Below are 72,089 nucleotides of genomic sequence, written 5' to 3'. Positions count from 1 at the left end.
ATAAATGATGAAAAAAATCATCACACACATGAGCACTATGGTGTTTTAGTGACTAGTCATGTCCAGCTCTCTGGGACCCCCATGGACAGTAGCTCACCAGGCTCCTCTGTCCATGGGATTCTCCAGGCAAGAGTACTGGAGTAGCTTGCCATTTCCTCCTCCAGGGGACATTCCCCAACCAGGGATCAAACCCAGATCTCCTGCATCTGCTAACTGACAGGCAGATTCTTTTCTGCTTGAGCCATTGGGAAAGCCACTACATTGCTGTATACAAAAAAAAAATAGCATCTATCAAGCCCTTACTGTGTGCCAAGCACAACCGCTTTGCTAACGTCTTTTATTATTTTTCTCATAAACCCTTGGAGAGTACACCTTATCTTGCTTTTGAAATGCAGAAACTGATGCTTGGAGAGGTGAAATAACCTGATCCTTGGACCTGGAAGATCCCCTGGAGGAGGGCATGGCAGCCCACTCCAGTATCCTGGCCTGCAGAATCCCATGGACAGAGGAGCCTGGGGGGCTACAGTCCATGGGGTCGCAAAGAGTTGGACACGACTGAAGCAGCTTAGCACGCAGGCACACACTCAATCTAAGTCATTATTCCCTTTCATCACTGAGCTTCTTAAAGGTATCGGCTGCATTTTGAAATGTCTGTGGTTGGACCAAGGGGAATGAGTAGATCTGCAAAGTGTACACGGCTGGATCTCCAATCGTACTGTAACCAAGTCATGCAATACTCCTGAAGACCTGCAACGTGAAATGATGTTTTAACACAGCTTACTGCCAAGTTCACTTTTCTCAGACCAATGAATCAGTGTCAAACACTTCAACCGCTATAAATTCTTTTTTCCAAACTTCCACTTACACCCTTTTAAAAAATAATAATAATAAAAAAAACCCCTTTTTATTGCTTAAGGGCATATGAGACAAGCAGAAAGAATCAACAACATAGAGCAATGAATTTTTGTTAACACCTTCACAATGCTAGAGTGTGTTTTATAGAAATTTGGCAGAGGTCAGTGACCATGGGGCTATATTTTCGAGAACTCATAATACCATATTTAATTTCAAGGATATCAATAGTGGCACAGTAAATATGTTTCCATTGAAAGCAACATGGAAAACTGTGTTATTTCATCTTTCTCAAAGAGGGCAATTTTCTGCACACGCCCTTTGGGGGGACAATTGGCAATATATGAACATGTTTTTTTTTTCTTTCCACTACCTGGGGAGGACGGTGCTACTCACAACTCGTGGGCATAGGGAAGGAAGTCTTCTAAACATCTACAAAGCACAAAGTAACCAACCCTCTACTGCAAAGAACTAACTATTCAGCCCCAAAGGTCAACTGTGCCCAGACTGAGCAGACAGGGCTTACAGCGAAAGTGAAAGTGTTAGTCACGCATATGTGTCTAACTCTTTGCAACTCCATAGATTGTAGCCCACCAGGCTCCTCTGTCCATGCGATTTTCCAGGCCAGAATACTGGAGTGGGTTGCCATTCCGTTTCTCCAGGGAATCTTCCCAACTCAGGGATTGAACCCAGGTCTCCTGCGTTGCAGACAGATTCTTTCCTTTCTCAGCCACCAGGGACTGAGATCACACAATGAACTTCTGAAAGTGAAAGTCGCTCAGTCGTGTCTGACTGGCTGCGACCCCACGCGTGATACAGTCCATGGAATTCTCTAGGCCAGAATACTGGAGTGGGTAGCTGTTCCCTTCTCCAGGGGATCTTCCCAACCCAGGCATCCAATCCAGGTCTCCCACATTGCAGGCAGATTCTTTACCAGCTGAGCCACAAAGGAAGCCCAAGAATAGTGGAGTGGGTAGCCTTTCCCTTCTCCAGGGGATCTTCCTGACCCAGGAATAGGACTTTTCCACAACCAGTAATCATCTGGATTCAATATTTTCTTAGTACCACTTGATGCTAAGAATTACTAGAAATCTACAGACTCCCCAATCAGCAAACAGAAGCAGCATTTCAACTTCTGTTTAAGGAAAAGACTAGTTTTCCTGTAATAAGTGAGCACCTCAAGTGCAACACTGTGGCAGGATCGGGAGACTGACATATGAGTTTGACTTGATACTGTGATTTTTTTTATTATTAATTAATGTATTTATCTGGCTGACACTGGGTCTTAGTTTTGGGATGTGGGACCTATTTCCCTGACCAGGGATTGAACCCAGGTCCCCTGTGTTGGGAGCACGGAGTCTTAGCTACTGGATCACCAGGGAAGTCCGTGCGATTTCTTTTAAAACATGACAAAAATGAGCCTGTCTATGAATCATGGACATAAAGAACAGAGTGGTGGTTGCCAAGGGTGGAGGGGGAGGGAGAGATGGATGGACTGGGAGTTTGGGATTAGCAGACGCGACCTAGTATACATAGAATGGGAAAAAAAAAATGTCGTGTAGAGCATTCAGAACTATCTTCAATACCCTGTGATAAATCATTACAGAAAAGAACATTGAAAAGACTCTGTAAACAGAATCCCTTTGCTGTACAGAAGAAAGGAATGCCACACTGTAAACCAACCATACTTCACTTAAAAAAAAAAAAAAATTTATCCATCACCGTTTCTGGTCCAGAATGATACACCACTGCACGTGGAGCCGCTCAAACCAACATCCAGAAAAACATCCGCATGAGGGGAAATAAGCCTTAGGGTTTTAAGACTGCTGCTGCAAAGATGGAGCTGATCAAGACACTTCATTTGCAACTTTCCTTTCCCGCTATGAAACAGTAATTAAAGTCTTTTTAGGGACTCTGGTTTAGAAACTGCTCGGCTGTGGATGTCTGGGCGTTGGGGCTAAATTTTCCTGGCTCTGGTCATTGACTGAATGAAGCGGATGGATTGTGATTTCCCACAGAAGGACTTTGGAAATAAAGCTGTTCCAGCCATTAATTTCCCCTCGTCACGGAGGCATCAATTAGGTATTGATTTATTGGAGAAATTTCAGCTTCCTGGATCTTCATTCCAGGCTCAAACACTCATGAGAGCCGTTTATGGTTTACCACACAAAAAAGTACTTTTCCAGTTAATAAACTTCTTATTTATCTGTTTAAACCTTACAGAAACAGACGGTCATAAAACCATCATTCACTATCCTGAAGGCGCAATTCAGAGTTCTCAATGAAAGGTAGCCACTGTCTCCTGTAGGAGATAGCTGTAGCCCAGATTTTTCCTGATTCCACGAAATCCTCACTCCTGCCATCGGCCAAGGAGGCAATTCATTCTATATTAGTCGTCAAAGGTGCGCTTCCCTGGTGGCTCAGCAGTAAAATAATCCACGTGCCAAGGCAGGGGACAAGGGTCTGATCCCTGTATTGGGAAGATCCCCTGGAGGAGGAAATGAGAACCCGCTCCAATATTCCTGCATGGAGAATCCCTTGCACAGAGGAGCCTGGTGGGCTACAGTCCACAGAGGGGCAAAGAGTTGGACGTGACTGAGTGACTGAATACACACACACACACACACACATACACAAATTAGAGATTTAAACAAATTTTATGTGAAGGTTATCGGGACACAGAGATTCTTCTAAAAGCATGGGCTTCCTGGTGGCTCAGGGGTAAAGAATCCGCCTGCAATTGATCCGGAAATTGATCCCTGTGTTGATCAGTACAGTGGGTCTGATCCCTGGGTTGGGAAGATCCCCTGGAGAAGGGAATGACAACCCACTCCAATATTCTTGCCTGGATAATCCCAAGGACAGAGGAGCGTGGCGGGCGGCAGTCCAGGGGTCGCAGAATTGGACACGACTGAGTGACTCACACAGACACACACACACACACACACACACACACACACACACACACACACACACACACTCTGATGGATCCATGTCTCTCTCCTCCCTGTTCCTCCTTCTCCATCCAGTCTTTCCGGCCCCCTCTCCACCCCTTTTTTTCTCCTCCAGCCTCTTTCTGGATTTCCTTCCTCTGTCTTATCTTGCTGCTAACTAATCTCCTTGCCCCTCCTTCTCCCCACACGACGTTTGGGAACCAGGCAACACGGTTTCCTGACCGGTTCCTTTCTTTCCTGAGCAAAAGCGGCAGGCAGACGGGGGTGTGGTTTGCAACCAGCAAGGAGGCTGCCGATCCTGCCTGCTTTTCCCACTTCCTGTGGGTGTTTGTATAATATTTAAGCACTAATTATGTAACGTTTGTCAAGCGTTTGATGCTCCCAGGGAAAAGGCAGTATATCAACAGCACTATTATTAGTGTTTTTCTCAGCAAAATTTCCATCACCGAACGCGTCGGGAAATGAGTGGTGGCCATCTGTCACCCAGTTTTGAAAAGCTTCCTACACGCAGGATTCTCTTTCACTGCCGAACAGAGGTGCTTTGGAAGCCATGTACAAGAATCCTTTTTAAAGACGCGTCGAACAGCTGTTGCACCCTACACTCATTTTAACACCATGCTAGCAGCTATTATCTTCAGCAATCACGGTTTCCATTACTCAGTAATGCTCACGTAAGTATGGATTGTGCTAGACCAGAAGCCGTTTTGTTGATAATGAGCAAAAAACAAAACAAAACAAAACAAAAACAAAACAAAACAAACAAACAAAAAAAAACAGTGACTCCTACTTGACTTCTTAATGGATTATGAGGTTCTTGAGCTTCGCAGGTGGCTCAGTGGTAAAGAACCCACCTGTCAACACAGGACACCTGGGTTGGATCCCTGAATGGGGTAGATTCTCCTGGAAGAGGAAATGGCTACCCACTCCAGGATTCTTGCCTGGAGAATCCCATGGACAGAGGAGCCTGGTGAGCTACAGTCCATGGGGTCGCAAAGAGTCAGACATGACCGAGTGACTGAACACACACACACAGGGTTTCTAGGGAAGCCAGATCTTTCTAAGCCCCTGAATGTCTGGAGACCGAGCAGAGGATGGTCTCCAAAACACACTCAAAAAGCTGAGACATCCTGACCAAACCCATGCTCTACCAGCCCCTTCACTAACACTCAGTGTTTCCAACTGTCTGTTTCATATTTTCATGTTCTTTAAATAGTTGTTTAAATTATACAAACCGTATCTTTGTGCAAACGGTAAGGAAAGAATCTGCTGTTTCACCACCTGGCTTTTCAAGTTGCCCCATTACCATTAACAATACAATTTATCCATCTTTTTGAAATATCATATTATCATAGACTACATTCTGATGTCTGACGGCATTTTTCTGACATTCTACTAACTGCATTGATCTCTGTTATTAGGCCAACACCAAGCCATTTAAATACATTCACTTGTATCTACTAGGCAAGTTACATACATGAAAGTGAAAGTCACTCAGTCGTGTCCGACTCTCTGCAACCCCACGGACTATACACTCCATGGAATTCTCCAGGCCAGAATACCAGAGTGGGTAGCCTTTCCCTTCTCCAGGGGCTCTTCGCAACCCAGGGATCAAACCCAGGTCTCCTCCATTGCAGGCAGGTTCTTTACCAGCTGAGCCACCAGGGAAGCCCAAGAATACTGGAGTGGGTAGCCTATCCCTTCTCCAGCGGATCTTCCTGACCCAGGGATCAAATCGGAGCTTCCTGCATTGCAGGTGGATCGTTTAGCAACTGAGCTGTCAGGGAAGCCTTATTAGGCCAACACCATGCTATTTAAATATGGTCTTCATAGAGTATTTTTGTACTGAGTCATGCCTTCTCGAGAAGTTGCATTTTCCTTCTAAATGAAATGGACTTTCTTTCTAAATTCTTTCTAAATGGCACGAAATGGACACCATGCCATTAACTGAAAAGAAGTCTTTACAGAAAGGAGAAAGTAAGTGCCGATGCAGCCCCCTAAAAACCGACTGATACTTTTATAAAGGGAAGCAATTTATGTCTCTGAAAAAGTTTTCAGCATTGTCAACTATATAGCTCTAAAAGCTAGGTCTCGGGTTCACCGGGTATATTACTAAGTATCATCTTTATGGATAGGTTTTGGAAAAGTGCGACTGATCCTTTTTCAAATACCGAGATCTTTGAACTGTGTCTGTAAATGGGAAGAGCTGAATTCCACCATAGCTATGCTCCAAAATATAACGAGCGATCAAAACTAGCCTTTTATCCTGACTCCCAAACAGAGATGGATATTGAATTGTGTGCCTGTCAGGATTCCCTCTGGCTGCAAAAATCCTGCTAGGGTAACTTACACAGTTCAGGGTGGATTTATCTCTGGGCATACTGCAGGGCAATGGTTTTTCCTGTGGTCATGTATGGATGTGAGAGTTGGACTGTGAAGAATGCTGAGCGCTGAAGAATTGAGGCTTTTGAACCGTGGTGTTGGAGAAGACTCTTGAGAGTCCCTTGGAATGCAAGGAGATCCAACCAGTCCATTCTAGAGGAGATCGGTCCTGGGTGTTCTTTGGAAGGAATGATGCTAAAGCTGAAGCTCCAGTACTCTGGCCACCTCATGCGAAGAGTTGACTCAATGGAAAAGACTCTGATGCTAGGAGGGATTGGGGGCAGGAGGAGAAGCGGACGACAGAGGATGAGATGGCTGGATGGCATCACGGACTGGATGGACGTGAGTCTGAGTGAACTCCGGGAGTTGGTGATGGACAGGGAGGCCTGGCGTGCTGTGATTCATGGGGTTGCAAAGAGTCGGACACGACTGAGCAACTGATCTGACTGACACTTCAGGAGCTGCAGGAGCAGCTCAGGAAGTGTACCCATGACCCAGGATCCTTCCATCTTTGATTCAATGTATCCTTTCTGGGCGTGGTCAGCAAACGGTATTTCAAACTACTGACATGATGCCAAATATCCAGGTAGAGAGAAAAGAGAAAGAAGAAAGTGCCAGCAATAGATGATATCGAGGTCCCCTGACCAACCTCATGTCAGAAGAACATTGTTGGATGATATCGAGGTTCCCTGACCACCCCCATGGCAAAAGAACATTGTTGGCTGATATCGAGGTTCCCTGACTACCCTCATGTCAGAAGAACATTGTTGGATGATATCGAGGTTCCCTGACCACCCTCATGGCAGAAGAACATTGTTGGCTGATATCGAGGTTCCCTGACCACCCTCATGTCAGAAGAACATTGTTGGCTGATATCGAGGTTCCCTGACCACCCTCATGGCAAAAGAACATTGTTGGCTGATATCGAGGTTCCCTGACCACCCTCATGGCAGAAGAACATTGTTGGATGATATCGAGGTTCCCTGACCACCCTCATGTCAGAAGAACATTGTTGGATGATATCGAGGTTCACTGACCACCCTCATGGCAAAAGAACATTGTTGGATGATATCGAGGTTCCCTGACCACCCTCATGTCAGAAGAATATTGTTGGATGATATCGAGGTTCCCTGACCACCCTCATGGCAGAAGAACATTGTTGGCTGATATCGAGGTTCCCTGACCACCCTCATGGCAGAAGAACATTGTTGGATGATATCGAGGTTCCCTGACCACCCTCATGGCAGAAGAACATTGTTGGCTGATATCGAGGTTCACTGACCACCCTCATGGCAAAAGAACATTGTTGGATGATATCGAGGTTCCCTGACCACCCTCATGTCAGAAGAATATTGTTGGATGATATCGAGGTTCACTGACCACCCTCATGTCAGAAGAACATTGTTGGATGATATCGAGGTTCACTGACCACCCTCATGGCAAAAGAACATTGTTGGATGATATCGAGGTTCCCTGACCACCCTCATGTCAGAAGAATATTGTTGGATGATATCGAGGTTCCCTGACCACCCTCATGGCAGAAGAACATTGTTGGATGATATCGAGGTTCCCTGACCACCCTCTTGGCAAAAGAACATTGTTGGCTGATATCGAGGTTCCCTGACCACCCTCATGGCAGAAGAACATTGTTGGCTGATATCGAGGTTCCCTGACCACCCTCATGGCAGAAGAACATTGTTGGATGATATCAAGGTTCCCTGACCACCCTCATGGCAGAAGAACATTGTTGGATGATATCGAGGTTCCCTGACCACCCTCATGTCAGAAGAACATTGTTGGATGATATCGAGGTTCCCTGACCACCCTCATGGCAAAAGAACATTGTTGGCTGATATCGAGGTTCCCTGACCACCCTCATGGCAAAAGAACATTGTTGGCTGCAGAGAACTTTGGTAAATCAAATCCCGTTCCCAGCTTTTGGTATAGAGACAGATAAAGACGAAGGAGGCTGGGTATAGTGTTTAAGTCACCAGCACTACAGTATCATATTAAAAAGTTCACCTTCACGTCAGAGGGTACTCAGAAATACGAAAAAGAAACCCATGCCTAAATATAGCTTTGGGATATGCGGACATTCGAAATCAGAAAAAGTTGTCAAGACTTCAGTTCCCCACCTCGTCTAAGAAGTCAGACTATCCCGAAGAAACTATCAGTTTAACTCCAGAATTCTCTTCCAAAGTACACACGGCAGGAAGAAAATGGAGATTTGGGCATCTAAGACTGTACATACGAGTTCTATAACCAGCCACGGAGAAAATGTTCAGTCATGAAAGGACTTCAAAAGTCTATCAAATGCATGTGCTTCTTAAAAAAAAAAAAAAAATTCTTCAAGAATGCTGATTCATGTCAATGTATGGCAAAACCAATACAGTATAAAAAGAAATGCTGATAAACTGATAAATGAATCAACTTAATATACCCATGAAGAGAAGTGCTTTGTACAAATGTCAATAAGCCAAGAAACAGTGAAACCGTTGGCTGGTTTATAAAGCTGTCATCGTGATGAGGCTTAATTCAACACTCAGAACTAAATCTTGTAAAAATAATGCAACATATATAGTTCATGTTATCATATGTGAATCATTATGTCTACATAACGAACTACAAGATAACTAATACAGATGCAATAATCTTGATCTGAAAAAAAAAAAGCAATTCATTTTAACCAAAATCTATGCAGAGGAAAGATAAATAATGCTTAAAATACTGCTGAATCAGTACTAAGGAGTAGAGGGCAGGTGATGGGATTTTAGAACTAAGTATCCAAATATTTTTTCTTGGGTAGAATTTTCAAATACCCAGAGCAGGGAAAACAGAGGAAAACTTGAGCAATGAAGTAAAAGTCAGAAAATGACAAGAACACAAACTCAAAATTTTAAAAATAGCAGACAAGCGAATATCATGAAGAAATGACATTTTACTTCTGTTCACTTTACTTAAGTGAAAGTTGCTCAGTCATGTCCAACTCTTTGAGAACCCATGGACTACACAGTCCATGGAATTCTCCAGGCAAGAATACTGGAGTGGGGTAAACTTTCCCTTCTCCAGGGATCTTTCCAACCCAGGGATCGAACCCAGGTCTCCCGCATTGCAGGCAGATTCTTTACCAGCTGAACCACCAGGGAAGCCCAAGAATACTGGAGTGGGTAGCCTACCCCTTCTCCAAGGGATCTTCCTGACCTAGGAATCAAACCAGACTTTCCCACAATGCAGGCGGATTCTTTACCAATACTTAACACAGAACTAATTATACACACAATCTTGACCTGCGGTTCGCGATCATTCTCGCCAGACGAACCTGCCTGAAAGACCCACAGACCCTCAGTGGTAACAGAGATCAATACTGGTGCCAGTTGCAAGTCAGGGATTACACGATCCATCCAATGAACATCACTCACTCTTTTCAAAACAGGAAACCTTCCCCTTCGCAACACCATGGATGAACCCGGAGGACGCGTTGCTCACTGAAATAAGCTGGACTCTGAAGGAAAAATACTGCACGGTGTCACTCACACGTGATTCCTACAATAGTGAAACCCACAGATTCAAAGAGCGTGATGGCTGGCAGGAACAGAGGGGAACGGGGAAGTGGGGAGGTGTAGGGCAATGAGGATATATCTCACTGAAGCAAGATGTACAAGCTCTGGAGATACGCTGTACAACAGAGTACCCGAGGTTCACAACACAGGCTGTGCCCTTAAGTGTGGCTGAGAGGGTAGGTATCATGTTAATTGTTCTAACCACCACCACCACCAATAACCCCAGGAAATCAGAGAGTCAGACTCAAACTAATTTACCAGTTCTAGCTATCAGAAGAGTCGTGGCCCAATGGGAAGAACTCAGAAATAGCTGCTACCTGGGAGGGCTACCAACATACTCAAGCTTTCCTTGCTTCTGTTGAATGTATCTTATTTAAGGCCGGCAGCCTCTGCACACAAGGGCCACTATTTGCAATCTATTTTAAATCCACTATTTGCAAGCACATGGCCTACACTCATACAGGCCCTCAGATTCTTCCCTGCCTTCCAAACAAATTCATATTAGGACACGGACTGTGTTTGAAGGAGTCATCCCTCCCACCTTTTGAGCATTTACACATGTTGCTATTATTCAGTTGCTCGGTCATGTCTAGCCCGCCATGGGGGCTCCTCTGTCCATGGGATTTTTACACATATTTGAACACAATGAAACACTGGTGAAACACTAACAATCCTGGGAAAGATCCCCATGAGGTTGATGGGAAACATCCATTGATGTTTAGGCCGTAATGACTGACAATGTTTTTGCCAATTATTTACAAGTAGAAGTGATGCTTGCCACTCTGAGCCTGGCTCATAAAGCCCTTCCATGAATTTCCTTTATGTTTTCCTCCCTTTCTGCTATCTGAGATGGAGTTGCTCCCAACCGTCTCTCAGGAAATCCTTGGACACCATATATTTCTTTTTAGTGTTAAAAAAAAAAAAAAAGCACTGTAGTAAGACTATTGTACCTGCTTAAGTCTGTCTAGTCAAAGCTATGATTTTTCCAGTAGTCATGTATGGATGTGAGAGTTGGACTATAAAGAAAGCTCAGTGCCAAAGAATTGATGCTTTTGAACTGTGGTGTTGGAGAAGACTCTTGAGAGTCACTTGGACTGCAAGGAGATCCAACCAGTCCATCCTAAAGGAGACCAGTCCTGCATGTTCATTGGAAGGACTGATGCTGAGGCTGAAACTCCAATACTTTGGCCACCTCATGTGAAGAACTGACTCATCTGAAAAAACCCTGATGCTGGGAAAGATTGAAGGGATATTACTGAAGGCTACAGACTCATAAAAGGTAGAATGGGGATGAATACAGACGTGCCCAGGAAATCCCAGTTTACCACGTCCACCCTCCCATCTGAAAAGGAGGAAATTTAGGACAAACATAGAAAGGATAAGGTAACACAACAGCAGGTAGTAAGGGTCTGATGTACAAAAATTGGAAGCTAGAAGTCCAGAAAGTGAAAAGTGCGATCGTCGGTCAGCTGTCTCCGACACTTTGCTACTCATAGACTGCAGCCCGCCAGGCTCCTCTGTCCATGGGAGTCTCCAGGCAAGAATACTGGAGTGGGTTGCCACACCCTTTTCCAGGCAATCTTCTGGACCTAGGGTTTGAAGATTCTTTACCGTTGGAATCACCAGGGAAGCCTGAAGACCAGAGGTTGACTGCAAATATAAAAAACTTCACATAGGTACTAGAAAAATTTACAAATGACAGTTCCATTAAGGGAGCTAAAATGATGCCTAAAAAATTAAAGAGGCTTCCAAGTGACCATCCAAAGATGAAATGCATACAATTAGAAATCTCTCTAGATCATGAATCTCCCTAACAATGGCGTTGCTCTCACACCCTCTGCAGCAGATTGCTTTGCAGACTGCCCCTGTCTTCCTTCTTCTGCAAACTATTTTTTGCTGTTAGATTTATTTCATACCAGCCAGAATGCTGCTTTATGGAATTGCTCACGGACAGGAACCTGTTACAGATTCTGAGTGACCTGAAGAAGCCGTGATAAACTACTAAATTTAGGTAAGATTGAGCTCTACGCAGAAATTCTTCACTGACTTCACTGCAGGCGTGAAACAGACCCACCCGTGTAAAACTGTCGTGTGGGCAGTTTTGACCGATAAAGCCACATAGTGCTACAAGAGCAGTAAGATCAGAAGTGCCATCTATTCAATACTTGCAGATTAAATACAGTCACTTAAACAAAAAGAACAAGTTCCACAAAAGCGCTGCTTTCTACATGACTGCCAACTAAAGCATGTACCATGGCTTCTGGTCATTATTAACACCAACAAACTCAACTTTTTTTTTTTTTAATTAAAATACAGTTGATTTACAATGTTGTGACAGTTTGTGTTGTACAGCAAAGAGATACAGGTATACAAGCATACATGTATATCTATTCTTTTTCAGATTCTTTTCTACTACAGGTTATTGCAAAATATGGAAGATAGTTCCCTGTGCTATGTAGTACTAGGTACTTCTGCTTACTCGCTCAGTCATGTCCGACTCTTTGCGACCCCACGGACTGTAGCCCGCCAGCCTCCTCTGTCCGCGGGATTCTCTAGGCAAGAACGCTGGAGTGGGTTGCCATGCCCTCCTCCAGGGGATCTTCCCGGCCCAGGGATCGAACCTAGTTCTCCCCCATTTAGTTATCTCTCTGAAACACACGAGTGTGTATACGTGAATCCCACACTCCCAATTTCTCCCACCCTCACATTTCTCCTTTGCCACCTGCAAGTTGCTTTCTACGTCTGTGAGTCTGCTTAGGCTTTGTAGGTAAGCTCACTTATCTTTTAGGTTCCACATAGCATATAATACTTCTCTTCAATATTTACTTCAACGAGTATGATCATCTCTGAAGGCCACTCATGTTGATGCAAAGGGCATTACCTCATTTTTTTTTAAATTTTTTGGCTGAATAACGTTCCACTGTGACGTATGCATCACATCTTCTGTATCCGTCCCTCTGGTGGTGGGCTCTTAGCTTGCTTCCCGGTCTTGGTTATTATGAACACTGCTGCTATGAACGCTGAGGTGGTTGGATCTTTGCCAATGACAGCTTTCTCTGGATATATACCTAAGAATGGGATTGCTGGCCGAGGCGGTAACTCTGTCTTTAGTTTTTAAAGGAACCCCCACGCTATCCTTAGTAGCGGCTGCTCCAGGTGACATTCGCTTCTACAGGATAAGAGGCTTCCCTTTCTGCACACCTTCTTACGCATTGATTGTTTGCAGACTTTTCGAAGAGGGCCATTCTCACTGCTGTGAAGTGATATCTCACTATGGTTTTGATTTCTATTTCTCTGATAATTAATGACGTTGAACACCTTTTCCTCGCCTGTTGACCATCTGTATGTCTTCTTTGGAACAAGCTTTTGATTAGGTCTTCTGCCCATTTTTTAAAATTGGGTTCTTTATGCTTTTGATGTTGAACTGCAGGACATACTATTTGTATGTCCTGGAAACTAAGCCCTAGTTGGTCCCAGCACTTGCAAATATGTTCTCCCAGGCCACAGGATGTTGTTTCATTTTGTTTTTGATTTCCTTTGTTATGCAAAAGCCTATAAATTGGATTACGTCTCATATGTTTATGTTTCACTGCAAAATTTTTAAAACAAGAAGGCAAATGGTGCCCAGCTGGGAATTTAATGCCTGCAAAGTTACTTTCTCATGAATTTCTCGGTGGTATTCCAAATTGATGGCATACATACCAGGAATGAGCCTGGTTCTATAGCTGCTATTTGGTACCTTATTACACCAACGGGCACTTTTTATACAAGGATGTAATTAATTAAGTGCTTCCAATGATTTATTATTAAAATTTTTCCAAATCCCCTCCTGCTTCCCTTGTACCCTATAATTATGATCAAGGGACATTAACTCTCATGGCCAAACATATTTTTTTTTAACTCTGGAGGTATAAGTACATTTCCAGTAACGTGCTTTGTAATCACTATAACAGTAACATTTCAGTTCAGTAGCCACCGTCATTTCCTTATCCCTAAACCAAACTTCCCTCAGTCACAAAGTTGTGTCTGACTCTTTGAGACCCCATCAACTGCAGCATGCCAGGTTTCCCTATCCTTCATTATTACCCAGAGTTTGCTCAAACTCATGGCCATCGAATCAGCGATGCCATCCAACTATACCATCCTCTGTTGCCCCCTTCTCCTCCTGCCCTCAATCTTTCCCAGGATCAGGGTCTTTTCCAATGAGTCAGCTCTCTGCGTCAGGCGGCCAAAGTATTGGAGTTTCAGCTTTAGCATTAGTCCTTCCAATGAATATTCGGGGCTGATCTCGTTTAGGATGTACTGGCTTGATCTCTTTGCTATTCAGGGGACTCTCAAGAATCTTGCCCAGCACCACGGTTCAAAAGCAACAGTTCTTCGGCACTCAGCCTTCTTTATGGTCCAGCTCACGTCTCTACTTTCAAGCAGGTTAAAATTCCATTAGAGAAATGAGACATAGCTATATCTCCGAGTAGGGCTCACTGAATCTCCCCATCAGAGATAGGTCATGAAACTTGGATTTGCATTCTTTTAAAATGTATCACTATCAATAGACATAGCGGGATGCGTTGATGATTTCAGATGAGAAATGCGTATGCGGTGACCCAGGAGCCAACTTCTGTCACCACCTTCGTTAGTAAACAAAGCATTACTGAAGCCCAATCACACAGACTGATTTACCTACTGGACTGAGAGTCCAACCAGGCCCACAAAGGGACAGAACAGTTGTAGATCCCAAAGACAGAAGAAATGGGAAGTATCCTGAGCAACCAAGACATGAAGAGGCTACTACACAAAGTTCAGGGTCCTGCTCTGTGCAAGAATGGGGCAACTGATTTCCAAGTCCATAAGGAAAATTAGAAAGGGCTAATTCAGAAGAGTCACAAATATTGCATCTAGTGCCTAAAAATTAGATTTCTATATGGATTCTAGACAGAGAAAACAATTCAAAATACAGTACCTCCATTCACAGGACTTCCCTGGAGGTCCAGTGGTTAAGACTCTGTGCTTCCAATGCAGGGAGCAGGGGTTCAAACCCTGGTCAGGGAATTAAGATCCCATATGCCTGGAAAATCCCATGGACAGAGGAGCCTGGTGGGCTGTGGTCCATAGGGTCACGAAGTCGGACACAAGTGAGCAACTTCCCTCTCACTTTTCACTTTCATGCATCAGAGAAGGCAATGGCAACCCACTCCAGTGTTCTTGCCTGGAGAATCCCAGGGACGGGGGAGCCTGGTGGGCTGCCGCCTATGGGGTTGCACAGAGTTGGACACGACTGAAGCGACTTAGCAGCAGCCGCAGTACAGGAGCAGCACTGGGGAGGCTAAAAAAAAAAAAAAAAGAAAACAAATTTTAAAAAATAGTGCAACATGGGAGTGAGAGGCTGAGGCAGGCCCACCAAGTTCACAGGCTCCTGCCTTGACAAGGTGTGACTCAGAGGCCTCCCACAGAGGCAGAAGGGATGGGGCAACTGTGGAAATTAAAGTGGCGTCTAGTTCCTTATCATCCTGACAGCTCATTATCCCTGGGACCCAGAGAGGAGACTGTAACACATCAGCCAGTATCCTTTTATAAGCAAGCCCAGAGGACCCCACTGGAGCTTATGTACAAACACACTTTTCCAGAGGTGATAATGCAGCTGTTAAGGGACAAAAGCTAGGCTTCAAGGCTGAGCAGCACAGACGGCCATTTGTATTCCAACCGCTCGTCCAAAGCCACTTGCCTAAATGACACTCGAGGGTTTGCGTTCAGATCTTTTGAATGACAATTTCTGGCTCAGTTGCCTATTTCCACTGGGCCACTTCCAAATGCAGCTTCTGGCATGATTGTCTACTGTGACAGAGGGACAGCCACTTTTAAAGGCATTACCTTAATCATCTCTGCTCCTTTGATTTAGTATGAGGGATGGCTGATTTCATTTCCTTGCTTATTGTCAAGAACGTGGCTTAGGGTCAGATGAGTTTTATTTTTAAACTGAACGTGTGGATCACAGACGCAAAAGCTTAGAGCACAGAGGCTTGCGGCTTCATTTCGTATACACAGGTGTTAAATCAAATTTAACAACGTGACTTTGCCAGGGCTGAACCAACCGCAACGCAGCGTTTGCTTGACGGGAGAGATCATGAGAAATGAATCTGCAGGACAGTTTCTCCATCAGAGCTTGAGGACACTGGACCATCAGCAGTCACCACGCCCACCCATTAGGACGGAGACTAACATGTCATGCGCTCGATTCAGTCATGTTGCTTCTTATTATTCTTCAACCTGGATTAATGGTTACATTTAGAAATGTTTTCAGATTTCCTAAAAATAGTTTCTCACAGGCATAGCAATTAAATAATAGACACATTGGATTACATCAAAATTAAACATTTCTGAGCATCTTAGGGCATAATTAACAGAGTGAAAGACAACCTATGAAATGGGAGAAAAGAAGGACAGATCATACCCCCGATAAGGGGTTAAAATCCAGTATACATAAAGGACTCCTACAACTCAACAATGAAAACACCCCAAATCACTCTATTAAAATACGCACAAGGGATTGAATACACATTTCTCCAATGATCAACAGATTGGCAAGAAGCATATGAAATGATTTTCAGCATCCCTAGTCATCAGGTAAATGCTAATTAAAATCACAATGACATACCACCTCACACCCATTAGAAGAGCTACTATCAAGAAATAGAAAGCGTTGGCAAGGAGGTGGAGAAATCAGAAGCCTTATGTACTCTTGGCAGGATAGTGTAAAACTGTGGGCGCTATGAAGAACATGATGACAATTCCACAAAAAAAAGAAAAGTAGCACCACCATATGATCTAAAAAGCCTCTTGATGAGAGTGAAAGAGGAGAGTGAAAAAGTTGGCTTAAAGCTCAACATTCAGAAAACGAAGATCATGGCACCTGGTCCCATCACTTCATGGCAAATAGATGGGGAAACAGAGGAAACAGTGTCAGACTTTATTTTTGGGGCTCCAAAATCACTGCAGATGGTGACTGCAGCCATGAAATGAAAAGACGCTTACTCCTTGGAAGGAAAGTTATGACTAACCTAGACAGCAGATTAAAAAGCAGAGACATTACTTTGCCAACAAAGGCCCATCTAGTCAAGGCTATGGTTTTTCCAGTGGTCATGTATGGATGCGAGAGTTGGACTGTGAAGAAAGCTGAGCGCTGAAGAATTGATGCGTTTGAACTGTGGTATTGGAGAAGACTCTTGAGAGTCCCTTGGACTGCAAGGAGATCCAACCAGTCAATTCTAAAGGAGATCAGTCCTGGATGTTCTTTGGAAGGGCTGATGCTGAAGCTGAAACTCTAATACCTTGGCCACCTCATGCGAAGAGGTGACTCATTGAAAAAGACCCTGATGCTGGGAGGGATTGGGGGCAGGAGGAGAAGGGGACGACAGAGGATGAGATGGCTGGATGGCATCACTGACTCAATGGACGTGAGTCTGAGTGAACTCCAGGAGTTGGTGATGGACGGGGAGGCCTGGCGTGCTGCGATTCATGAGGTTGCAAAGAGTCAGACACGACTGAGCGACTAAACTGAGCTGAACTGAACCATATGATCAAGCCATTCCACTGGAGGGTAGGCACCAAAAGCAAGGAGAGCAGGGTCTGAGCAGCTATTTGCATACACATGTTCACAGCCACAGTTTCCACGACAGCAAGAAGTGGAAGTGATACAAGTGTCTGTCAACAGATGCAAGCATCAACACAATGTGGTCCACGTACATTGCGGAATATCATCAGCATTGAAAAGGAAGAAAATTCTGACATGTGCTAAACACGCCTGAACCTGGAGGACAGTTTAAACGTGCTGTGTAATTCCACTTATATGAGCTATTTAGAGCAGTCAAACTCAGAGGAACACAAAGTATAGTGGTGGCTGCCAGGAGCTGGGGCTTCCCAAGAATCTGCCTGCCGATGCAGGAGACCCAGATTTGATCCCTGGGTCGAGAAGATGCCCTGGAGAAGGGGATGGCAACCCACTCCAGTATTCTTGCCTGGAAAATCCCATGGTCAGAGGAGCCTGGAGGGCTACAATGCGTGGGGTCGCAAACAGCCAGTGGGGGTAGGGTGTGTGGAGAGTTTTCACTTAGAATTTCATTTCTGCAAAATGAAAAACCTTCTGGGGATTGGTTGCATAGCCATGTGGATATACTTGAAACTACTGAACTACCGATTTAAAATAGCCAAGATGGCAAATTTAATATATTTCATTGCAATTTTTAGAAAGTTAAGTTTAAAAATATTTTCTTAACATCAAGAGGTTTTAACTTGTTTTTGTTTGCATCCGATCAAAACCTTTTAAATCACAAGTTTTGTATGTCTACCTAAAAATGTAAATAGGATTAATTACACTGTCAAACAGAATAAATGGATTTTTCAAGTAGCCACTTTTTTTTTAGGAAATGTTTCCAAACCAGAGGGAAATGTCTGACGTGGTTGAAGCCCCCTTTACAACTCTTGCTTTTGAACACCAGTGTAGTCACTGGTAGCTCAATGGTAAGAAATCCCCTGCCAATGCAGGAGACACAAGTTTGATCCCTGGGTCAGGAAGATCTCCTGGAGAAGGGCATGGCAACCCACTCCAGTGTTCTTGCCTGGAGCATCCCATGGACACAGGAGCCTGGCGGGCTACAGTCCAGGGGGGTTACAAGGAATCAGACACAATGGAGCATACACCCACCTTCTGATTGTAAACTGTGGTGATCAGCCAACAGGCCTTTCACTGAAACCAGCATGAAACTTGTGTTTTGCAAGCTGTTTCAACCGATGACAGAAATGGGTGGAGAGAGACTGCCGGGGTCCAGCCCCGGTGGATCCAGGGTGATTCAAAGTGTGGACAGCGTAGGCGAGAAGAAACTTATCTATTTATTAATATAAGAATATAAGATTAGATTAGGGAGAAATAGTGTAGTAGGAAAATTAAGTGGAGAAAGAAGGCTGAATAACTTGGTTTACGTGGGAAGCCAATAAAGTTCCAGACATGGAGCTTGCACCATCTACGTTAGGCCACCAGCGTCCTCTTGAATATCGGGGGGTGCCCCGCCTTGAGCTCCTCCTCACGTGGATCTTAAAAGCCGGGACAAGTAAGTAGACATGGTGAGCCTCCATGCCCCAGATGGGAATTCAGCCAGAAATTAGGAGACACGGGGGAAACCAGTCCAGCGACTGGCCCCGTCCTCTGTTGTTCAGAAGGCCTTTTCTACTTTTTGATTATACATGGAGATCAATGGGTAAGACAAAGTTATGCAGCGTTAGCAGCCCAGACTCTTAACAAAACCAGGCTTTCCTCTCTGCATACCTAGTTGTATACGCAGGTCTTAGGTGATTTACATCATCTTCCGGCCAAAGGGGCCAATTAACATTTTACAGCCTTTTTTCTGATAAGGGTTTGTCAACCAGAAGACTTATTTGTGTTGATCTTCCCAACGCCTGGTGCCACTCTCAGAAAGCACTAAATAAAGTTACATTCTTACATAGCAAAGATACAGCAATTTATAACAAGTAAAAGGAGTACAATGATTTATAACAAAAGAAAAGTAATTAACTCAAAAGTCTAGTGTTGCTAAGATCAAAACTACTATATATCTTTTTCCATATCCCATTTACATTGATTAACATCGTCCCAGGTGCCTAAAAGATAAAGAATATGGAGGCCCGGCAGTAATCATTGAGTCAACAGTGAAATTCTGTCACCAATATGATTTTTATCTCTTTAGAAAAGGCTCTGTATCTTTAAGATGCTTTCAAGCTTTGTGCCTCTTGTGGTTGGGTTGGGGGGCTGTAAGCAATTCACAAGCTGTGAAAGAGGTCCGGGGAACCTGTTAGGCAAGCTAGAGCGCTATCAGAGGGGTTTAACTGAAACATCCCTTTCATTTTTTTTTTTTTTAGTTTTTTATTTTTTAAATTTTAAAATCTTTAATTCTTACATGCATTCCCAAACATGAACCCCCCTCCCACCTCCCTCCCTATAACATGCAGAAGACTAAAGCCCTGATTTGACTTTTTCCAGAGAATATCAGAAGAGTGGAAAATGCAGGCAGATTCTTATTTTTTTTGGGAGGTGGATGCTCAGGAAATTCCAGGGGGAACCCCTGAAGCCTGATCACATCCTTGCATTTTGTCAGGCTTCCTTCCACATGACCTTGTCACAGGTGGGATTCCTCATGCTGGCCCCCGGCAAGAGACTTCCTTGGTGGTCCAGTGGCTAAGACTCCATCCTCCTAAAGCAGGGTACTCAGGTTCCATCCCTGGTTGGCGAACTAGATCCCACATCCCGCAACTTAATAAAAAGATTCTACATGAAACAGCAAAGATTGAAGATCCCACATGCCAAAACTTAAGACCCAGCACAGCCAAAGAAATACTTATTAGAAAAAAAGGGAAAGGGAAAGAAATGGATGGGGAGAGATGCTGAAGGACGGGGTATCTATCTGAGGTGAAGGTGCAAAGCCCACTCTCTGAAAGCTAACATTTATAAAGAGATTTCATAAGACAGCAGACTATTTCATGTTCTCAGCAAATCAGGCATGCTATTCAGCTAAAAACAAAGATGGCCAGTTCATGGCCCCCAAGCAGATACAAGGTGTCTCCAGGAAATGATGAAAAAAATTCTAGGTGGTTATGTCATGGGGTAGAAATGTCACAGTACAATATACAAACCCAATCCTACCTAAGCCAGCTCACCTTTTCTAGGAGGCGGGCTCAGGAAGAGCCGCTGAACGGGAGTTCATGATGCACACTCTTCAAGGAGAAAAGATTCGGCTACTGTTCAAGAACTGCCGTTTTACAAACGCTTGGAGATTTTTTGTGGGGGAGGGGGAGAGGGATGGTGGCAGAGGAGGAGGCAGGAAACCTTCTTTTAAAGATGGCATGGATTCTTATGCTGGTTAAATTTTGAGTCCACACAGCTAGATTGTGGTGCCTAGCAGTTTGGTCCAATATTAATCTGGATGCTACTAAGAAGGTACTTTGTATTGACAGATGTGTGAACCTCTACGATCTACCAACTTTAAGGAAATGGGAATTTCCTCTTTAATAAGATGGTAAAGAATCCAGCTACCAGTACAGCAGACGAAAGAGCCATGGGTTTAATCCCTGGGTGGGGAAGATTCCTCGGAGCAGAAAATGGCAACGCACTCCAGTATTCTTGCCTGGAGGATCCCCTGGACAGAGGAGCCTGGCGGGCTACAGTCCATGGGGTCACAGAGAGCCGGACACGACTGACTACACACAAGTGTGACCCTTACCCAGTTGGTTGAGGGCCACAGCAGTTTCACACACTGCAGGTTACCTGGAGAGGAAGGCATTCTGCCTCAAGATTGTAACAGAGAAATCCAGCCTGCCCCGGATTTCAGACTCAAGACCACAAGATCAGTCCCTGGAGTCTTCCAACCTGAGTGCCTCCCCTGAAGACACAATTCAGACTCCAGGAGTCTCAAGATGGCAACACCCATTCATGCCTGAGTTTCCAAGCCACCCTCCTTTACTCTATGGAATCTGGACCTGCCAGACCCTGCAACTGCATGAACCAATTCCTTCAAATAAATTTCTCATACATATTTATAGGAAAAAAAGAGGAAGTGTTAGCCGTTAGGTGTGTCTGACTCTTTGCGACCCCATGGACTGTAGCTCGCCAGGCTCCTCTGTCCATGGGATTCTCCAGGCAAGAATACTGGAGTGGGTTGGCATTCCCTTCTCCAGGGGATCTTCCCAACAAAGAGATGAAACTCGGGGCTCCTGCATTGCAGATGGGATCTTTACTGTGTGAGCCACCAGACAAGCCATTTATATATTTATATCTGTGTATACATGTGTATACATAGAGTATCTATATAGTGTATCGGAGAAGGCAATGGCACCCCACTCCAGTACTCTTGCCTGGAAAATCCCATGGACGGAGGAGCCTGGTGGGCTGCAGTCCATGGGGTTGCTGAGTCAGACACGACTGAGCGACTTCACTTTCACTTTCCACTTTCATGCATGGGAGAAGGAAATGGAAACCCACTCCAGTACTCTTGCCTGGAAACTCCCATGGACGGAGGAGCCTGGTGGGCTGCAGTCCATGGGGTCGCTGAGTCAGACATGACTGAGCGACTTCACTTTCACTTTCCACTTTCATGCATTGGAGAAGGAAACGGCAGCCCACTCCAGTGTTCTTGCCTAGAGAATCCCAAGGATGGCAGAGCCCAATGGGCTGCCATCTGTGGGGTCACACAGAGTCGGACAAGACTGAAGCGACTTAGCAGCAGCAGCAGCATACAGTGTATATATATATATATATATATAGTATAAATATATAAAGTAATGCATATGTGTATGTCTATTTATTAATCTACCCACCTATCTATTATCTCCTATTGTTTCAAAGAACCCTCATCGGTACAACTTGAAGAGGGCATGGCAACCCGCTCCAGTATTCTTGCCTGGAGAATCCCATGGACAGAGCAGCCTGGCGGGCTGCAGTCCATGGGGTCGCAAAGACTCAGACACAACTGAACCAACATGCGTTGACATAGCTCTTCGCCAAATCAAGAAAGCAAGGCTCAGGAAGATGGGGAGGGAGGTGGGAGAGGGGGTTCAGGATAGGGAACACATGTACACCCATGACTGATTCATGTCAATGAATGGCAAAAAAGCATGACAATATTTTAAAGTCATTAGCCTCCAATTAAAATAAATTAATTCATTTAAAAAATAAAAACAGTATATATTAAAAAAAAAGAACAAACTTCAGCTGCAGGGAGAACACTTCCATTTCCTTGCGTCATATTCCCTCTCCAGGAGAGAGGTGAAGGTGTTTTTGTCCCCCATAGCCACTCCAACTTTGCGAGGACTGTGCCAAGGCTTGCTTTTCCACCCACGTTGCTTGAAAGCCGTAGATTCGGCAGAACTGGAACGTTCCCAGTACCGCTCTTCCCATCATCGGCATGAATATTAAATATTGAGGCACCTTCTGCCTGATTATCAATGCCACATGCTGCCATTAATCCATTCTGGAGGCTTACTACAACTCTGGCCGCTCCTGGTTTTACCCCACCCAGAAGGGTGAGCATCCACTGGCAGACTCCCTTCCAGACCTCACACATCTTTTCCGAAGCAAGACTCATAAATAAACATGAGCAGTCGCCAAGATGCAATCAGACATCAGGGCAGTGCCACAGCATAATAGCTTTATCGTGGAGGGTACCAGACCATACTCGCAGGACGCCTTCAGTAAACCTAATAAAACACGAAGTAATTGGAAGGGGGGACTAATTAATTTCCCTCATCTACCCTTCCGCCCAAGACAGATGAAACAACCTTCCTTAAAACAATGCTATGGCTGTTCTTACTTAGGAAAATTGCTTTCCATCCCCTGAGTGCATAATACTTAAAAGCATTGCCTATAAAAGAGTTGCCACACTCTACTTGGAGATTTAAAAACAGAATCTATAACTCTGAGCATAAACTTCCGGTTTCAACTCCTCAACAATGTTTCTATTAACAGAGATGGTGAGTTTCAAGGTTGTTCACGGAGACCATTATTTGTTACTTTGTAACTGCCTGAATTCTCTCTCATTTTCATGGGAATCGTCATGCCTAGACCCTGGAAATTCCTCACTGGGCTTCAAGAGTCCTACTGTGTGCTTTGTGGTACTTTTTTAAGTTTTTGATTTGTTTTTAATTGAAGGATGATTCTTGTGTTGGTTTCTGCCATACATGCGCATGAATCAGCCATAGGGATACACGTGTCCCTCTGTCTTGAACTTCCCTCCCACCTCCCGTCCCTCCAGGTTTTCACAGATTGCTGGGATAAGTACTTTTGAGTCATAGAGCAAATTCCCACTGGCTCTCAATTTCACATGGGGTAATCTATACGGTTCCACACTGTGCATCTCTCTGTTCATCCAACCCTCTGTTCCCCCCACGTCGGGGGTCCACAGGTCTCTTCTCTACATCTATGTCTTCAATCAGTTCAGTCTAGTTGCTCAGTCGTGTCCGAGTCTTCGCAACCCCATGGACTGCAGCACGCCAGGCCTCCCTGTCCACCACCAACTCCCAGAGTTTACTCAAACTCATGTCCACTGAGTTGGTATCTTCAGCGCTGCTCTGCAAATAGGCTCATCAACACCACTTTTCTAGATTCCATTTATATGCGTTAATATACGATATTTGCTTTTCCCACTCTGCCTGACTTCGCTCTGTATAAACAGCCTCTAGGTTCATCGCCATCATTAGCACTGACTCACGGGTGCTCTTTTCTACGGCTGAGTAATATTCCACTCCATACATGTACTGCCTTTGTTGTGCATTTTGGTTCATCAATTATGAACATGGACACTAGGAAGGATCAAGATGAGGCCGGCACCCGTCTCTTGACATGAGTGTTACTCACTCAGTCGAGTCAGACTCTTTGCAACCCCAAAGATTGTAGCCTGCCAGGCTCCTCTGTCCATGGGATGCTCCAGATAAGGCTACTGCGATAACTTGCCATTTCTTTCTCTAGGGAATCTTCTCTGCTCAGGGATCAAACCCACATCTCTTGGATTGCAGGCAGATTTTTTTTTTTTTTAACCATCTAAGCCACCAGGGAAGTTCATCTCTCTACACACTTTGTGGGCAAACATGCTTCAGATCATTTAGAATCTGTCCTGGCCCAAGGAAGATGAAACAGTTTGTACAAACAGCTCACTTCTGAGAAGAAGAGAGGCAAGCTTTGTGAAAGAATGGGTCCTGGCTCACTAGAAATATTTTTGCATGGTGAGATTTGCACTGCTGTGTTACAGAGCTGGGGGAGTAAAGGGAAGCCACTGGCGTACCAAAATTTCTTTCTGTCAATACACAGTAATGTCAGCTTTTATGGAAATATTCCACTTTTCTTGAAGACAGTCATTTCATGGCTGTCTCTATGTTTAGAGAAAATTATCCTTTAGAGGTAGGTTCAAATCACAGGGTATCCGTTAAATATACCTATTGGCATGTTCTATAGCAAATAACCTTAATAAACATACGATTTGATTCTGCAAAGTCTTTTTTTTTTAATGTAAGAAGGGAAAGGAAAGTGTTGGGTTGGCCAAAAAGTTCTTTTGTTTTTTTCCCAGTTGATGTTACAGAAAAAGCTGAAGGAATTTTTGCCAACCCAATACAAACTAGTATAATGTAAGAGCATCTTTTATTATTTAATTGGAGGAAAATTTCTTTACAATGTTATGCTGCTTTATGCCAAACATCAATGTAAATTGGTGATAATTATATACATATATACACACACACACACACACACACACACACACACACACACATATCGTATTGCTGCTGCTGCTAAGTCACTTCAGTCATGTCTGCCTCTGTGTGACTCCATAGACAGCAGCCCACCAGGCTCCCCTGTCCCTGGGATTCTCCAGGCAAGAACACTGGAGTGCGTTGCCATTTCCTTCTCCAGTGCATGAAAGTGAAAAGTGAAAGTGAAGTCGCTCAGTCGTGTCCGACCCTCAGCGACCCCATGGACTGCAGCCTTCCACGCTTTATATATATATCAAATTGACATCTCTTATGCCTCCGGCATTGGCAGGCATATACTCTGGGCATCCCAAGTGGCACTAGTCATAAAGAACCTGCCTATCAATGCAGGAAATACAAGCAATGTGGGTTCGATCCCTGGGTTGGGAAGATCCCCTGGAGGAGGGCATGGCAACCCACACCAGTATTCCTGCCTCAAGACTCCCATGGACAGAGGAGCCTAGTGGGCTACGGTCCACGGAGTTGCAAGAGTCCACAGACACAGGACTTAGTGACTAAACCAGCACTTCCACAGTCCAATATTTTCTTGATCATTTTCATTTCCTTACTGTCCTCGAGTTGAGAGAGAAGGTCTAAATGAGTATGAGGATCTAAATGACCCACTCACCCGTTTTTCCTGCAAAGACCACACACATGCGCTCCTAGCTCTGGAGACCCCTTCTCAGGAACACCCTGCTTCCGTTGCACAGGCGAGTGGCGGGCAGCTGTGGAAGGTCTCAGCTCACTATGAGAGCTACTCTTAGACACTTCGATTGGCTCAAGAGCAAAAATGTGCCTAAAATACTAAATGGCAATTAAACCACCACTTGTCCCTTTTAAGGGCTTCCCTGTGGCTGAGAGGTTAAAGCGTCTGCCTTCAATGCGGGAGACCCAGGTTCGATCCCTGGGTCGGGAAGATTCCCTGGAGAAGGAAATGGCAGCCCACTCCAGTATTCTTGCCTGGAGAATCCCATGGACGGAGAAGCCTGGTGGGCTACAGTCCACGGGGTCGCCAAGAGTCGGACACGACTGAGCGACTTCACTTTCACTTTGTCCATTTTAAGTGTGTTGCTACACATACTTGGAGATAAGACAAGTAAACAAGTCACGCTGTGTTTTTTTATTTCTGTGAGCAGATTAACAGTCGCTGTAGTATTGATAATCACATATATTTGTGACTGTTCAACACTGCATTTAATATACAGCATCATCACCATAATCCTCCTATTGTTGGGCCAGTTCAGAAGTAGCCTGTTTTCATTTCCAAGACTCTAGAAGTGGGTATTTTCACTACCTATATCATAAAGACCTGAGGGCATTTTTTTTTCAAACTTTAAACTTTCTTTTTTTTTCTATTGGCCTAGAGCTGATTAATAATAGTGTGATTTCAGGTGAACAGTCACACATACACATGTATCCATTCTTCCCCAAACTCCCCTCCCATCCAGGCTGCCACATGACATGGAGCAGAGTTCCCTGTGCTGTCCAGCAGGTCCTTGCTGGTTCTCCATGATAAATGCAGTAGTGTGTCCATGTCCATCCCAGACTCCCTAACTATCCCTTCCCCCATCCTTCCCCCCTGGGAACCATAAGGTTATTACAGAGTATTGAGCAGAGTTCCCTGTGCTGTCCAGCAGGTCCTTGCTGGTTCTCCATGTGAAATATAGCAGTACGTCCATGTCCATCCCAGACTCCCTAACTATCCCTTCCCCCATCCTTCCCCCTGGGAACCATAAGGTTATTACAGAGTATTGAGCAGAGATCCCTGTGCTGACCAGCAGGTCCTTGTTGGTTCTCCATGTTAAATACAGCAGTGTGTCCATGTCCATCCCAAACTCCCTGACTATCCCTTCCCCCATTCTTTGCCTTGGGAACCATTAGGTTATTACAGAGCATTGAGCAGAGTTCCCTGTGCTGTCCAGCAGGTCCTTGCTGGTTCTCCATGTGAAACACAGCATTGTGTCCATGAACCCCCCATGGAAATGAACTCAGCCAACACTGAATCTAGTACGCTTGGTTACTTGGTAGCAAATGCTCAGGCACCTCCTGAGATGGCAGGGAGTCACTGCTGAATAACATTGTTTCTAATTATCTAGAGATGTCATTTGCCCTTACTTCTGTTCATGATCCCCATAAATAACAGAGTTGTGTCTGCACTGAAAACAATCTGTAGCTCTTGTGTGTATCACACTCATTTTGCCATGAAACAGTGGTATTTCCCTGGGAAATGTGAAACAGTGAGGATTTATCTCAAAGGATTAGAAGCTTTCTAATTATTTGCATTTACCTTGGGATAATTTATTTTTTCTTTAGCTGGAGTGCTTTAGCTTGCTTGTTGGCCAGGAAAGATAGAAAATGAATCATAACCCAAAGAATTAGAAGAACAACAAAGTTCTCTTCAAGCTCACAGCATTCTGAGTGGAGACGGTAGACACCATGGCAAGATGAAACAGCGAGAATCCTTGATGGACCAGTTTTCTCCCCGATCTGTAACCGATTCATCTGGCTTTCATGAAAAAAAAAAGCCAATTTTCTAGCTTTCCCTGACTTATGAGCGACAAACCACTTATGGCACGGATCAGACGTTTCTTTCTATCTCTCTAACAATAGAAAATGTATCTTGAATTATTATTTGCTATCGTTGGTCATTTATTAAATAATAAACGTCTTGATCTGCCCAGGTAATGCTTCAGCAAACATCCTGAATTTCATTTTGGCCTTATGAGATTAAATTAGCGGCATGCACGGTACCTGTCGCAAGTCAAACAGTGTTAGTAGATCAGGATGGAGAATTTAATCATTACATTTAATAACAGGAAGATCACAGGCGATCCTGACAAGACAAGTTTCGCTGAGAGTGGCAGAAATTTTAGTAGAATGGGTTAAGAGACTAAACAGGCATTTAAAACTAAATCATAAGTATCATGTATATGAGGAACCCCAAACGATACAAATGAACTTATCTATCAAACACAGAGAACAAAGCAAAGAGAACAGATTTGTAGCTGCAAAGGGGAGGGGGTGGGGGGAGTATGAATGGAAGTTTGGGATTGCCAGTGGCAAATTATTATATAGAGAATGGATAAGGAATAAGGCTTTTACGGTAGAGCACAGGGAACCATATTCAATACCCTGTAACAGAGCATAATGGAAAAGAATACAAGTGCGCGCCTGTGTGTGTGTGTGTGTGTATACAAATGTGTGTGTGTGTGTGTGTGTACAACTGAATCACTTACTGAACAGCAGAAATTAACACACACTGTAAATCAACTACACTTCAACAACATAAATTTTAAAAAATGAACACATTCAGTCAGACACGACTGAAGCGACTTAGCAGCAGCAAGGAGACCCAAGTTCGTTCTCACTGTGACCCACAGGACCAAAGAACTGATAGATTATCTATTAGGATATCTCAGCGGGAGCGGCTTTGGCAGCCTAACAGAAGACTTTAGTTACAAAAAGTTTGATGTCGCCAGAAATGCCAATGAGGGCGAAAGAAGGGGGGAAAATTCAGCCAGATACCAAGGCAAAGGGCAGAGAGCTACAGCAGGAAATCAGTCAGGAGGACCGCTCGGGAAGCCCGACAGATGAAGTGAAGGGTCACCAGAAAGTAAGCAGGGACAGAACAAGAGGCTGATCGTTCAAGAGCCAGTAGGGTATCAGTCTTGAAAACACTAGCGTTCTCTCCATGTTCCTTCACTCAAGATTGTCACTGACTGCCTTACTTAAGGTTACTTTTTTCTTCCCTCCCCCTGCCCAAGGGTCCATTGCACACGAGCAAAACAAAGTGAGCAAAGGAAATGATGAAAGGAAGGCACCCAGCGACCGTGAGACACACAGCCCTTTTTTTCTGCATTGGCTGGGACCGTGAGCACCTACCATTCTGTTTCAGAGTCATTCAGAAAATAAATCACTAATTGCGAAAAAGGTGCCTGGGAGTTTCTCTGGTCTTTCGTGTCCTGGACACGGAAATCGGAAATCTGTTCCTGTCAGCTCTAATTTATAAGCTACAAGGCCGGGCTGGATTGTCCTTGTCAGTCACCAGCCTGTGGAGGCAAAGACATCAAATCAAACACAGCTCTGCGAAAGGAAGACCTGGATCCTTGCAAAGGCTGTCCTCAGTGTAGACTTAAAGATACCTTTGCATGTCAATGAATCCATGCTTTGGAGAACAAACTCGCATGGGTTGCTAAGGGCTCTTTGTTGAAAACACGGGAATCATTTTAAGGACCGGCCATTTTCCATCAGTTTGTAAAAGATTAAAATATCTAATTGGTTTAAAAAAAAAAAAAGGAAATCAATAATTGTAAACTATGGTGTCAAGAATCAGAAAAAGATTAATTGCCGGTGGTCCTTGCTGAGGGTGAATTGACAACCCCACCGAGCAAGGTCCTAGCAATTAATAAAGCAAACGGCCATGAGATTTACATTAGTGTTCAAAGGTCAGTCCATTACAATGAAAGAGTGCATTCATTAGGACAACGAATGCTCCAAGGAAATCCTATAACTGCCTCTTAGCCTGCACAGCTATGTTAGCCTTTCAACTGGCAAAAGCCCTACATGAGGAAAGACACCATAGTCCAATAGTAAAGGATATGGAACGCCCTTCACAAACCCTGAGAAGTTAATGTATTATTCCTCAACTCTTGAACTATGAGTTGAGCTCGGGAAAAGAAAACACCGGGCCCCACTTGCAATCGTATAGAAACACCGACTTCTTGTCAAGGCAAATCGAAGGGGCTGGGGGGCTACCTGGCAGATTATTAATTTATTGTTTCCATTCATATTGAGGTGGCCAAAAAACTCATTCCACTGTAAGGAAAAAGTCCAGATGAACTTTTTGGCCAACGCAATGTTTTTCTTCTGTACAATGTCACGAACCGCAGTACATAGTTCATCAGGGACTCTTGACGCTTACTCCTTGGAAGAAAAGTTATGACCAACCTAGATAGCAGATTAAAAAGCAGAGACATTACTTTGCCAACAAAGGTCCATCTAGTCAAGGCTATGGTTTTTCCAGTGGTCATGTATGGATGTGAGAGGTGGACTGTGAAGAAAGCTGAGCGCAGAATTGATGCTTTTGAACTGTGGTGTTGGAGAAGACTCTTGAGAGTCCCTTGGACTGCAAGGAGATCCAACCAGTCCATCTTAAAGGAGATCAGTCCTGGGTGTTCATTGGAAGGAGTGATGCTAAAGCTGAAACTCCAAAGCTTTGGCCACCTCATGCGAAGAGTTGACTCATTGGAAAAGACTCTGATGCTGGGAGGGACTAGGGGCAGGAGGAAAAGGGGATGACAGAGGATGAGATGGCTAGATGGCATCACCAACCCGATGGATGTGAGTTTGAGTGAACTCTGGGAGTTGGTGATGGACAGGGAGGCCTGGTGTGCTGGGATTCATGGGGTCGTGAAGAGTTGGACACGACTGAACAACTGAACTGAACTGAACTGAATGTTTTTCTCTATTTTCCCTTCATTTATTTTTTTTAAAGGCTTTCAGTTCAGTCGCTCAGTCGTGTCCAACTCTGTTTGACCCCATGAACTGCAGCATGCCAGACCTCCCTGTCCATCACCAACTCCCGGAATTCACTCAAACTCATGTCCATAGAGTGGGTGATGCCATCCAACCACCTCATCTTCTGCTGTCCCCTTCTCCTCTCGCCTTCAATCTTTTCCAGCATCAGGGGCTTTTCCAGTGAGTCACTTCTTCGCATCAGGTGGCCGAAGGATTGGAGTTTCAGCTTCAGCATCAGTCCTTCCAATGAACACCCAGGACTGATCTCCTTTAGGATGGACTGGTTGGATCTCCTTGCAGTCCAAGGGCCTCTCAAGAGTCTTCTCCAACACCACAGTTCCAAAGCATCAATTTGTCGGCACTCAGCTTTCTTTATACTCCAACTCTCACATCCATACATGACTGCTGGAAAAACCATCTCTTATATAAACATTAACAAATGACAAAAAAATAGAATATTGAAGGTTTACGTTGCTTTCATTGGATTTAGTATGACCTGGCTGCAATTTCTATCCAATGCTCCATACCATTATCACTCAAGACTCACTAACTCTGCCTTGCTTTTTATTTCACTTTATTCCTTGACCTTTGGGAACGTGACAAATATTTATTTATTCTCAAGTTTAAAAATTTAAAGTATACACCCACGTTCTGCACTTTTTTTTTGTTGTTCTAACTGCTCTCCTTTAATAACCTCACCAATTCTGTTTTTTTAAAAAAACAGTCCCCATGAAAGAAGAGAAGCGTTTCAAATGCCTTTGGCATGTTTGCAGACCTTGAACCAAGTAGGAAACACAGAGCACAAAAAAACTGGACTTCTATATGCAAATGTTAGTATATCTGAAAGGATCTTAGACATTTTTTCAAGTGACTCCTCTGGGTAGTACTTTCGGAAGACAAGAATATGAATCCAACGAGTTTCCATTTCAATCCCTAAAGCATATGACCCAACAATCCCATTACTAGGCATATACTCTGAGAAAACCATAACTAAAGAAAAGAGACAGGTACCCTGATGTTCACTGCAGCACTGCTCACAACAGCCAGGACATCGATGAGCTAGATGTACATCAAGAGATGAATTTTTAAAGAAGTTGTGGTCCACATACACAATGGAATATTCAGTTCAGTTCAGTCGCTCAGTCGTGTCTGACTCTTTGTGACCCCATGAACCATAGCACACCAGGCCTCCCTGTCCATCACCAAACCCGGAGTCCACCCAAACCCATGTCCGTTGAGTCGGTGATGCCATCCAACCATCTCATCCTCTGTCGTCCCCTTCTCCTCCTGCCCTCAATCTTTCCCAGCATCAGGGTCTTTTCAAATGAGTCAGCTCTTCACATCAGGTTGCCAAAGTATTGGAGTTTCAGCTTTAGCATCATTCCTTCCAATGAACACCCAGGACTGATCTCCTTCGGAAAGGACTGATTAGATCTCCTTGCAGTCCAAGGGACTCTCAAGAGTCTTCTCCAACACCACACTTCAAAAGTATCAATTCTTCAGCAGTCAGCTTTTCTTCACAGTCCAACTCTCACATCCATACATGACCACTGAAAAAACCATAGCCTTGACAAGACAGACCTTTGTTGGCAAACTAATATCTCTGCTTTTGAATATACTATCTAGGTTGGTCATAACTTTCCTTCTAAGGTGTAAGCATCTTTTAATTTCATGGCTGCAATCACCATCTGCAGTGATTTTGGAGCCCCCCAAAATAAAGTCTGACACGGTTTCACTGTTTCCCCATCTATTTGCCATGAAGTGATGGGACCAGATGCCATGATCTTCGTTTTCTGAATGTTGAGCATTAAGCCAACTTTTTCACTTTCCTCTTCTACTTTCATCAAGAGGCTTTTTAGTTCCTCTTCACTTTCTGCCATAAGGGTGGTGTCATCTGCATATCTGGGGTGACTGATATTTCTCCTGGCAATCTTGATTCCAGTTTGTGCTTCTTCTAGCCCAGCATTTCTCATGATGTACTCTGCATGTAAGTTAAATAAGCAGGGTGACAATATACAGCCTTGACATACTCCTTTTCCTATTTGGAACCAGTCTATTGTTCCCTGTCCAGTTCTAACTGTTACTTCCTGACCTGCATGTAGGTTTCTCAAGAGGCAGGTCAGGTGGTCTGGTATTCCCATCTCTTTCAGAATTTTCCACAGTTTATTGTGATCCACACGGTCAAAGGCTTTGGCATAGTCAATAAAGCAGAAATAGATGTTTTTCTGGAAGTCTCTTGCTTTTTCGAGGATCCATTAAAGGAACCACAAAAAGGAACGCATTTGAGTCAGCTCTAACGAGGTGGATGAACCAAGAGCCTGCTATACAGAGTGAAGTAATTCGGAAAGAGAAAAGCAAATGTTTCATATGTGAAGGCAGATGTGTGGAATCTAGACAGGTGGTACTGATGGACCTGTTTGCAGGGCAGCCAGGCACACACAGACACAGAGAACAGAGTTGTGGACACAGGGGGGCAGAGGAGGAGAGGATGGGAAAAATGGAAACAGTAGCTTGGGAACATACACACTGCTAAGTTGCTTCAGTCGTGTCCGACTCCATGCGACTCCATAGATGGCAGCCCACCAGGCTTCCCCGTCCCTGGGAGTCTCCAGGCAAGAACACGGGAGTGGGCTGCCATTTCCTTCTCCAATGCATGAAAGGGAAAAGCGAAAGTGAAGTTGCTCAGTTGTGTCCGACTCTTCGTCACCCCATGGACTGCAGCCTGCCAGGCTCCTCCGCCCATAGTGTTCTCCAGGCAAGAGTAGTGGAGTGGGGGGGTGCCGTTGCCTTCTCTGAACGTACAGATTACCGTATGTAGAGTAGATAGCCAGGAGGAATTGGCTGTTTGACTCAAGTAGCTCCAACCAGTGCTGTGCTGACAACCTAAAAGGGGGGGTGGGGTGGAAGGTGGGAGGAGGGTTCAAGAGAGAGGAGACAGACGTCTACCTATGGCTGACTGATGTGGATGTATGGCAGAAATTATTGCTAACACAACATTGTAAAGCAAATATCCTCCAGTTAAAAGAATAAATCCCTAAAAAAAATTTTACTGGTTATTTTACGCCAATAAGGAACAGCTTAATGTAACATTCCAATACAACATTCATTCATTGTTCTAAAACTCACTGCAGAAGTATTTATTTAGTCCCTACCACATAGCAATACTCTATGCTGAGATAACAAATTAATGTTGATCCAGTGGTGGAACCTGAAATCAAGTAACCGAATAAATATTTAACAGCATCAGTTAATTACACCTTCAGGCTTTGCTGATATGCCAAAAGTCTGAGGTCATTAAAGCGTAACTCAAGCCACTCATTGATTTTAAGATTTTTACATTAAGCATTTCAATGGATCGTTAGGAAAAAATTCATCCCAAGGTGGGTGTTTCAAATATCAGCATTCACGCTCCTATCAACCACGATGGGACATAACTAAATGAAAATCTGACAGTCACTGCCAACCTGAAACTACAGAGTGACTTGCTGCCATTCTTGTAACCTTCACTTTGTTAAGAGGGAATTCGAGGAAAGAGTTCCACACACCACCTGCCTGAAACATCTGAAGACAATCTCACTGAGCCCTTGTATGGGACATACACGTCTGTAGGGAACAAGGTATAAAGAAGGTTGAGACGTGCTTGCAAACGAGACTCTCAACCAGGGCTGAACATTCTTGCAAACGAGACGTTCTGCCCAGTGTAGGGAACTAGGTTTAAGGAAGGTTGAGAAGTGCTTGCAAACGAGACTCTCAACCAGGGCTGAGCATTCTTGCAAACGAGATGTTCAGCTAAGAATCCTGTTTGTTCCCATGGGAAAAGAACATTGCTTGCACACAAGGATGTTTCTCTGATTCCTCAAAACGAACAGACCCTGGGACAAAACGGATTCTAAGTTGATAAGGAAGTTCCCCAAAACAAAGTCTTAGCTGCAGTAAATAAGCCAAGGTAAAGGTTATCTCGCCCTGCGCCTGTGCACTGTATAGTCTTTGAATCATAGTGCTTGGCAGCTTGCCCTGTAGGTTGTTGTGCAAGGGATATAAAATAAAGCAGCTGTAAGAAGCAAGTGTTAAATATAAAGATTTAAACCACTCTGCAGTGTTGGTGTGTCATTCCGTCGCCAGCACACGTCCATGAAACTTTCCTCATCAAGCTGTACCAAGCTAATGGGGATTGCATCATCAGCCACTGGGTCTCATTATGGAAAAGGTTTTCTTCTTCGGTTCAGTTCAGTTCAGTTCAGTTCATTCACGCAGTCGTGTCTGACTCTCTGCCACCCCATGGACTGCAGCACGCCAGGCCTCCCTGTCCATCACCAACTCCCGGAGTTTCCTCAAACTCATGTCCACTGAGTCAGTGATGCCATCCAACCATCTCATCCTCTGTCGTCCCCTTCTCCTGCCCTCAATCTTTCCCAGCATCAGCGTCTTTTCCAATGAGTCAGCTCTTTGCATCCAGTGGCTAAAGTATTGGAGTTTTGATTTTTACAAATTCAGCAGCTTCCGCAAGTGATTTTGCTGCTTCTGTGTTTTCCTTATAACCGCATCACCCTTCACAGTGCATCACCCCGGGAAGACACGACCCATGGACGTCACTCAGACAGCATTCCACCGAATAAAACGTTTACACAAAACCACATATTCTGTTCACAGAGGCTCCAAGCCTTCCTACACAGACTGACTTGTGTGGGAGTGTGTGTGCTCATTCACACAGTCATGTCCAACTCTTTGCGACCCCATGGAGTGTAGCCCAGCAGGCTCCTCCGTCCATGGAATTCTCGAGAAAAGAATACTGCAGTGGCTTGCCCTTTCCTCCTTCAGGGGATCTTCTCCACCCAGAGATCAAGCCCGCATCTCCTGCACTGGCAGGTGGCTCCTTTACCACCTGAGCCACCTGGAAAGCCCCCTTGTATGGGAGAGAGTCCTGAGAAAGTGAAAATGAAAGTCGCTCAGTCGTGTCCGACTCTGCGACTCCATGCGCTGGGGCATGCCAGGCTTCCCTGTCCATCACCAACTCCCAGAGTCGACTCAAACTCATGTCCGGCCTCATGTATATAGTATTATTATTATTATACATGATTCCAGAGAGAGGCAAATCAAAGATCTGCAGACTTCATTTCCAGTTCAAATGCAAAGGCCAGAAGCAACTGGCAAACCAGGGGGAGAGGTGCCAGTGACACCACCATCGAATACAAAATTATCTCTTCTTTCAGGGAAGGTCAGGCTTTTGTGCGAGCCAGGCCTTCAGCGGATTGCATGAGGCCCACCAGGATAAGGAGCGCAAGCTGCTTTACTCAGTCTATTGATTTAACGTTCATCTCACCCAGCACGACCTCACAGAAATACCCAGAATAGCGTTTGACCAAGTGTCCAGTCACCTCATGGTCCACAGAAGCTGGCACATACTCTTAACCATCACAGGAACGCTGACTGACTAATCACCCATTCTTTCATCATCCAAGGTTGCAGAAGTCAGGCAGTAGGTGATTTCTGAACTTAGGCATTCAGCACTTCTAATCGGCAACTCCGGCAGACTTTACCAGAGCCGAGGCAGTGTCTTAGATGAACATATATAAAGTCATTCAAAGTCTCAAGCCTGCTGAAGTGTGTCTGAAGCAAACACCAATGCACAGAAATCATTATTTCTATTATCGGTTAAACCCACAAAACAAATAAGCCTATCCCACTTTTTGAAAGCATTTCATCCTCTGCCTAAGGTGAAGAAAAATTTCAATTTATATTGCATTCAGGCCATAAACCTGCTAATAACGGTGTGAAAGTGAAATTTTCATAGAAATCGATTTCAAGATGCTGAGAGATCTTCTACAAAACGCCCGTGGCACTGGTCCTTCTAATACTAATTTTGCCATTTTAATAAACGTTTTCTCTGTTAACATTCTTACATCTACCTTTTGATATGAATTATTATTATTATTCTACTATCCTAACTCAAGCAGGAATCAAGATTGCTGGGAGAAATATCAATAACCTCAGATATGCAGATGACACCACCCTTATGGCAGAAAGTGAAGAGGAACTAAAAGAGCTTCTTGATGAAAGTGAAAGAGGAGAGTGAAAAAGCTGGCTTAAAGCTCAACATTCAGAAAATAAGATCATGGCATCTGGTCCCATTATTTCATGGCAAATAGATGGGGAAACAGTGGAAATAGTGACAGACTTTACTTTTTTGGGCTCCAAAATCACTGCAGATGGTGACTGCAGCCATGAAATTAAATGACACTTCCTCCTTGGAAGAAAAGTTATGACAAACCTGGACAGCATATTAAAAAGCAGAGACATTACTTCGCCAACAAAGGTCCATTTGTCGTAGTCAAAGCTATGGTTTTTCCAGTAGTCATGTATGGATGTGAGAGTTGGACTATAAAGAAAGCTGAGCACCAAAGAACTGATGCTTTTGAACCATGGTGCTGGAGAAGACTCTGGGACTGCAAGGAGATCCAACCAGTCCATCCTAAGGGAAATCAGTCCTGAATATTCATTCAAAAGATGGATGCTGAAGCTATAACTGCAATACTTTGGCCACCTGATGCAAAGAACCAACTCACTGGAAAAGACCTTGATGCTAGGAAAGATTCAAGGGGGGAGGAGAAGGGGATGACAGAGGATGAGATGGTTGGATGGCATCACCGACTCAATGGACATGAGCTTGAGTAAGCTCTGGGAGTTGGTGATGGACAGGGAGGCCTTGCATGCTGTGGTTCATGGGGTCGCTAACAGTCGGACACGACTGAGAGACTGAAGTGAACGGATCCTAACGCTCCTTATTGCTTCTGCTTCCTGAGACTCTCCACCTGCACTGCACTAGGAAAATCAAAGTCAAACTCGTAAGTTCCATGTCTCTGAAGTGTACTATTGTCATCCAGTCACTAAACCAGTATCTGACTCTGTGACCCCATGGACGGCAGCACGCCAGGCCTCCCTGTCCATCACCATCTCCCAGAGCTTGCTCAAACTCATGTCCACTGAGTTGGTGATGCCATCCAACCATCTCATCCTCTGTTATACCCTTCTCCTCCTGCCCTCAATCTTTCCCAGCATCAGGGTCTTTTCCAGTGAGTCAGTTCTTCGCATCAGGTGGCCAAAGTATTGGAGCTTCAGCTTCAGCATCAGTCCTTCCAAAGAATATCCAGGACTGATTTCCTTTACGATGGGCTGGTTGGATCTCCTTGCTGTCCAAGGGACTCTCAAGAGTCTTCTCTGAAGTACTTGGCTTTAACTTGCTTTTCTGATACTTTTGAACACCCAGTTTCACAGGATAGATAAACAGGAGCCTGTGCTTTGCAATGTGGTGCTTAGTGGCTCAGTGGTGTCTGACTCTTTGCAACCCCATGGACTGCAGCCCACCAGGCTCCTCTGTCCATGGGGATCGTCCAGGCATAATAGTGGAGTGGGCTGCCATGCCCTCCACCAGGGGATCTTCCCAACCCAGGGATCAAACCCAGATCTCCCACATTGCAGGCAGATTCTTTACCATCTGGGCCACCGAGGATGGCCAAGAACACTGGAGTGGGTAGCCTATCCCTTCTCCAGGGGATCTTCCTGACTCAGAAATCAAACCAGGATCTCTTGCATTGCAAGAGGATTCTTTACCAGCTGGGCTACCGGGCAAGCCAAACTGGAGCATAGGTTTAGAAATCACGCAGTGAAGGTTTGAATCCTGGGACCTCACTGGTGGTCCAGTGGCTAAGAATCTGCCTTGAAGTGCAGGGGACAGAGGTTCAGTCCCTGGTTGGTGAAGTAAGATCTCACAGGTCATGGAGTAATGAAGCCCTCGCACCTCAACTGCTGAGCCTGCAAACCACAGCTAGAGTCTGCGCGTCTCAACAAAAGACCTTACATGAGGCGTTGAAGATGGCATGTGTGCCAACTGAGACTGGATGTCGCCAAATGAAATAAAAAGATTTGAATCCCGAAAGACTGTCTACAAAGCAATCTAGGGAAATTTTTGTTTTCAGTGTAGCAAGAGAAGAGAACCTTATTTGTGTCAGCAGACACTTGGTCATGTCCAGAACATCCATCCTGTTTGGTCCAGGCCAAAACATCTTTGATATCTGATCCCGTGCAAAACATCCAATAGTGTGTCTGGTCCATGACAAACGTTTCTGGATTTGTCTCAGATATCAAGCACAAAATATCAAGGACATTTTGGTGTGGACCAAAGGTCTTAAGGACCTTTTGGGCAGGATCAAATATGACCAAACATCAAGGACCTTTTCCATGGACCAAATGACTCCATGGACTTCTTGGACAGGACCAAACATGAGCAAGTATCCAACAACTTTTGGCATGGATCAACTGACTCCATGGACGTTTTAGACAGGACCACATGTCTTGCAAGGAATTTTAAAGAAATGAAGAAAATGAAATGGAACAGAGGTGATGAAATATGAAGGTAGGCCAAAAGTTCCTATGTATGTACCCTGTACAAGGAGCTGTCTCATGCATTATCTTGGACTATTCTTGCACTATTCTGCAAAATGATTACCCTTCTCCAACCTGCACAGAGATAAAAAAAACCTGAAGCTGGAAGAAGGGAGTGACTTGCCTAGAGTCACAGAGCTGGTGAATGCCCAGATCTTCTGACCCTAAATCTCACATCTTTCCCATCAACGTAACAACGATTGAGATTGTTATCATAAAGTCTCTATTAGAGTCACTTCCATCATAATGAAATTTCAGACTGAAACTATCAAAAACGATCAGAATACCATGCCTTTTCTCCATCAGATTACAGTTTGTACAACTGAGGTAAGCTTTAGAGAACTCCTGGAGTCACCAAGTCATCGTCTTTTTAAAAGCCGCCAACAGTATCCCACACCGAAAAATAATCACTGACGGTCAGAAGATAGTGGAGCGGATAGTGTGAAGAGGTCTCAAAACCAGAGTTGATTTTCCTCACCAAATGGTTGGTAAGGAAAGAGAGATAGCTCTTAAAACTGTAGCACCACATTAATGGAAAAAATACGAGAAGCCTAGGAGTGTGCCATTTATTTCCTCAGCAATCTGCCTCAACCTTATCTTTGCAGGATCACTGGGGACACTCAAGCACCGCTGGGAGTTGGAACTGCCAGCATCAGCTCCCTGGTTTTCTAATTCGATGGGGATTATTAGCTAACGGGCTGTGTGTGCACAGTAATACAAACTTGAAATATGACAGGATATGAAATAGGGTATCGGCACTTCATTGTATCCCTTTTCTCCACATGGTATGGTTGTCCTCTTCCTTAAGTGAGATTTTTTAAGCCATCATACTTTTACTAAAATACAGGTGGTTCTTAAGATAGATATCTAGACGCCTCTAAGAATGACTTTAGCGTTTCACTTTTCAGACAGAAGGGAATGAAAAGCACAAGATATCAGTGAAAATCTAATTCTAGTAACGACTCCAAGTTGCCACGATTTATTCTACCCTGTGTTCAGCCCTTTCTGCCTCTGCACCTTCCCCACCCATAACCAAAGTTCAAACATCCCTGATGCTTTGCAAGACACGGAATCTCTAAGCATGTCATAACTTTTGCTATATGTGATCTGTTTAATAAGGCAGGAAGGCAGGTGAGAATCGTTCCACCGAAACACCCACATCACCATGTGTGAAATAGAGGGCCAATGGGAATTTGTTGTATGACTCAGGGAACTCAAACTGGGGCTCTGTAACAACCTAGAGGGGTGGGATGGGGTGGGAGGTGGGAGGGAGGTTCAAGAGGGAGGGGATGGATATATGTATACCTAGGATGGTGATTGTAGCCATGAAATTAAAACACGCTTACTCCTTGGAAGAAAAGTTATGACCAACCTAGATAGCATATTCAAAAGCAGAGACATTAGTTTGCCGACTAACGTCCACCTAGTCAAGGCTATGGTTTTTCCTGTGGTCATGTATGGATGTGAGAGTTGGACTGTGAAGAAGGCTGAGTGCCGGAGAATTGATGCTTTTGAACTGTGGTGTTGGAGAAGACTCTTAAGAGTCCCTTGGACTGCAAGGAGATCCAACCAGTGCATTCTGAAGGAGATCAGCCCTGGGATTTCTTTGGAAGGAATGATGCTGAAGCTGAAACTCCAGTACTTTGGCCACCTCATGCAAAGAGTTGACTCATTGGAAAAGACTCTGATGCTGGGAGGGATTGGGGGCAGGAGGAGAAGGGGACGACAGAGGATGAGATGGCTGGATGGCATCCCTGACTCGATGGACATGAGTCTGAGTGAGCTCCGGGAGTTGGTGATGGACAGGGAGGCCTGGCGTGCTGCGATTCATGAGGTCGCAAAGAGTCAGACACGACTAAACGACTGAACTGAACTGATGGCTGATTCCTGTTTCGGTTTGGCAGAAACCAACACAATTCTGTAAAACAATTATCCTTCAGTAAAAAAAAATAAAATTAAAATTTAAAAAAGAAATAGGACTGGAAGGCACTGTGGATACAATCTCAGATTATTTGCAAAGACCAAGAGTAGAAAGAAAATATTTCCATACTTTAAACAGAATATTTGAATAAACGAGTCAATCCAGCCCCCGAGCAGAGCAGCGGCTACATTTGTAGCATGTAAATGAGAAGGCGGTTTGATTTTATGCTGTGTAGGTAGGTGGAGAAGGAAATGGCAACCCACTGGAGTGTTCTTGCCTGGAGAATCCCAGGGATGGCGGAGTCTGGCGGGCTGCCATGTATGGGGTCGCACAGAGTCGGACACAACTGAAGCGACTTAGCAGCAGCAGCAGCAGCAGGTAGGTAGATGGAGCCTCAGAGACAAGCATGGTTATGTACATTTTAGGCGTAGATGCAGACGGTAACACGTCATTTGCACACACAAGGCTCAGGGCCCTTTGGGCGTGTGAGATTTAGCCAAGCGTCCCTGCAGTGAGTTAAAATTCTCACCAAGAATGTTCAAACTCTTGCAAACACACAGGAGCCTCAGGCTTTACCCTCATCTATTTACACAGGCATCTTGGTCTCTCCAGAAGAACAAATGGAAAACTCTGAAGTCGCACGCGGATGACCGGCCCGGTTATAGCCACTGATTTTCATAAAACTAGTTGGGCTTAGCAAACAAACCCATGGAGCTTCTAGAAATCACAATTTGATTTATCATCATCTTTTAGAAGATCTCTTCCAGAACATTAAGATTTATCGTCTAACTGATCAGACTGTAATTTCCAGAATGCTATCATCAGCTTAAAACAAACAAACAAACAAAAAAAACAGCGAAAAAGAAACCAGGTCAACATTCACTCACTTCTAACTCTTTCACATTTTCTTATGAACCATGATAATTCAACAACTCAAGTAGCTACTAGCCTTGGTCCCAGAGTTTGAATTTATTTTATAAAGCTGTAGCCTATCACTGTTTCCTCACTTGTCAACTTCCATGCAACTCTATTTGCTTTTGGAGAAGGCAATGGCAACCCACTCCAAGTATTTTTGCCGGGGAAATCCCATGGACGGAGGAACCTGGTAGGCTACAGTTCATGGGGTCGTGAGGAGTCAGAAACGACTGAGTGGCTTCAATTTCAGTTTTCACTTTCATGCACTGGAGAAGGAAATGGCAACCCACTCCAGTATTCTTGCCTGGAGAATCCCAGGGACAGGGGAGCCTGGTGGGCTGCCGCCTATGGGGTCGCACAGAGTCGGGCACGACTGAAGTGACTTAGCAGCAGCAGCAGCTATTTGCTTTTAACTTTAAAATGTGAATACCATTTTCTTCCGCAAAAAAGGCAGAGGAAAACCAGGCTTTGAAGCCGTCCTGGACTCTCTTTCTATCTGTTAATATACCATCTGCTGTCAATAACGGGCTTGGGTCTGCTGGCTTTTCCTGCTGCTGGTGCTAAGTCCCTTGGGACTGTTGAGCACGACCACACTGTATGATATACAGTAAACATACGTATCGATCGGATGACTATGACAAACAGCTCCCCCCTTCTCCTGCTGGGCACCTGGCTTGTCTCCACTTTGGGGCACTTGCAACTAAAGCTCTTATGACGGTTCTTGCATAATCACTTTTCACGGATAAACACCTGAAAAGAGAACGGCTGGATCAAAAGACAGATACGTAACCCATTTTAGAAGAACCTGCTCAACCTCACTCTGAGGTTGCTGGACATCAGTTTCTCCCACAAAACTGTCGCTGTCATTTTTAAAAAATATTTCAGCCATTCTATTTGCAGTATAAATAGTGTCTTGCTGAGCGTTTCATTTCTCGCATAACCAGTGATGCTGAACACATTTTCATGTGCTTACCAGCCATTTGTGTATCATCATTTAAAAAAAAAAAAAAGCTTTTAGTTTTGAACTCATGTTAGACTTCCTGAGAAGTTGCAAAAATAATAATTACCTTTTTGCCCTCACCCTGCACTCTCTAATGTTAACAATTTGTTGTTTAGGCACTCCGTTGTGTCGGACCTTATGCAACCCCATGGACTGTAACCCCCAAGGCTCCTCTGTCCACAGGACTGTCCAGGCAAGAATACTGGAGTGGGTTGCCATGCCCTCCTCCAGGGGATCTTCCCAAGCCAGGGACAGAACCCAGGTCTCCTGCCTTTGCAGGTGGATTCTTTACCACTGAACCACCTAGGAAGCCCAATATTGACATTTTACATAAACCTAAATTATCAACTATGGGGATTTAACATCAATTAAATGTCAACGAAATTAGATCTGATTTGTTGAGATGTATTTGGATAGGTGAAAAACCTATCTGGTTCAAAGCAAAATTATAGTAAAATTAATTATATTCATTTAATTACATTAAAATTAAATTGTATTGTAGCCTTCTGCCTCCTCAGCCTTCGCCTTCACTTCTGACCACTCCTTCTGTGTCCTTTTAATGTTTCCGTATTCAACAAAAAATATTAAACAGAAAGTAGCATACTATATAAACTCTCCTGTTCCTCACTGCTTTATTTTTTTTACCTAACAGCTTTCTGGAGATTTTATATACCAGCGCGTAAAGCACTTTGTCATCCTTTTTCCAACCACATTTCATTGTGAGGCTGTACTCTGGTTGACGGAACTACAAGTCTATTTTAAAGATTCTTTCCATCCTCATATTTGTCAGAGTGATCTTTTTGGATGACGTTGCCAGAATCTCACCACCACCCAGTTCCTTTCGGAATTTCTGAGCCGGGGATCATAACTGAGGACGTTCTGAAGAGGCAAGGACAGTCAGGGTGACCTTGTTGGGTGCTGTCCATCATGTGAGTGCGTGTGTTAGTTGCTTAGCCGTGTCTGACTCTTTGCAACTCCACAGACTGTAGCCCACCAGGCCCCTCTGTCACGGGATTCTCCAGGTAAGAACACCAGAGTGGGTTGTCATTTCCTTCTCCAAAAGGAACTACAGAAAGAAAGAAAGTGAAGTCACTCAGTCATGTCCAACCCTTTGCGACCCCATGGACTGCAGCCCTCCAGGCTCCGCTGTCCATGGGCTTCTCCAGGCAAGAAGACTGGAGTGGGTTGCCATGCCCTCCTCCACAGGATCTTCCCAACCCAGGGATCGAACCCAGGTCACTTATGTCTCCTGCATTGGCGGGCAGGTTCTTAATCCCCAGTGCCATCTGAAAAAGCTATCTGGGAACTCTCAAATTGGAACTCCCCAAAGTCATAGCTCCCTCCCAGCAGAAGGCCTGAAGGCAGAGAAGATGAAATTCACAGTCAAGGCCTTGCAGGGCTCTTCTGAAATCTACAGGAAATGGAATGCCCCAAGGATGACCCCAGCCCATCTGATAGAGGAACCAGTCCAGACTGGCTCCGATTTCAGAACATTCTAGAAAGACGAGGACCAGCCCTCCTACTTCTGGGACCTGTTGCTGATGTAAGTGCTTCCAAGGATAGAGAATGTCCCCCCCACCCACCGACTCCTCCACATCAGATCTCACCAGGTAACTCAGACCCACACACAGAGGAAGGCCATTCCTTGTCTGCCAGCCAGAACCGAGCCAGAAGGGCCCCCTGAAGACACCCTGTCTCAGACAGCCCCGCCCATCTGCTTTGTCTTCTCAAGCTGGCCCCAAACCCCGAGACCCTGCCAAAGCTTTGGAACCTGGTTCATTTCCTCTCCTCATTCTGCTGACCCACGGCTTCCAGGAAATTCCTCAACCTCTCTTCGTCTCCATGAGCTCAGCGTTTGTGTTGTAGGCTGCCCCACGTGGGACGCGGGAATCTCAGTTCCCCCACCGGGGACTGAACCTCTCTTAGGGCTTTGCTATCACAGTCTCAACCACCAGACTGCCAGGGCAGCCCCTCATCTTTAGAATTAGTGTTAGTCACTCAGTCGTGTCCGACTCCTTGCAAAACCCACGGAGGCCAGGCTCCTCTGTGCATGGGATGTCCCGGGCAAGAATACTGGAGCGGGTTGCCATTTCCTCCTCCAGGGGGTCTTCCCGACCCCAGGGATCAAACCTCTGTCTCCAGCATTGCAGGCAGATTCTATACCACCGAGCCACGAGGCTAAAATATTTCACGGAGCTCCCAGGAAACGCGAACCTCATCACATCCGTCTTTCCTGCTGAAATCGCTACAGGGAGTCCCTACTGCCTTAAGGATAAAACTCCAAGCCTGAGCTGCAGGGAAATATATGGTATCACTCAATGTTTATGAACACTGAAAATGTGTAAAACCCAAAATCGTTACGGAATAAATGCCTCTGTTACAAAAGTATGAAGGTGTGAATAAGGCCGGCAAACAATAGTTCAGGGCAGTGCACACATCTGGGGCATGAGACGAGGCGAATAGAGTCAGGGTGGGGTATACAGTAAGTGGCATGTGTGTGTGTGTGTGTCTCTGTGTGTGTGTGTGTGTGTGTGTGTGTCTGTGTCTGTGTGTACACGCCGTGTGCTCAGTCCTGGCCAACTCTTTGACCCCATGGACTGTAGCCCGCCAGGCTCCTCTGTCCACGGGATTTCCCAGGCAACTTCCCTGGCGGCTCAGATACTAAAGAGCCACCCATGGCAGGTTGACCATGTCCTCCTCCAGGGGATCTTTCCGACCCAGGCATCGAACCCACATCTCCAGTGTCTCCTCATTCCCAGGCACATTCTTGACCACTGAGTCACCCGGGAAGCCTCGTCACTGAATTCATAGCATCAGACAAAGGAGAGCCTGTCCCCTCACGTGGGTCCCTGGACATACACCCTTTCACGGCTAACCATCCTTTTGGGTCTATCACTCTGACGCCTGGACCAGGTGTTATTAAAGCAGATATTCACACAACGCTCGGATGCTACAGACGGCATTTTCTGCACGACCAACAGGATGGAACGAAATCCCTACAGGGGCACAGAAAAGTTGTTGTTGCTAAAAGTGAGGAGACGCCAACTTGGAAGTTCAGATGCCATCAACAGCGGGAGAACCGGAACCATTTTTAATTTAAGCTTGATGCAGTGAATTTCAAGCATGGGCGTGATACACAATTCACAAGTTGGTGGGAAGTAAGGCTTCAAATACATTATTTCGCAGAGAGTCGGGGGAGACGTGGCATTCCTACTGTGTTTCCATTTATTTAGTCAACTTCATCCCCTCCCCCCAGTAAGTATTTGAGTTGAAACAAAGGGAAACATTTTTCAGTCTCGACAGATTAAACCCGTATCTTATTATTCTTTTGTTTCCAACGTGCAAATGAGTGGAACAATTTTGTCCCAGGCAGGCTGGAATGCAAATGGTTTCCTCGGAGAACACAGTGTCTCTGCTAAGTCCTTTGCGTGTGGATGTGGCCTTCGCAGAGGGAAGGAACTGAAACACTCTACTGTCAGCTTTTAGTTACTTTGTTCTAAAGACAAGACCCAGGGAAGGAAGGAAGCAGATGGGGCAGGGTAGAAAGGGAAGAATAAGAAAAAGAGAAAGGACTCGTCCAAAGAAAGGGGGGAGACCGCACTGGGTACCCTGTGAGAATTTCCCACTCTTGTGTATGGTGTTCATAAAGTCAAAATACAGCAGCATCCTGCTGTGGGTGAGGGGAGGCTTAAGAGCAGGGGATATGTATGTATGTATGTATGTATATGTGTGTGTGTGACGTGTGTGTGTCTGTGTTTGTGTGTATTTCCCAGGTGGCGCCAGTGGTAATGAACCTGCCTGCCAATGCACCAGACTTAAGACACGTGGGTTCGATCCCTGGATTGGGAAGATCCTCAGAAGGGAATGGCAACCCACTCCAGTATTCTTGCCCGGAGAATCCCATGGACAGAGGAGCCTTCCATATCATCGTAGTCAAGTGAAATGAAAGTCACCTAGTCGTGTCCGACTCTTTGTGACCCATAGACTGTATAGTCATGGAATTCTCTAGGCATCTCAGAGGCAGACACAAATGACATGACTTAGCATGCACACACACACACCTATATATACATGTATATACATATATACATACATGATATATAGAGTTATGACTGATTCTCAATGTTGTACAGCGGAAATCAACACAGCATGGGAAAGCAACAATCCTCCAATTAAATATTTTAAAAAAGTAAATTTCGCTTACTTAAAAAAAAAAGATATTAATAGCATGCAGGCAAAAACAACATCCTCAGATACAAGTCGTTAAGATTTAGTGAGCACCTCCTCATGACTGTGCAGGAAGCTGGCTTAGGAGGGGTGAGGGAGGGGACAAACCAGGATTTCCCCCACGAGTCCAGCTGATGGGAAGTGGAGGACAAAGGGGTCTGTTGATGCGGCCAGATGTCCGGAGCCCCGAGCGCAGAGGGAGACGGTGGGGAGGGGTCTGAAGGGGAGAACGCTCAGCCTGCTTCGCCAGCATCGCTGCAGGTTGCTGAGACCTTTGCCATTGGCACTAGTCGGTGTGACGTCAACCTCCACCCCGCCGTTTTTACCTGAGACCACCTCCAAGGAGATCATGCCTGGGATGCGGGGAGGGGCAGAGGAAGGAGCCCACCGACATGTTTGATTGATTTGCTGGCTCATCATTTATTGCTTCCTCTTAATATTAGACCCTAATTTATCCATCACCCACCTAATCCATTCTTTCACTCTTCATTTCTTCTTTCACTATTCATCTAATTTACTCTTTCACTCTCATTTGCAATCTATGTATTTAGAGCATTCATCAATCTACAGATCTATAATGTGTCTACATACCTATCAACTATCTGATTTATTGTTTCATTATTTATTCTTTCCTACTAGCCTCTATTCTTTCACTATCATTCATCAGCTATTCTATCCATTATCTATCATCCGGTTCCCTCATTTATTCTTTCCTATTAGGCTCCAAGGAAAGCTGAGCACCGAAGAACTGATGCTTTTAAACTGTGGTGTTGGAAAAGACTCTTGAGAGTCCCTTGGATTGCTAGGAGATCCAACCAATCCATCCTAAGGATATGCATCCAGGAGATCAGTCCTGGGTGTTCACTGGAAGGACTGATGCTGAAGCTGAAACTCCAATACTTTGTCCACCTGATGCGAAGAGCTGACTCATATGAAAAGACCCTGATGCTGGGAGGGATTGGGGGCAGGAGGAGAAGGGGACGACGGAGGATGAGATGCTTGGATGGCATCACCGACTCAATGGACATGAGTTTGGGTGGACCCTGGGGAGTCGGTGGTGGACAAGGAAGCCTGGCATGCTGCGGTCCATGGGGTCACGCATAGTCAGACACGCCTGAGCAACTGAACTGAACTGACGAGGCCCTAATTTACTCTTTGATGACCTGTCTATCTATCGATTCATCATGCATCATCTGTTCTATCAGCCGTCTCTCCATGAACTATCATCCATCTAATTCATTCTTTCATTACGTATTGTTTCCTATTAGACTCTAATTTATTCTTTGACTCTCTCTCCATCTGTCACTTGTCATCTATTCTATCAGCTATCTGTCTAGGCATTAGCTATCTACCACCTATCTGCTGATCGAATGTATTACTTCACTATTCATTGTTTCCTATGAGGCTCTAGCTTATTCCTTCACTATCTGCCTACCTATTTGTCATCTACCCTATCAGCTCTCTATCCATTATCCGTCTACTATCTTATCTGTCCGATTTATTCTTTCACGATTTATTCTTTCCTACTAGGCTCTAAGTGTGCTATGCCTTCTGTTTCCCGTACTCCTTTGTACTTCTGAGCAAAGTGCTTGCACACCAAGTAAGGTTCAAAAAACACAGGTCCTGAGTTTGGGCCTGAATTCAGAAATACGCACGTGGGACCATCAGACACAGACACAGCTGCTGTTTAACAGCTGGCGTTCTGTTCTAATTGTATTTCCACGGCACGCCGATCGGCTGCTACAAAAGCCAGTCTGTAGACTGAAGGTCCGGAATGTGCAGCTACCAGGGAAAATCACGTCCTTTCCTAGCTCACAGGAGGAAGCAACACGCAAGACCAGGGCTAAGGTTTCTCCATTCTAAAGCAATTATCAATGGACGACCTGCTTAAGAAGATGCGGTCCATGTACACAGTCGACTATTGCGCTGCATAAAAAAGAGTAAAATCATGACATCTGCTGCAACGCGGATGGACCCACTGATCATCATACCAAGTGGACAAATTCAGTACAGAAAGACAATTATATAACATCAGTCATACGTGGAATCTAAAAATAATGCAAATAAAAGTATAAACAAAACACAAGCTCACAGGCACAGGAAATGAACTTACGTTTACCACTGGTGGCTCAGACGGTAAGGGGTCTGCCCGCAGTGCGGGGGACCCAGGTTCGAGAAGATGCCCTGGAGAGGGAAATGGTAACCCACTCCAGTATTCCTGCCTGGAGAATTCTGTGGAAGGAGAAGCCTGGCAGGCTACAGTCCGTGGGTTGCAAAGAGTCGGACAAGACTGAGTGACTTCACTTTCGTGTTTACTGCAGGAGAAGGGAGGGATAAATTAGCAGTATGAGATTAATACTGCTGCTAAGTCGCTTCAGTCGTGTTCGACTCTGTGCGACCCCATAGATGGCAGCCCACCAGGCTCCCCCATCCCCGGGATTCTCCAGGCAACAACACTGGAGTGGGTTGCCATTGCCTTCTCCAATGCATGAAAGTGAAAAATGAAAGTGAAGTCGCTCAGTCGTGTCTGACTCTTAGCGACCCCATGGACTGCAGCCCACCAGGCTCCTCCGTCCATGGGGTTTTGCATGCAAGAGTAGTGGAGTGGGTTGCTATTGCCTTCTGCGATGAGATTAATAATTACACACTATTTTACATAAAATAAACAACCAAGACCTACTTGTACACCACAGGGAGCTATATTCACTGTCTTATAAAAACCTATCATAGGAAATAATCTAAATAAGTATATACAAGTGTGTGTGCATGCAGGCATGCGTGCTAAGTCTCTTTAAGTCGTACCTGACTCTGTGCAACCCTACAGACTGTAGCTTGCCAGGCTCCCCTGTCCATGGGATTCTCCAGGGAAGAGTACTGGAGTGGGTTGCCATTCCCTTCTCCAGGGGATCTTTCCAACCCAGGGATCAAACCCGTGTCTCTTTTGCTTCCTGCATTGGCAGGCAGGTTCTTTACCACTGGCTCCACCTGGGAAGCCCTGTGTGTGTGTGTGTGTGTGTGTGTGTGTGTGTGTGTGTGTTACTAACTCAGTCGTGTCTGACTCTTTGCGACCCCATGGACTGTAGCCCACCAGGCTCCTCTGTCCATGGGGTTGCTCCAGGCAGGAATACTGGAGTGGGTTGCCATGCCCTTCTCCAGGGGACCTTCCTGCCCCAGGGACTGAACATCTTCATTAGCAGGTGGGTCCTTTACCATATGAGTCACCAAGGAAGGAAGGCTGGTGTCTTGCAGTCCATGGGATATCAAAGGGTCGGACATGACTAAGCAACTAAGCAACTCAATACAGTCATATGCATACATATATATATACACACATAGACAGCATACACCTAGAACTATATATATATATACACATACACAGCACATACCTAGAACTATATATATATATATATATATATATACACACACACACACAAATCCCTCTGCTATACACCTGAAACACAGTTCAGTTCAGTTCAGTCGCTCAGTCATGTCCAACTCTTTGCGACCCCATGAATCGCAGCACGCCAGGCCTCCCTGTCCATCACCAACTCCCGGAGTTCACTCAGACTCATGTCCATCGAGTCGGTGATGCCATCCAGCCATCTCATCCTCTGTCGTCCCCTTCTCCTCCTGCCCTTAATCCCTCCCAGCATCAGAGTCTTTTCCAATGAGTCAACTCTTCGCATGAGGTGGCCAAAGTCCTGGAGTTTCAGCTTCAGCATCATTCCCTCCAAAGAAATCCCAGGGCTGATCTTCTTTAGAATGGACTGGCTGGATCTCCTTGCAGTCCAAGGGACTCTCAAGAGTCTTCATCAATTACACTTAAAATTTATTTTAAAACTGTCTATTCTAGGAGTTTCTCCCTAAACCTTTTCTCAAGTCACGGGAAGACGCTACTGCAAGCCTGCTCATAAAAGACAAATCATGCTAACAGAAGCAAATAAACAGCCTTGGGGAAAAACTGAGAACCAGTCTATCATAGATAAGCGTGCCTGCTGGCTGAGTCTGACACATCATAGGAAACAAGGGCACGTTTTCTGACGACAGAATTTCTCTCACTTGCTCTCATGTGATTAAAATACCTGCATCCCATAATGTCCTGCAAAGACCACTGTGAATTTCAATCTCTTAATAGCTAAAATAAAGCGAAGAATCACTCTCAGGACCCATGTCGCGTGTCCTCAGCGTGAACACCTTTTTCATCTCCATTTGATCCTCACAGAGAGTGCTTACCGGGCATATCAATCAATAATAAGATACTTAGAGGCACCTTCTGTAGGAGACCTACCCCAGCTTCTATGACTCTCTCGGGTTAGACTTTGGCCAGCTTGATTTCTTCTTCTGCATTACGGAAAAATAAAGATCTTTCAGCCTAAATATCACTTTACTGAATGAAAAGGGAAAGTCGCTCAGCCGTGTCCGACTCTTTGTGACCCCAAGGACCATACAGTCCAGGGAATTCTCCAGGCCAGAACAGTGGAGTGGGTAGCCTTTTCCTTCCCCAGGGAATCTTCCCAACCCAGGGATCAAACCCAGGTCTCCCTCATTGCAGGCGGATTCTTTACCAGCTGAGTCACAAGGGAAAGCCCAGGAATACTGGAGTGGGTAGCCTTTCCCTTCTCCACGCAATCTTCCTGACCTAGGAATCGAACCGGGGTCTCCTTCATTGCAGGCGGAATCTCTACCAACTGAGCTATTCTTTACAAGTCATATGTCCATAGGATCCCACCCTCACACTCAAAATTCTGGACACAATGGTTTTGTCCGTCTCTGCACCTCACCACACACACACACACACACACACACACACACACACCATTCTTCTCCCTCGTCATGTTTTTTTGGTCCACACCATGCAACCTGTGGGATCTTAGTTCTCTAACCAGGGATTGAACCCATCCCGCCTGCAATGGAAACTCAAAGTCTTAACCACTGGACCCCCAGGGAAGTCCCTCCCTCCTACTGACTAGCTATGGCCCGAGGCCTGAGACCACATAATGAGCTGCACCCTGTGAAATAAGAGGAGGGCACAATGGTAGAGAGAAAGGACTCGAGACGAGAAAATCAGAGTGTACAAACCAAAGAGCGACCAGGACAGACCAGTGGGATTTGTTGTTGCTGTTGTTCAGCCGCCCAGTCGTGTCCGACTCTTCGGGACCTCATGGACTGCAGCACACCAGGCCTCCTGTCCTTCACCAACTCCCAGAGCTTACTCAAACTCATATCCATCAAGTCAGTGAGGCCATCCAACCATCTCATCCTCTGTCGTCCCCTTCTCCCGCCTTCAATCTTGCCCAGCATCAGGGTCTTTTCCAATGAGTCAGTTCTTCACATCAGGTGGCCAAAGCACTGGAGTTTCAGCTTCATCATCAGTCCTTCCAATGAATATTCAGGATTGATGTCCTTTAGGATGGACTGCTTTGACCTCAAGTGACCATTTGGCTTTTTATTTCCAGGAATCTAAAGAAAAGCCAAGTTTCCGCACTGGAGTTAAGTGGCACTTGACGGAGCTGTAGATCCATGCCTTCGTTTCCTCACTGTGCCTGTTCAACCAGACTCAGGAAACCAAACAGAAAGCCAGGGTCCTTGCACTGAAGACCAAGAACCAAGGGAAGAGGGCTTGGCGTGGCCACTGGCCCATGCTGACCATGTTAAACCCAGGCTCAGGAAATGGAAATCCACCCAGACGCTCCAGACAGAGAGGGCCATCAATAGTACTGCATTAAAGGGACCCAACTGGGTATGTATGTGTGTAAGACCATGCACCATTTAATTTAACATGACCACATTTACATTTAATGGATGTGACCGAATGTCGGACATTTGCTTAAACAAGGCAATTCAAATTCCCTCCAGTAAACCAGGCAAATACTGAAGCTTCAGCGTCCCCTTCTTTTTCTTCTTTTTTTTTTTGCTTTTGGCTGTGCTGCTTGGCGTGTGGGATCTTAGTTCTCAGACTACGGATGGGAACTCGTGGCCCCTTGCAGCGGAAGCCCGGAGTTTCAACCACTGGACCAACCGGGGAAGTACCGCCCACGTTTTCTTTTAAGAGCTACGTCACACCAGCACGTTTGCGCTTGAAAGAAGCAGAAAAGACATTCTCTTCCCCAAACTGCTTCCATTTCAGAACGTACCTCCAGCCTTATCAGAGAAAGATGACCACGTGCATGCTCGTGACATCACAAAGTAGATTTCCCAGCACTGGGGTGTTTCTGAAGAATTTAAAGGGATACAACAGGGAGCCAGGCACTGAAATTTTTCTCTAAAAAGAGTACAACAAAGGAGGAATGCATTTAAGGTTCTTGCCGCCTGTGGGCAGAGCCCAGAAGGAGATGTGATTATCAGGCATACCAAGGACCTGCTTTTAGGGCAGAAATAGGTGGACAAGAATTTTTTTTTAAGTCGTGATGCCATCGTGACTTGTGGGTTTCTACCATGTAATTCTTTCAAGGGAATCAAAATAGTTTAACCTTCCAAAGAGCCCTCAAGGGAGATGGGTAAGACAGAGATCTGAAGGGAATGCATGACTTAAAAGTCACAGAGTGTTAGTCACTCAGTCGTGTGTGACTCTCTGCAACCCCATGGACTGTAGCCCACCAGGCTCCTCTGCCCATGGGATTTTCCAGACAACACTGGAGTGGGTTGCCATTTCCTCCTCCAAGGGAACTTCCTGATCCAGGGATCGAACCTGCGTCTCTTGTATTGCAGGCAGATTCTTTACTGCCACCGGGAAGCCCAGATTTGCACAGAGTGCTCAATTTAAAAGTGCTTCTTTCCTTCACTTCCTTCCCTCCCTCCCTCTCACTCCCATTTCCTTTCCCCATTCTAAGACCACTGCAACAATAAAGTTCCTACAAGACGCATATGCATTCTGGAACCTTTCAAACTACAGAAGGCAACAGTAACACCAGTACTGAAACTGAAAGGACACACACCTCAAGCTTAAAACCAGGGGAGAGAAGTTGGAGGAGGGGCTACATGGGGATTTTGGCCAGAGACAGTACCCCAGGATGTGGGAAATCTCATATTTATTTCTTCATGTGGGTGGATGCTACAGATGGTTTTCGTACAACATAATTCATTGAACTGTATGACTAAAATGTGTGAGTTTATTGATTGTATTTGAAGTGTCAGTAGGGAGGTAAATTTTAAAAGTAAATGTAGAAATGCCTACTAGTGAGATAAGCTCACATTTAGCTCCTTGTAGTGGCATCTGTGGCTGCTGCTACATGCATTCACTGGCTTTAAAATCCTGAAAGGTACAAGTAACCTAGATATCTATCGACAGAGGACTGGATAAAGAAGCCACGGGGCATGTGTACAGTGGAATGTTACTCAGTCACGAAAAAAATGAAATAATGCCACTTGTCGCAACATGGAGGAACCTGGACTCATACTGTGTGAAGTTAAGTCAGACAGAGAAAGAAAAATATCTCTGACATCGCTTATGCCTGGAATCTTAAAAAAAAAAAAAAAGGGTCCAAATGAACTTATCTACAAAACAGAAATAGACTCAACAATCTCATGGTTACCAAAGGGGAAAGGTGGGGAGGGGATAAATGAGGCGTCTAGGATTAACAGATACACGTGACTACATATAAAATAGATGAGCAATAAGGACCTACTGTATAGCACAGAGAATGATACTCAATATTGTATAATAATCTCTAAGGGGAAAAAGATGAAAAAAAAAATCACTGTGCTGTCCATCTGAAACTAATACATCATAATCGATGCTACAATTTTTTAAAAAAAAAATTCTTAAAAGAAGGATTCTCTTCTGTCCTCTATGAATCCAGTTCACCGGAAGTATGTCAGCTTCAACCTCTGTGTTTGGTTGAGAAAATTCAACATTTCAGAAGACAAGTCCCCAGGTTGACTATTCCGTCTTTCTTCCACTGGATCGGACCACAGTTGAAAACTACTGGTGAAAGATATGTGCAATTTGACACTAGATTCCAAAACTGCAACCCCTTTGTTGCAAAGGTGTTAAGGGAGCAAATGAAGGCAGAAGGCATAGCAGCTGTCTTGAGACTTTCCCGGTGGTCCAGTGGTTAAGACTGTGCCTTGCACTGCGGGGGACACAGGTTCCGTCCCTGCTCAGGGTACTGGATTCCACTTGTTGTACAGTGCAGACAATGAATAAACAAATAAAACCTTTAAAAAAAAAAAAAAGAAAGAAGGAAAGCATAAGAGACGTTTCATTGCTGTGGTGGTGGCGGTTTAGTCCTGTTAGACTTTTGTGACCCCATGGACCATAGCCCACCAGGCTCCTCTGTCCATGGGATTGCCCAGGCAGGGATACTGGAGTGGGTTGCCATTTCCTTCTCTAGGAGATCTTACCCACCCAGGGATCGAACCCAGGTCTCGTGCATTGCAGGCAGATTCTCTACCAAGTGAGCCACCATTAGTTTCATTAGTAAGGAATCACATACTCAAGTTTTTTGGTTGCTAGCTCTTCCCTGTTCTCATATTATTTACTAGCTTACATGCTCTTGAATAACCTACTACTAAATCATCCAGGGGGAAATAGTGGTAAAGAACCTCCCAGCCAACGCAGGAGACGTAAGACACACGGGTTCCGTCCCTGGGTCGGAAAGATCCCCTGGAGAAGGCAATGGCACCCCACTCCAGTACTCTTGCCTGGAAAATCCCATGGACAGAGGAGCCTGGTGGGGTACAGTCCACGGGGTCACAAAGAGTCAGACATGACTGAATAGACTCAGCACAAAACCGTCCATGCAGAAAATATAAAGAAAAAAAGTGTGGCTCTCATTGATAGAATCAGCAGACGTAGGCGACAATTTAGGCAGATGGTCTATTTTAGCTCAGGTGTGAATCTGTACCGTGCCGAAAGCACTTCTGAAGGTGAATGCGTCTCCCTCCTTCACTGTGGATTCCAGGGCAATGGACGTCCTCTACGCTGGGGGAAAGAGGTCCCGTTGCAGGATAAAAAGAGGATATCTGAACTTGTAGAGGTTACGTGGCCTCGTTCTGTGAGGTTAGGATGGGGAAAAGAAAGTGTCCAAGCTCGAAGGAATTTACCAACTGGGAGGACTGATCACAGAAGCCAATTTCACATCCCAATTAAGACACAACAGAAGTCTTTCCAAGCTGAGAGAAGCAGACGGCGTGGGTATAGTACCAAGATGAGTAGGCTTCAGACATGCATGAGATTGATTAAAATCTGACTTGCAGGCCCTCAGTACCGTGATCCTCTTCACTGGCCTCCTGGCTTGCTCTGTGGGATTCTTATTTCCACAAAAGGAAATATTTCCTCTGCATCTTAGGAAACCGAATCCAGGCCGCTCGGTTGGTGGTTTTATATAATGCCATCACGTGGGATGCAGAACAGAAGAGATATATTGACTAAAAACTTCCTGCGTGGCTCAGAGAGGCAAAGACTGAAGACAGGGAATAACACAATATACGGACCATCAGAGATAAATGGCCTTTCAGATATGCAGGTTTTGGAAGCTATCTTCTTAGAAATCTGGAGGTTACGTTGTCAGGGTTTTTTTTTTTTTAATTTTTTATTGAAATGGAGTTGATTTATAAAACAAGGCTGTGTTCATTTCAGCTGTACAGCAAACGGACTCAGTTACCCATCTGTATTACCCTTCTAACTACACTCCTTTTCATATTCTTTTCCATTTCCAGTGTCCACGTTTCTTTTGGTATTTCCTTCATGTCCCTCTCTATCTCCTTGCGGTTTTTCTTATTTTCTCATTTTGAGCAATACCACGGGTTGCATAGTTGGAAGTTCAGAATTTTGAATATTTTTCCTGGTGAATAAACTGTCCTTTTTTTGTGTGTTATGTGTTATCTTTCTCTCTATTAACGTTTGCCTTAAAATCACTTTTATTTTTAATTAAAGTATAGTTGATTTACAACGCTGTGCTAATGTCTGCTTTACAAAGAAACAATAGTTTTATATATATATATTTTCATATTCTTTATAAAATTTTTCATATTCTTTTCCATAATGATTTATCACAGGATACTGAACACAATTCCCTGTGCTATCCAGTAGGTCCTTGGTTTTTAATCCACCCTCTATATATCATTATAGTTTACATCTGCTAATCCCAAATTTCCAACCCTTCCCTCCCCCATGCCCCAATTTCTCAATGTTTAAAAAGAAAACAAAATATTCAACTGCTTCAGTACACTGATCCATTATGAATACATCTGGGGCAAAAAAAAAACAAACAAACAAAAACCATCTTTCCCACATACGTGACACGTAACTGTCTTTAGATGATGCAATATTCTGCCGTAAGATACTGCAGACAGAAGGATGGAGCAGAAAGTGTATTCACTGGTGCCACTGGCTAACTGCGGGGCCTTAAAAGACCTGTTTGCCCTCTTTGGGATTTTCTTCCTCATCGGGAAATAAAGAGTTCATCCCCTGGTACAGTTAAGAGTTGCAGATTCTTAAGGCTGCCTACCATGTTCAAGGAGGTGGTATAAGTGAGCGGGCCAAGAGCAATAGAATAGGAGGTCAGAGAGCTTGGGCTGCACTGGGAAATCCGTGCCATTGTCAAATCTGGAAGGCATCTCCTAATAAGACCTCTTTGATTCACAGAATGAACTTTGAGGGCGTGCATGCTAAGTCGCTTCAGTTGTGTACGACTCTTTCTGACCCTGTGGACTGTAGCCCGCCAGGCTCCTCTGTCCATGGGATTCTCCAGGCAAGGTTACTAGAGTGGGTTGCCATGCCCTCCTCCAGGGGATCATCCCAATCCAGGGATCGAACCCACGTCTCAGGTCTCCTGCATTGGCAGGCACGTTCCTTATCACTAGCGTCACCTACATTATATATGCCCAGATAGCAGGTTTAACATACAAGAGGGACAGCTTGGGTATTCACTTCTGCACAAAGCGTTCAACAACCCTAGTTTTGCTATCATTGCTACTGTGTGACACGGTAGCTTTAGCTGTTCTCCGCAATCAGTTGCAGACAACACAGAGAACTTAAGCAGGAAAGGATCTATGGGGCAGACAGCTCACTGTCTTCAGAATGGATGCAAAAGCAGACCCAAAGATACATTTTCAAGAGAATCTCCTAGAAGCACAGTGAAGAACTGGCTTCATGGAGGAGCAGCTACGCAGCTTCATCAGTAAGCAACCACCAAAAGCCAACCTTATGAACCATGCCTCCAGTGTAGTCAAGACAGAAGGAGCTAGACATGGCTGTTCTCGGTCTTGCTTGCTTGTTACAATCGGTGGTGCAAAGTCAGAATTTACAACGAGAGGATGTCTGAAATGTAAAGACGATGCTTCAAAGATTTTCAGGAACATAGATCTTAATGTGGCTAACTATTCACCGTGTATGGCCATTAACTTTAAGGTTGATGATTTAAAGATGTGTTTTTCTTCTGGGAACTTTCTAAGAGAAATGGTTGCCTGGGGTGGTCATGACAGGTGATTCTTATTTGTATCTTTCTTAATCAAATTACGTTATCCAGGGGAACTCTTGTCGACTTGGCTTTTGGTATACGTCCTTGAGAGAAAAGCTGCCAGATTGATGGTTAAAATCTTAATTGCTGCTCAGGCAATTAACCTAGCCTCTGAAACTCAAAGGACTTTCCAAGATGTAGTGGGATTTACGATGTTTGCATGGTGAGCATATATAAACTTAATGGGGGGTGATCAAAGCCTTCCTATTACAAAGGCAGACAAGAAATAAGAAAAGTAGAAAAAGAGAAAGAAGCAGGTTTTGCTTTCAGGGAAAACAGAGATGAATGTTTAAAGCAGTTATGTAAGATACTTTACGTTTTCTCAAAACCATGGAAGCAAATTCTTTTCACTTTCAAATACATACCAATGGTGCGTTTAGTAAAAGTCAAACAAGTCCCCTCTATCTCAGGAGACCTTGAAATCGCCCTTACTGTCACATGGCACTGAGTATACGGTGGTGGATAGTTGCTGGTTCAGCAGTGGCCGTGTCTGACTCTCTGCAACCCCACAGACTGTAGCCCACCAGGCTCCTCTGTGCATGGGATTCTCCAGGAAAAGGACCCTGGGCTGCGTTGTCACTCCCTTCTCCAGGGGACCTTCCCGACCCAGAGACTGAACCAAGGCCTCCTGCATCGTGGGGCAATCTCTTGCATTGCAGGCGGATTCTCTACCAGCTAAGGCACCAGGGAAGCCCGTGACTACATGGTGGATGAAAGTTTTGCTCTCACCCAGGTTTCTCAGCCTCGGCAATACTGACTAGTCTCCAGCACTCCGGAGCCCTCTGCGTTCCTGAATATCACACACCTAAACCTGGAGGCCGTGGAATTTTTGGCCCTTAAATGTTCCAGCGCAAGACTTCTTTCAGTCTCTCTCTTTTTTTTTTTTTTTCCCGAAGCAGAGTATCTTTGGGCTGGCTATTTCTTTTCAGTGCTTGGAGGATGGGGAGCATTATTGCTGGGTACCATGGTGAGCAGGCCTCCGTCCACTAGATGGCAGTAGCACCCAGCCCCTCCCCCTCCATCCGCCCCCTCCCCAAAAAATCTCCAGCTATTGCCCGATGTCCTCAGGGGGCAAACTTTCCTTCCTGCATTTAAGAATGTTTTCTCCGGGTGTAAAGTCAAAGAGTGTTGAAGAACTGATGCTTCTGAACTGTGGTGTTGGAGAAGACTCTTGAGAGTCCCTTGGACTGCAAGGAGATCCAACCAGTGCATTCTAAAGGAAATCAACCCTGAATATTCATTGGAAGGACTGATGCTGAAGCTAAAGCTCCAATCCTTGGACCATCTGATGCAAAGAACTGACTCGTTGGAAAAGACCCTGATGCTGGGAAAGATTGAAGGCGGGAGAAAGGGCTGACAGAGGATGAGATGGTTGGATGGCGTCACCGACTCAATGGACATGGGTTTGGGTGAACTCCGGGAGTTGGTGATGGACAGGGAGGCCTGGCGTGCTGCAGTCCATGGGGTCGCAAAGAGTCGGACACGACTGAGCAACTGAAAACTACAAGAAAGGAACACTCTTTCATCTTCACATGACTCAGTTATATCTGAAAACAGACAAGAACGATTAGGTGTCTTTTTTTTCTTCTCTTTTTCAGGTTAAAATCACTGCGAAATATGAAGGCATCCTCCGAGACTGTTCCTTAAAACCGATGAAACAAGGGTCAGATGAATCAATTGGGTTCTCTGCCTGAAGGAGGCTGGGGAGATCGCTGCTTCTCTGCCCTATTCACTGGGTCACAACTTCTTCGCAACCACAGGGCAGGCAAGTAGCCACAGCATTTGACCACATGCCTGCCTCTAAGCCACACAACTGCCTTCCGCCAGTATCTGCTCCTACATTCAACACGTGCCTACTTTCATTTCTATGATTTTTTTAAAGGAAGATTTAACTCTTTAAAAAAAAAAATCAGAAGCCACAGCCACAATGCAAAAGTACATACCATTTTCTTCTTTTTCTTCCCAAAGATACTCACATTTTTTTTGGTCAGGGAACCAAATTACATAAATCCTTAGGAAGGACATGGTCTATGAGAGCATCACACCGTATTGGGTATTATGACACATAACAGCACCAACACGATGTTTATCACATTCTAAATAAAATAAACAGTGGAGCCAATGCAAGGTGCCTCTGATGTTGAACAGGTATGTCTTCCTTTCCGGATCCTGGCTGGAATTAAAAGATCGTAGGAAGACACAAACAGGTTGAGGTGGACGTGAGCAGAACTGCCACTGAAAATGATACAGTGTTTTGTGTGTGCGTGGCATCTGGAGGGAAACTGGGCCGTGCAGAATTTATCAGGGAATCTTCTATTTTCTTTTTTTTTTGAAGACGTCATTCACAGCTCTACTGAAACACTTAGTCCACACAATGTAGGACACCCTGGGGCAATCTGTGGGCAAGGAATTAATTTCTTTCCCTGTGTTAGGAGACCACTGGCGAGCTGTGTGGAAGCCAAGTGTCTGTCTTCTGAAATCATTTCTGAGAGAGTGGCTTGCGGCTGTCAGTCACGGCGCGGCACACCACGGGAGACATCTATTTCATCTGAGGTCCTGCCAGTGGGCGGCGGTGCCGATCAATTTCATGCATCGTTAATGAGAAACGAACACAGCCCGTTGGCGAGACGGCTATCACTTTCTTGATCCTTTCTAAGCCTTGCTGGGGTCTATGCAAAGCCCACTCTCCGAGGAGCCCTGGTGATTCTTGGCTCTGAACCCCCTGATGTCTCTGAGCAGCCGTCTCTGTATACACAGGAATGGTTTGCCTCTCTGCCTGGTCAAGAGTGAGTATAGCTTTGCCATATTCTCCGTAGTCTGCCTTTGCTCAAGAAGTGGGCTATAATATATCACGGATGCCACGGCGAACTGAACGAAGTGAACGTCGCTCTGTCGTGTCCGATTCTTTGCGACCCCATGGACTATACAGTCCATGGGATTCTCCAGGCCAGAACACTGGAGTGGGTAGCCTTTCCCTTCTCCAGGGGATCTTCCCAACCCACAGATCGAACCCAGGTCTCCTGCATTGCAGACAGGTTCTTTACCAGCTGAGCCACCAGGAAAGCCCATCCATGGTGAAGATGATCATCAAAGCGTTTTCAAATTCTTACTAAATTTCAGAGCTTTTCCAAGGTTGGAAGCATTTCCTTCCATTTCCTTGGTGGAATCAGCTAGCAGCCCCCGAAACGATCAATATGACTGAGAAGGCCCAGAAGATCTCTGAATGAAAAACTGGTAGGAAGTTCCCTGGTGATCCAGCGGCTCGAGTCCAGGCTCCCAGCTCGAGGGGCCAGGGTTTGATCCCTGGTCGGGGAGCTAAATCCCACACACAGCAACAAAGAGTTCCCGTGCCACAGCTAAAGATGTGGTGTAACCACACGAATGTTTTAAAATGAAGCAATTGCAATGGCCTTTCACGGTGTGAATTACGCACTGCACACCGAGTCAAGGATGACTACGCCCGAACTAGATTTTTCTCAAGTCTGGACTGGAAGACCTTCCCGAATTTCTCAGCCACCCTTGAGGTATTTTCTCCTAAGGCCGACTGCCTCTACCCCACAAGCGTGATGCTGTTCACATCAAAATCTGGGGCTCACATGTTGCACTGAAGAGGAACGTGAATCACGCAGGGTTCCTGCATCTGGTCCCAAACTATTATAATAAGGCTTGCGGCTTTATTGTTTGTATTTCTGGTATTTATTCTACAACGAAGATTTAAGAAACACAAAAAACCATACACTTGGCATCTTCCAAGAGTGAAGCTGAGTGTTTTTCCGTGGGCTGTCTATCTTGGGGAAGGTACTGGTAGCATCACTGTTATCCCAGAGTGACAAGGATGAGGCAGTCAATGATGGCTGGAGCATCGCAGCTCCAGTAGCCATACCTGGCAGATAGACTTTCGTTGACATCCGTTTCACAGGCCTCGATCTCGCCATCACGCTTTCTGACCTTCTACACTGATAGGTGCGTGGAAATGGCCCCCCAGGGGCTTTCCCTGTGTTCCAAGTTCCATACAACACCTCCCCCACCCTGGATCAACACCTCCCCCACCCTGGATCAACACCTCCCCCACCCCGGATACTGTGTGCTGAGCCTTGTTCATCCAATGCTCAGCGGTGCTTCCTGCGCATCAGGCATCGTTTTGGCAACTTACGTAGGTAACTCGGGCAAAGAGCTCACAATATCTGTGTGAGAAAAGAACCTGAACTCTTCCAAAGAAGGAAACTAAGAACCTGAGGACCCAGAGGTGAAAACGCTTGCTGGACATGCTAATGTCAGTGAGTGGAGAAAGCATCAGTAGAAACACTGACACCTTCTGTACAAGACTCACGCACCCAATGTGTACCCACGGACACCGCCCTTCTGACACTGGTAGATAAGGAAGGCAAAATGAGAAGAGGACGACAGAGGGTAGATGCTTGGATGGCAGGACCAACTCGATGGACATCAGTTCAGTTCAGTCGCTCAGTTGTGTCTGACTCTTTGCGACCCCATGGACCGCAGCACGCCAGGCTTCCCTGTCCATCACCAACTCCTGAAGCTTGCTCAAACTCACGTCCATTGAGTCGGTGATGCCATCCAACCATCTCGCCCTCTGTCATCCCCTTCTTCTCCTGCCCTCAATTTTTCCCAGCATCGAGGTCTTTTCCAAGGAGTCCATTCTTCGCATCAGGTAGCCAAAGGATTGGAGTTTGAGCTTCAGCATCAGTCCTTCCAATGAATATTCAGGACTAATTTCCTTTAGGGCTGATGTCCCAACCCTCTCCCACCCCTCACACCAAAAAATATCCTCACAAGCTTAGCAGTCCTTTCAAAACGTTCTAGCACAATGACAAAGAAATCCACCACTCCAAGAAAACAGTCATTTTTTTAAAAAAAAGAAAATACTGGAAACGTGAAACATACATCACAGCGTACCTCAATGATGTTTTCTCCTCCCAAAGAATATTGGAGTTCAAATCAAAATTAAGTACATTAAACTCTGAGTTAAGTATTTTTACAAAGAGCTGCCTTGCATAACCAACTAAAGTAGAATTCAGGAGCGGGTTTTCGGCCGGAGGTCTGCTGAGGGAGTGTTTTCCACACCCACATGGGAGAAATTCTCATCTGAGAATAACATTGTGAAGAAGCAGAAATCAGTCTTTTGGTTACCAATTATAATAGTTAATATGTTTCAAATTTAGGACGACCAAAGTTTAACAAAAATCTCAGGTTGCACCGGTTTTTGTTAACATTGAAAACGCTGAAATTTTGCGAACTGTCGACCTCAAGCTGACCAAAATAAACACTGCCCAAGAAGTTCCCTGGTGGCTCAGAGGTTAAAGCATCTGCCTGCAATGCAGGAGACCTGGGTTCGATCCCTGTGTCGGGAAGATCCCCTGGAGAAGGAAATGGCAACCCACTCCAGTGTTCTTGCCTGGAGAATCCCATGGACAGAGGAGCCTGGTGGGCTACAGTCCACGGGGTCGCAAAGAGTCGGACACGACTCAGCGACTTCACTTCACTCACAGTTTCTAACGGGTTCTTAATTTCATGCTTTCTTTCCTTCTATATATGTATGAATGGGCTTCCCTGCTGGCTCAGTGGTAAAGAATCCACCTACCAAAGCAGGAGATGCAAGAGACGTGGGTTCAGTCCCTGGGTGGGGAAGATCCCCTGGAGAAGGAAATGGCAACCCACTCCAGTACCCTTGCCTGGAGGACCCCACGGAGAGAGGAGCCTGGTGTGCTGCAGTCCGTGGGGTCACAAAGCGTCAGACACCACTAAGCAATGACAGAAGCAACGTATAAACAGCATCTCTCCTGCTGTTACTAAAACCCAGCTCCTCTAATTACAGTCATGCCCTCGGTTCATATTAACTCCTTCTCGAATTCTTACAGTGTTTATCCTCTTTAGGGCATAATTACCAGTTCATATGTATGGGCTCTGACATTCCAATTTTCAAGCACTTTGTGAATTAAAAGGTTTAAGTGCGTTATACAGCCCAACTTACACCGGTTTTAAAATTAAGCGTTAAAACTGTTTACTGTAATATCGGTATATGATCATTAAATGCTGCTATTTGTTTTAAAAACGGAGAAATCCAGGATGCAAAATTAAAAGCCGTGAATTACAATATTTCTGTTCTCTCTCAGCCTACATCATGCACAAATCATTCTCTTAGGAATTGGACAGAATTAAATATTTTAAAACTCCACTCTGTTCGAGAATTTCACAGATTTTTAACAGAAGGTAAAAGCGCCTTTTTTTTTTTTTTGCTTCTTGGCAGTTGAAAGGAATATAAAACAACAGACTGCCTTTCTGGGCATGACTCTCTGGATGAGCAAAACACAGGCACATATTGTAGATGAGAAGGGGAAAAAAAAGCAAATTGCATGAATCATGGGTAATATTCAAATACTGAACTACGGAGACTTCATCACTGGAAAATTTAGAGGAAGTGAAAGCTGTGCATTTGATGCGCAATCTTTTTTCTTGTAGCTCAGTAAACACTTCCCGTGGAACTGTGCAGGCACCCAGTTGTGTCTGACACTGCGCCCCATGGACTGCAGCACACCAGCCTTCCCTGTCCATCACCAACACCTGGAGCTTGCTCAAACTCATGTCCATTGAGCCGGTGATGCCATTCAACCATCTGTGGTCCCCTTCTCCTCCTGCCCTCAAACTTTCCCAGCATCAGGGTCTTTTCCAGTGAGTTGGCTCTTCCCATCAAGTGCCCAAAGTACGATGTAAAATATCCCATAGCTTCCGTGTGTTTTAATAGAGCATCTCCCTAGGCTTTGGTTTGTTAAACAGGATGAATATTCTGACCTGAACAGGAAGGTTATCTCCTGGCTAGAGTTTATGTCTGAGCAGCAGAGCCCTTCGGAATGAAGTCTACGATTCCTTGCATTGACAGATATTCTGTGCATAGACAGACCTTGTACTTGGTCCTAGAGAAGTCATCTGTTAAGCTTCTCAGGGGAAACTCATTGGTCACACTTTCTCCTTCCCAAGCCCCCCTGTTGCTTTATTTGGATGTATAAACTTTTCCACTTCACCATCTCCCCTGTGGTCAGTTCTTTTTGTATGAGGACCTAAGCCACATTCAGTTCAGTTTAGTTCTGTCGCTCAGCCGTGTCCAACTCTTTGTGACCCCATGGACTGCAGAACACCAGGCCTCTCTGTCCATCACCAACTCCCGGAGCTTACTCAAACTCATGTCCATTGAGTCGGTGATGCCATCCAACCATCTCATCCTCTGTTGTCCCCTTCTCCTCCTGCCCTCAATATTTCCCAGCATCGGGTGTTTTCAAATGAGTCAGTTCTTCGCATCAGGTGGCCAAAGGATTGGAGTTTCAGCTTCAACATCAGTCCTTCCAAGGAATATTCAGGACTGATCTCCTTCAGGATGGACTGGTTGGATCTCCCGGCAGTCCAAGGGACTCTCAAGAGTCTTCTCCAAGACCACAATTGAAAGCATCCATTCTTTAGTGCTCAACTTTCTTTATGGTCCAACTCTCACATCCATACATGACCACTGGAAAAACCAGTCTTGACTAGACGGACCTTTGTTGGTAAAGTAATGTCTCTACTTTTTAATATGCTGTCTAGGTTGGTCATAACTTTTCACTGATTACTTAGTCCAGGCATAAATAGTCAATGACAGAGTCAGTCGAGGCAAAAATAGCCTATGACCACGGGAACCCAAGGGAAAATAGTCAATAACGGATTGGGGTAAACAGCTGATGACCTATCAGTCCAGGCATACATAGTCAATGACCGAGCCAGTCCAGGGAAAACAGTCACTGATCAAGTCAGTCGAGTTGATGATAGAGATGACTGTCTGAAGTCTCACCAAAGGGAAACAAAAAGCCCGTGAATAAATCAGTGCAAGGGCAAGAGCTGATGGTGAATCCAAAGTCAAGGAAGGTTCCCCTGGGTCTGTGGGAAACAAGTGATGACCCACTCACTAGAAAGAAAACAGTTAATGATGACGGCAGTACAGGGAAAAGAGTCAATAACCCATCAGTCCAGGGGTAGTAGATGGCCAAGTCAACTCAGGGGGAAATAAGTGATGACTAAAGGTCCATCTAGGCAAGGCTATGGCTTTTCCAGTAGTCATGTATGGACGTGAGAGTTGGACTATAAAGAAAGCTGAGAAACAGAAGAATGGATGCTTTTGAACTGTGGTGTTGGAGAAGATTCTTGAGAGTCCCTTGGACTGCAAGGAGATCCAACCAGTCCATCCTAAAGGAAACCAGTCCTGAATAATCATTGGAAGCACTGATGCTGAAGCTGAAACTCCAAACTTTTGGCCATTTGATGCTAAGAGCTAACTCATGTGAAAAGACCCTGATGCTGGGAAAGATTGAGGGCAAGAGGAGAAGGGGACGACAGAGGATGAGATGGTTGGATGGCATCACTGACTCAATGGACATGAATTTGGATAAACTCCGGGACTCGCAAAGCGTTGGACACGACTGAGGAACTGAACTGAACTGAACTGAACTAAGTCAGTGTAGGGAAAAGGGCAGATAACAGGGTCAGCCAAGTGATAAAGAGTCCAGGACCGAGGAAGTCCAGGGGTAAATAGCTGATAACCGAATCGGCTCAGGGGCAAATCAGTCTACGAAACACAATAAATCATGAAATAAATTCATGGACAGTCTGGATGACAAAATTAGAAATCATCTGCCCCCAATAGAGGATAACAATAATAGCATCAGTCCAAAACACCAAACGAAAACAAGACAAAACCACAGTTGAGAAAATGACAATATTTCTCTCAGTCCAGGGAAGACCGGCGGCAACAGAATGACCGCAGGGAACGCAATCCAAGACTGAGTCAGTCCAGGAGAAGGAGTCAATAACCAAGTCAGTCCAAGAATAAATAACTGATGACAGGAGCCAGTTGAGGAAAGCGGCATTCAATACAGAGTTGGCCCAGGGGTCCCTATCATGACCACATGACAGGGTAATCCGTCATCCCAGGAAAAAACAGACAACGGTCAAGTGACTGCAGGGAAACCAGTTGACCGCATGGCAGGCAGTGAATGCCTTGGTCCGGGAAAAGCAGCTATGCTTGAGAGAAGTATTAAGGATGCCACTGATGAGGACAAAAGAGCTCACAGGTGTGTGGACCAAACCCCATCAGGGTCGAGAGCCCAAGGCTTCCAGGTGGTCCCCTCCTGTCAAGCTGCGGTCCAGCTCTACACTCAGCATGACCAAGGCCTCGCTGAACTCACACTTTCTCCAGCAGACATTTGCCTTGCCTGTTCCAGAACCTCACACAGGATGGAATCCACAGTGGACACTGGACCCAGGCGCCTTTCTTACCACCAAAGATTTTACATAGATTTAGCCAAAGAATTGATGCTTTTGAACTGGGGTGTTGGAGAAGACTCTTGAGAGTCCCTTGGACTACAAGGAGATCCAACCAGTCCATTCTAAAGGAGATCAGTCCTGAGTATACATTGGAAGGACTGATGTTGAAGCTGAAACTCCAATCCTTTGGCCACCTGATGCAAAGAACTGATGCACTAGAAAAGACCCTGATGCTGGGAAAGATGGAGGGCAGGAGGAGAAGGGGACGACAGAGGATGAGATGGTTGGATGGCATCACCGACCCGATGGACATGAGTTTGAGCAAACTCTGGGAGAAGGTGATGGACAGGGAAGCCTGGTGTGCTGTAGTCCACGGGGTCGCAAAGAGTCGGACATGACTGAGTGACTGAACTGAACTGAACTGATCCTGTCATAGGATAAGGAGTCTGTTACAAATAGGAACCATCTGTGCTGAAACCTATGAGCATCAAATTAATACAACCATTCCGGTGCAACACTCTTCAAGAATGGAGGAATTCATCTTGCCCAGCACGTTTATGTTATAGCTGACCATTTTCTTCTGTATCACCAGAGAACACAACACACAGCCTGGCACTCTGTGGATATTCAGGAAAGACTGTTCATCTACTAACAGCAATCTCAAGTCCATTAATTTACTTGTCAGGAATCCATCGTGGTTTTAACAAAACAAAACATAATCCAAAAGAAAGGTCCTTTTACCCCATGTTCCCTACCCCTGCCAACAAAATCTACTGCCTACTGCATTTTCGGCATTATGGAAAGTTGTAAATTCTTTCCTGCTGTTTTTCTTCTCCTCTTTGCACCGACTCCCAAATCCTTTTGTTAGCATCCCTCCCCTATCACTTGTCTATTTTGTATTACTCTCATGCCTAAGGCACAAATCACATGGATGAGACCTCTTCAGAGGGTGAGAAAATTCAATAGTCTTTCTTTTTGCTGAGGTTTTTTGGGTATCAAATCACTGGGAAGTATTGTCTCGGGTTTTATCCTTAAACGAATATGAATTCAACTGTCTGTGAATGACCTGCATGTATACAAGTTTCTTAAAATATAATTTAGCAGTTTATAAAATATAATTTATACACGTGGACATCTGCGCTCAGTCGCTTCAGTCGTGTCTGACTCTTTGCAACCCCAAGGACTGTAGCCCGCCAGGCTCCTCTGTCCATGGGATGCTCCAGGCAAGAATTCTGGAGTGAGTTACCATGCCCTCCTCCAGGGCATCTTTCTGACCCAGGCACTGAACCCATGTCTCCTGCATCTCCTGCACTGGCAGGAGTGTCTTTACCATTAGCGCCACTTGGGAAGCTCCCATGATTAATACAAGCTTCTTCTAATATAATTTTACAACTTGTTGGGTACAAAACGTAGGCTCAGAAAGTGTTTCTTCTTCTCCAGTTGAGCAACAAAGATGCTTTCTCTTAACGCTTTGTTTCCAAAACAAAGTGACCTAAAAATTGGAAAAAATGGGAAATTCCCTGATGACCCAGAGGGCAGAAGTCTGTGCTTTCACTGCCGAGGGTCTTGGTCCAATCCCTGGTAGGGGAACTAAAATCCCACAAGCTGCATGGTGTGGCAAGAAAAAACGAAACCCAAAATTGGAAAAATGTATGAGCTACATGACAGACAAACTTGTGATACAGTGGCTCCAGCATTAACAGGTTAGTTGGTTCAATGTTCTTCTAAAAGCATTTATTTTTCATTCTTAAACTCATTTAAATGTGCTTCTAAATGATTGTAGATAAGAATGTAGTTTTTCTCTTTTTTTCTAAACAGATAGTCCATGATGACAGAACTACTTATCAAAGAAATTAATCAGTTTGCTTCTACTAAACTGCAGCCTTAATTACATATGTATTTAATTGTTATGAATCAAAATTGTGAGTATGTGTATATACACACATATCAGTAATCTCTTTTGTTTAATTACTGTTTATGTGTTTATCCATTTCTTCACTAGTATTAGCTATTTTAATTGACAAAACTATGGTAAATTGGAATTTCTGACAATTAGACCAGCCCCCACACACAAACACACAGGCATCATTGCACAAACATTTTTTCTTCACAATACCATTGGCTGTCAACAAGATGTGAAGAATATTTAATCCTTTTCCTTCTTCCCTCCCCATGCACTGGGATTTTACTGGGATGCATTCAATTTATATATTTGTGTTTTTATACAATTAAGTATTCAAATCCAGGACAATGGACTAGCTCTCATATATCCAGGCTTTCTTTTGTACGTAATACAAATAAATTCTAAGTCCTTCTTATTAAATTTATGTCTATGAACTAGTCATTTTCAACATCATTAACAGTTGGCAATTTTTCATTGCTTTCCTAAGACATTATTACCAGCTGCAGAAAAAAGCACAAACAAGTATTGATTTGTGCATGTAACTTGCATTGATGTTAATTAACCTGATAAGATTGGCTAAATTCTGGCTTGCTTTTATTAGTCTCCAAACAGTCTGCAAAAATAAATAATTGTCTCAATGTAATATTAAAATAAATTTTGTTATCTTCTTCTGTGTCTTATTATTGTAAATTAACCGAGAGTTTAATGACAGTAATGAAAACTGATATCACACTTCTGTACCTAACTCAAACAGCAGTTTTCCAAAATCTCACTATTGGGTTGATGATTGTTATTTTAATACCATTTATCATATTTAAGGAGTTTGTTTTCCGTATCTGTTTTACTTAGGGTTTTCTTTTTTTTATTTGTAAGGACTATGTTTTTAATCAAATACCTATGCAGTTACACGGGTTTTTGTCTTACACTTTTTATTCTCATTAATTATACTGATGAAATTTCTGTACCAGGTCTTAGTTGCATCTTGTGGGATGTAGTTCCCTGACTCGAGATTGAACCCGGGCCCCTGCAATGGGAGTGCAGAGTCTTAGCCACTGAACCTCCAGGGAAGTCCCTTGATATAGTTCCTGAAGTTTCACATTAATCTCATTCATGAAATACACGGTTCTTTATTATCACATATTATTCTCTGGGTCTAGACCTATGTGAGGTCTGCCAACATCTTGTTTTAGATTTTTCACCCGTGTTCATAAAGGACATGATTCTGTCTTGCTGTTTTCAACTATACCATCCAGTTCGTCAGTGAGTGCCACACCATGAGTAAGATGAAATCAGACAACTTGCATGCAGACTACTGAAGGGAACCACGTGACGCCTCCTCCCCCAGACACGCCGCTCGGGCAGAATTCATTTGAGCTGAGCACAACTGAGAAGGAGCGGGGAAGAGAAAAGCCCTGGGTCCTCCACTGTTTGCCTAAAAGCAGGACACAGATTTCCAGCGCTATCCGGAAAGACAAAGGTTAATCCCAGAGATAGCTTTAGACGCCATCGTGGGCGGGGCAGGGCGGGGGTGGGGTACTCTCCAGTTACAGCCGTGGGCTTCTCACTGGGCTCACTTGTCTTGCTGCAGACCATGAGTGCTATAGGGTGTGTGGACTTCAGTAGTTGTGGTACTTGGGCTTAGTAGCCCCTCGGCATGCGGGATCAAAGTTCCCAGGGATCAAAACCAGCGTTCCCTGCATGGCAAGGCACATTCTTAACCACAGGACCACCAGGGGAAGTCCTGCCCCTACAGCGTTTTTTAACTCTCGGATTTATAAGTCTTCCCTCGTCGCTGTTATTAACTGTGTCCTCTTTACCATTGTTTATCCTTCTGTCCATGGTAATATACCACTTTAGAGGCGTCCCTGGTGGCTCAGTGGTAAAGAATCTGCCTGCAGTTCAGGAGATGCAGGTTCGATCCCTGGGTGGGGAAGAGCCGCTGCAGGAGGGAACGGCAACCCGCTCCAGTATTCTTGCCTGAGAAATCTCACGCACAGAGGAGCCTGACGGGCTACAGTCCACGGAGTTACAAAAAGGCGGACACGGTTTATCGACTAAACAACAACAATATACCACTTCACAGTCAAGTTTTACAAACATTTCTTCTTCTAGCATATTTCAAATTGTGTGTGACTCTCTCCAGATTCCCAATCCTCGCACAAGTCTTGACAGGTTTCAAAAACCAAGAAAGCAACCCTTTTCTATGCGTCTCTCCATCATGCTATTGGGATTTAACACATTGTAAGTGTCAACAAGTCTTGAAAAAAAAATGGAATATTAGTGATTTTTTTTTTCAGGATGTATTTGTTTCTCCAAGATCCTCATTATAAATCTTTTCCTCTTGAAATTCTCCCAGAGTCACGTTAGCAAGCCCTGTC

Source organism: Ovis aries, chromosome Y (assembly GCF_016772045.2).
Source record: "Ovis aries strain OAR_USU_Benz2616 breed Rambouillet chromosome Y, ARS-UI_Ramb_v3.0, whole genome shotgun sequence".
Classification (NCBI taxonomy): Eukaryota; Metazoa; Chordata; class Mammalia; order Artiodactyla; family Bovidae; genus Ovis; species Ovis aries.
Note: the sequence above shows the minus strand (reverse complement) of the source record.